The sequence below is a fragment of the Zeus faber genome (genome assembly GCF_960531495.2).
Source record: "Zeus faber genome assembly, chromosome: 16".
Taxonomy (NCBI): domain Eukaryota; kingdom Metazoa; phylum Chordata; class Actinopteri; order Zeiformes; family Zeidae; genus Zeus; species Zeus faber.
Window position 1 is genome coordinate 22,936,952 of NC_137202.1, and position 72,089 is coordinate 23,009,040.

The 72,089-nt window shown below is 45.0% G+C and overlaps 4 protein-coding genes across 4 annotated transcripts; 1 reads left to right on the top strand and 3 right to left on the bottom strand.

Moving 5' to 3' along the window:
- Positions 1-7,192: 7,192 nt before the first annotated feature.
- On the bottom strand, positions 7,193-29,336 carry pgbd5 (piggyBac transposable element derived 5; the record flags this gene model as incomplete). The annotated part of the gene is made up of 7 exons (XM_080017102.1): positions 7,193-7,388; positions 8,338-8,443; positions 9,387-9,584; positions 12,187-12,367; positions 15,468-15,602; positions 19,946-20,376; positions 29,012-29,336. 7 exons carry the CDS (start codon positions 29,334-29,336, stop codon positions 7,193-7,195), a joined length of 1,572 nt encoding a protein of 523 aa, XP_079873228.1.
- A 3,212-nt stretch (positions 29,337-32,548) lies between these two features.
- On the top strand, positions 32,549-44,331 carry cog2 (component of oligomeric golgi complex 2). The gene is made up of 18 exons (XM_080017223.1): positions 32,549-32,687; positions 33,943-34,104; positions 34,247-34,312; positions 34,402-34,482; positions 34,656-34,759; positions 35,497-35,605; positions 36,765-36,944; positions 37,650-37,774; positions 38,652-38,778; positions 39,000-39,139; positions 40,155-40,216; positions 40,377-40,528; positions 40,707-40,895; positions 40,994-41,066; positions 41,190-41,332; positions 41,558-41,697; positions 42,978-43,161; positions 43,449-44,331. Exons 1-18 carry the CDS (start codon positions 32,631-32,633, stop codon positions 43,545-43,547), a joined length of 2,193 nt encoding a protein of 730 aa, XP_079873349.1. The 5' UTR covers positions 32,549-32,630; the 3' UTR covers positions 43,548-44,331.
- Positions 44,332-45,719: 1,388 nt separating this feature from the next.
- On the bottom strand, positions 45,720-48,623 carry agt (angiotensinogen; the record flags this gene model as incomplete). Its single annotated transcript, XM_080016222.1, has 6 exons — positions 45,720-45,896; positions 45,973-46,129; positions 47,174-47,322; positions 47,440-47,564; positions 47,672-48,038; positions 48,204-48,623. 6 exons carry the CDS (start codon positions 48,621-48,623, stop codon positions 45,720-45,722), a joined length of 1,395 nt encoding a protein of 464 aa, XP_079872348.1.
- A 10,016-nt stretch (positions 48,624-58,639) lies between these two features.
- On the bottom strand, positions 58,640-63,523 carry ikzf5 (IKAROS family zinc finger 5). Its single transcript, XM_080017092.1, has 4 exons — positions 63,334-63,523; positions 62,648-62,808; positions 61,098-61,271; positions 58,640-60,939 (listed from the first exon to the last, which is right to left on the bottom strand). The coding sequence occupies exons 2-4, from the start codon at positions 62,778-62,780 to the stop codon at positions 59,966-59,968; spliced, it is 1,281 nt and encodes a 426-aa protein (XP_079873218.1). The 5' UTR covers positions 62,781-62,808; positions 63,334-63,523; the 3' UTR covers positions 58,640-59,965.
- Positions 63,524-72,089: the final 8,566 nt, after the last annotated feature.

Genomic DNA, 72,089 nt, shown 5'->3' on the forward strand with positions numbered 1-72,089 from the left:
ATATTTCATGTAGATATATGACTAGTTATATTTCATTAAATATGTTTAAAGTTTCTAAATCTAATAGGATAAAAGTTTATGTTAAAATCATAAAATGTGTTCATATTAGTATTTATTTTTATAGTATTTTTATCATCATTATTATTATTATTATTATTATTATTATTATTATTATTATTATTATTATATTTTCATTAGTTGTGTACATTTCTGCCCACGTTAGCCTGTGCGAAGACAATAAAAGCCACAAATGAATGTGACGACCAAGTCCTTCAAATCTGGGAAAATCTAGCGGTTTGAACACTACTGCTGTAGTGCATTATTACAGTTTAGTTGAATCTACTGTATATAAAGAAGAAAACCGATGGTATAGTTATTCCACATTTGCCCTGGGCTTTGGAGCTCAATCAATTAAAAAGCAAATCTTTATTATTAATAATAATAATAATAATAATAATAATAATAATAATAATAATAATAATAAAAAAGGTATTACATCAATGAAAACATCATTCATAATCAATCATAATTCACCACTCAGCGCAATAATAATTGATTTACCTTTGGAGCTGGATCAATACCTCCTCAGAAGCACAGACCCAGGCCACTGAGACTAGGGGTTTGCTTCTCCCTTGTGGCCATTCATGATATTACCTCACCGCTGCCGCTGATAAAAATAGATGGCCTCCTTTTAAAATATAAAATCGAAATGAATAAACCGGCTGGAGTTGGTCTCGTTTGCTTGCACAACCGTTTCAGAAAGACACACGACGAGAAAAGAAGTGGCATCTCGAAGAAGAGCGGGTGTACCAAACCTGCAACATTTATTTGATTATGTGCAAAAATGGTGTGAGCTTAGAGGTACACACAGTACGCACTTCACAACATACGTCCTTGGCGGCGGAGGACTGGGTGGGGGTGGGGGCACAGGGAACCAAACACAGAGGGGGGTTGGGGGGGGGGGGGGGGGGGTCGGGGCAGGGGTGGGGGCAACATTTGAACTCAGCATGGAAACCAGCTCCATCGCCGCCTCCAAAGCAGCTTTTCTTTTTTCTTTGCGAGGCCCTGGAGCCGTGAGAGAGCACACACACACACACACGCGCGCACGCACACACACACACACACACACACACACACACACACACACACACACACACACGCATATGATAGCCAACAGCGTCACACACACACACACCTCGGGCGACTGACACATCACACACAGCCCACGCCCGCGCCCTAACATCGCACAATACTATTTATGAAACATGTCAGTTGGCTCTCAGTGGCGGGTCAGTTGAACCCGGATTTGCAGTTTCACCGCCCCCACCCCATCCCATCCATATACTTGGAAAGACGGAAAGTAAGTATAGTTCACCGGACGTCAGCTCTCCTCCATCGGTGGCTTTCCGAGCGTACTTTTAGTGCATTTTTCTGGAAGATTATGAGCACGGGTTGATTTTCTTTTCTACATATGCGAAGCGTTAACCCGGGCGGCGAAGGAAAAACGAAGACGCTCAATCATCGTCCAAAGTCGCTCGGGCTGTAACTTCTGTACGGCGACGACACACAACCACCATGGGAAAAAAAAAAACAACAACAACAACAACAAAAAAAAAAGAAAAACTTTTCTTTTTCATTTAAACCGTCTGATTCCCAGTTATTTTCCTCTAGCGATAACGCTTTTATGTAGCTGAGGCAGCCATATATTATTTTTTTGTTCATTTTTATCGAAGCCGCGATTGGACGTGGCAGGCGTGTAGAAAAGGTCACCGTCCAAACGGGTCGATAAGGTTGGTCCACTTCATACAAGCTAGTCGGACGACATCCGCAGCCCGCGCATGGGCTGCCGCACACACTCCCGAATCCCGAACTGAAATATAGATATAAAAGGACGTTCCGCCGCCGAACCGGCGCGTCCTCCCGATGTCAAGCTCATAACAGTAAGATATTGGAGATCTAATTCTACTGTGTACTGGGATAAGTGGTTTGGTAGCACCTCACAAGATTACGCTGTTAGTGATAGTGATATCTTCGTCCGTTATAATGTTGTGTTGTTTTTTTTTTGTTTTTGTTTTTTTCTTTAATCGATTCAATATATTACACAATAATTATGAACACCCTGAGGTTTTGGCCGTTCGGGATTCTTCATCACAGTCACACGACACCTATAGCGGTTTGGATTCCGAGGGCGAACCACCGTCCACACTCACCGACGAGGCACGAACACAGCACGCGGATTCACAGACGGACGTTAAGTAAAGCGCTGCGCGGACGGACAGAACGGACGGACATAAACACACCGACACGCACGCGGTAACAAGCGGTAACGCGCGCTGACCCCCTCCCCGGGGGCCCCGGACACTCTCGCCGTCGGCTCCTCGGCCGCGTCGCCGCGTTGTGCCGGGTTCGATCTTTCCGATCGCGCTGCGGAGCTAGCTCTGTCAGACAACTTGACGGCGCCACATGCTTCCACGTCCATAAAAGGTCCCCTTTTTGAAGCTGCCGGCGCCTCCTGCCCGGCCCTCCACCTCCGCCTCAACCTCCCCCGCATTCCACCTGTCGGGCTCTACTTTTCCATCCAGTGGAGGGGATTGGAGCTCATCACTCCTATAGTTCTCGCTCGCTAAGTATGACCATGTTTGCCGGTTTTAGGCCATGGTTCATTTATTGTCATTCAACGGCGAATCGTTCGGCCAAATTGGGATATTGACAACAGAGCGTGAAACAGCGACTGTGCTCGCTGATCCGGTGTTAATGGAGAAACGTTAAGAGAACAAAACAAACGACGGATTCAACGAATTCGGGATTTGAGCGTTGTTTTGTTGCGTTTTTTGAAAGTAAGAAGGAAAAAAAAAAAACCTTCCCTGCTTGAAAATGAAATACCAATTTTTCAGTTGTTGTTTTTTTTTGTAGTTGGCACGTAGGCAAATGAGCCTCTAAGTGTAGGGACTAACATCCTAAAGCCGTCTTAAAAATGTTGAAATTGTTGGATATGTCGTCCGATGCGTTCTAGCCTCGCATTAACTGCATCTCATGATGTCATCAACACCAACACTGCACGGGGAAGGGCTTCCCCCGGGGGAAAGGCACGGTGAACCGTCAGGTACGTACCCGACGCCCCAAAATACAAAAGGGCGAGCGCAGTCGCCGCGAGGAGACCTCCGGCACACTTCGCCTTTCGCCAAGACGTCAACCTGAGAAACGGAAAAAGGTGTGACGAGTGGAAAAGCCAAACCAACGCCGCCTTTCCTTTTTTTTTTTTTTTTTAACTGTTTCGAGTTGCACTGTCACGGCTGCTCGGTCGGATGAAAGAGCGTCGGGTCGGCGCTCGTCTCTCAGAGGATGGGGAGAGAGAGGGAGAGGGAGGGAGAGGGAGAGAGGGAGAAAGAGAGAGGCTGTTTGGAGACTGGTGATGATAATGATAATAACGAGATTACTGCACTGTCCTCCACTATTTTACTCGTACAAACACACATGACACACACGCAAAATCACACCATTTTTGTTGCTAGGTAACAAACCTCTGTGGGAAGCCCTTTTAACATTGAATCCACACGACGAACGAGTCCCTTTTTAAAAGTGAGTAGTTGTCATATTTTAGCAACCAGTTGCTATTCCAACAGTTACGAGTAACCCTCTTAGTTGAGCCACTCAAAATGTATTAGTTACTTGTACTTATTTATTAATAAGTGACTATTCCAATTGCGACCGATGACTTTTCCTGTTGTAATTTGCAACATTTTTATTTTTACTCACAACATTTAAAATTAAACTATCAACAAGCTGTTCCGACTAGTAACCCGAAACCTAGTCCCATAGGATTCAATGACAACGTTGTCCAAATTGTAATAAAGTGACATTGCGATTGAGTTATTGAGTTACTTTTAACTGGATTGGAATAGTTATATATCTAATATATAACTTCTGGTACTTAATACATTTTGAATAACTAAAACTGATTGCAACTAGTAAGTACAATATAAGTAGGCCCACTAGTGCCTTTTTAAGGTGTGACCGCTCCGTGCTATGGATTAAATGTGAAAAGGTCTTGCCATCGCAGTGAGGGGGGCTCCACCAGACTTTCATCAACGTTACATCGACATTAAACGGGGGGGCGGGGGGGTGCACAATGACACGAAAATGGATAGGTGCACAGCGTCAGGGCGGCGCCTGTTCCATCGGGGGCGGGGGCTTAGATGCACGCGTACAGGGAGCACAAAAATGACGACACTGACGCCGACGACGGACGGAACCGCGAAACCAAAGGGATGAAAATAGAAAATCACAATCCAAAGAGTCGCACCACGACGGGGGGTCCGTAAAACTGTGTTACGTGAAGCGAGCCGCTGGATCCGCTTCACTGGCGAAACGCAGCTCTTTTATTCCCATAACATACGCAATCCATACCTGTTCATGTTTTCCAAATAAATAATTCTTGTTCATTCACGTTCTTTCCCAAATGAAATCCACGGGGTGTCGGTTTACCAGGTTGCTATTAATATGCATTTCTTATTCTTCCGAGTGCAAGACTGTGATGGGGAGAGTGCGTCAGCCTGAGCTGAATCTTTGCTCTGCCACTCTCTAAAATAATTATTTTCCATTATACTCTATTCACCCGCCGGAGACAGATTTGACTGAATCTGCACATCATAAGGATTTAAGAAATTTGACCTAGCGCAGTGGTATGAAACATAAAAAAAAGTATTGAAAAAAAAAGTAGGCCATCTAACTGACTGATTAAAATTATTTTATTATTTGGTTTAATAAATATGTTTGGTCATTTTATGTGTATTTATTTATTTCCATTAGTTCAGTGAAAATAATGCAATTTGTTCATATTTGTCTTTTTTTATTGTTATTATTTGTTGTCATTATTATTATGGTGGGGGGCGTCAAATCATTGAAATCCTCTGGAAGGCAGCTCAGCAAAAAATACTGTATACCGCTGATTTAGGGTTTGCCTTTCCAGGTAAAAGTCCCCCGATAAGGAAACCAAAATCCAAACGGGAGGGAGAGGATGAGGAGGACATCTACATGAGGCCTTGTTGCCACACCGGGTCGCGTGGCTGATTTCTTTTTTAATGTTGCCGGCGGATCCGTTTCGGCATCCGGAGATGAAATCCAGCCGGATTATATAATATGGTTATATAATATTTATCCAGAGTCTCCGATATTAGATCCAAATGACGAGCACAATGTTTTTGCCTCTGATTATTCATTTTGAAATGTTCCTTCCTTCCGGCCCCTAGAATCAACCTTCCTCCCTGCAGCCATGTTGCATTCAACCAGCAGCTGAATGGAAAAATGGCTTTATTTGGTATTGAGTATAATTAAAAGCTTTGCCTTCAGTTGCCTTTTTTCTTTTTTATTATTATTATTATTATTATTATTATTATTATTATTATTATTATTATTATTAACACTTCCAACCTGGTATTTTGAGCAGGGTATTCGGGGCAGGGAGGCCTTTTTCCGTGCGTTGTTTTGGCCCGGGCCCAATCTGAACCCGCTTTGCTCTCTTATTAAATAACTACGCTCTGATTCTTCTTTTGGTTTTTTTTCACACGCTAGACGGTGACGGTGACGCTGACTCCGCCCCGTTGGCGTCAGGTCACCGCGGCGCCCGGCTTTCCGGGGGGGGGTTCGAACAAACACGACGACGTACCTGGGTCACAAAAAGCCGCACCAGATCGTCTCTCTCATTGCGAGAGAAATGGTAAGTTCTGCTGACATCACACGCACAGACAAACCCCCCCCCCCCGCCGAAATAATAATCATTTTGCCGCGCGGGAGGGAACGATGGTCGTCACGTCAAACAGGAGACAGGTGAGGACATCACCATCCAGTTGCTTTATGCATGCAGTGTGTGTGTCGTCCCCGCTGAGCCTCTGCGGCATGAGCACAGCGATTCTTTTATTTTTTATTTATTTATATATATCATATGTATATATATATATTTTTTTTCTTATCTCCTAAGTGCATCTTCTCCAAGTTCTGTCTTTGGGGCGTGGATGATACGAGTAAAATTAGGAAAACTGACATCATTTGGGTGTGACCTCTTCCCGTCCCAGTCGCTTTGCGGGGGACACGTGGTGAAATGTCACTCCTGTTATTTGTTTTGTTTTTGTCGCGTGTTTTTATTTATTTTTTATTTTTTGCCCGTTTGATTTTTGGCGCGTGGTGTCGAGCTGCGTGTTCGCGAATATTTACAGCGGGATGGAGGAACGGGAGGGGGGAGAGAGAAAGAAAGAGTCCCAGCGTGCCGTCGTGTTCATGGTGTTGTGGATTTGCTGTGACGTGCCGCAAAGGGGGTGATGCCGTTGTATATACCAAGCCTGCCCAAAGTGTGGCCCCTTCAGAACCTTTCATTTTTGGCTTTTAGGCTGACGATAAGAACCATAAAGACAGATACGTTTTGCCAAATGTCCTTTTCTTTTGGATTCCTAAATTTGAACGGATCGCATGCCGGACGCGGGCTGTGTGGGATCAGTTGTTTCGTTTTTGGACACTATATTGCTTCATATGGGTTTGGCACGTTCATTTATTTGCTGCCCTGAATGGAAAGTTTGACATTTGCAAAGTAAAGCGCACCTCAGATAGAGGAAATGGCTCGCCTTTTGTTTCGTTCGCAAAAAAAAAAAAAAAAAGAGAGAGGAGCAAAGCCCACTTTACACCGAATCCGGCAAACGACAGCAACAAACCGGAAGTCGATTCATCCCTACGGAGACGCGCTGCGGGGCGAGATTTCCGCGCGGGGCCGTATTATGGGACGAAAAAAAACCCAGATGAAGTTCCTCCCGCCGTCGGGCGCGCTTTCCTCGGATTCGGCACAAAGCCGGCCTCGAACCCGGGGGCCGGCGCGCTATTGCACGTCCTGCGAACGTCGCGGTGTTTTCTGTTGGCCTGTTAAGTTTCCGGTTTCGTCCTCAGAAGGGACACAGTTTGGGAACTCCTGGTATATACGGTGTCTGCCTGCGTCTTCTTGTCTGTGTGAGTGAAAGTGAGTTTTTTCCCCCTAAGAACCGCCCGGGAAATTGGTCTCTAACCCAAGCATCTGAAAGAGTTTCTCACTGCATCCCGTGTGTGTGTGTGTGTGTGTGTGTGTGTATTTGGATATATATATATATATACGGCGCTCTCTCTTCTCCTGTTGGTCTCCTCCTCCTCTTCGTCCTCCTCCTCCTCCTCCTCCTCACTGCGTGGGGGAGCAGTCGTCCAGGTCCAGCAGCTCTTTGACCAGTCTCTCTCCGAACTGAGCTCGGCTGTAGCGCTTGACGGCGTAGGCGTCGGACATCTTGTAGAGGATGTAGGCGTTGTTGATGGCGATGCTGATGGTCAGCCAGAACACCTGCTGCCACGTCTTGTTGGGCTTGTGGAAGATGAAGTACCTGCGGGAGCAACATCGTCCGCTTGAACGGGAACATGTTTGCCGTTTGCCGCCGCTATGAACGTAAAAAGGTGCACCGGGAGGCTCCCGGGTGTCAGACAAGCGGTTGCCTGCTACGTGAAATACATTTAAAGAAATGTTTTATCAATCCACTCAACTTGACGCGATGTGTTCAGAAGAGAATGATAGGGAACAAAACAGAATAAGATCGAATATAACAAAGATATTCTCAATAGACGTATTATTAGGAAATTCAAGAAGAAAGGTAAAAAAACGGGGAAAGGCAAAGGCTAGACAGTTTGTTTTCCCCATGATGTCATACTGATATTAATACTGAATACTGACTTTAATTTACTGCTGATACTGCAGTCTCTTGTATTAATAATGCTGCAAAACTATGACTTAACCTAGATTTAACTGCTACACTCCCATCTCGGCCTCACTAGGAAACTGTGTACATAGATAGATAGTGTGCACACTGGATTTGCAGTTTCCTACTGTATGTCATTGAATCTTCCTCCAGTATTAAATTATCTTGCCTCATCTTATCTTATATAATCTTATCTTATCTCTTGTTTCTTATTTTATGTCATCTTATCTTATCTTATCTCTTATATCTTATGTTATCTTATTTTATCTTATCTATAATTTATTATCTTATCTTATCTTATCTTATCTCTTATATCTTATCTTATTTTATCTTATTTATTATCTTATCTTATTTTTATCTTATCTCTTATATCTTATCTTATCTTATTTTATCTCATCTTATCTCTGATCTCATCTTATCTTATGTTCCAACCATTAAAGCCGAAATGTAATAATCTCAAGAGTATACATTGTACACATAAACACCAACACACTGATTGAAAGGCATATATATATATATATATATATATATATATATATATATATATACACAGTATATGTGTTTGAATGGTGATACATACTTGCTGTACTTATCATCATATTTGCAAATATAGCTGAGGTGGGCAGCGAAGGCCTCGACAGCCAGGGGGCACGGGATCTCTCCACTTTTCCTCTTGATGATCATACCTGCCACGCACACACAAACACACACACACACACACATACACACACACACACACACACACACACACACACACACACACACACACACACACACACACACACACACACTCATAAAACACATAGGAATATATATTAATTTATCAAGCAGAAATTGAAAGTGTGAGAGATATACTTGTGACATTTCATTGTATAATCCTCAGTGTATTAGGTAAACATGGAGAACCTGTTCCAGCTCCGAAATGGATCAGGATGGATTAAGCTCTTATGGATTTTTTTTCTCCAGTCGAGGCGGAAATGTGCGCCTCATTTAATCTACATCAAGGAATAGCGGAGCTGTGATAATCTGATTCCCTCCGTTAAATCTCCGACAATCCCCCGCCCCCCCACCCCCCACACACACACAGATTATGGAAATTCGATGAAATACCTCCCAAATAGAGAAAAAATATTTTCAAATATAGTTCCCAGAATATCTTGTGGCCTAAGTGAGATAACTTTATTAATGACTAAAAATAAAAATAAATAAGTAAATAAATACATACATACATACATTTTTTTTATGAATATACATATTATATTTATTGTATTTCTAAAAACATATATATAAATGAATATTATTCACGATTCAGCATTTTATTAAGTATGAAAAACAATTGGTATATATATATATATATATATATATATATATATATATATATATATATATATATATATATATATATATATATGCGCAACATTGCACAATTTCAATATTGTCAGAATATGAATTGTTGGTTTGAGGTTTAATGTTCATTGCAAATCTTTTGGTTCATTGTATATTTCCAATTCTTTCCCAATTGATTGTATATTTTTTGGTTTATTTTTCTTGTTTCTTGAGAAATTTGAGTTTTATTGTATGTTGCCAAGTTTTTCTCCTTTTTTTCCGTCAGTTTGTCCGCAGCCGTACCCTGTTTGATGGGCGAGTAGGCGTTGGTGAGGAACCTGAAGTGTCCCTTGTTGTACCAGCTGATCAGCGACAAGCTTCCCTTCATCATCACCCGCGACTGGCCGCGCTGCGCCGGCGCCGACCCGCCAACCAGCATGCACTGGGGCAGGCCGGTGCAGTCGCTCTTCCTGGTGCTCAGCAGGCCGCAGCAGTGGATGTCTGCAGCGGGAAAAAGTGCGAGGAGGAGCAGACGATGACAATAAATCCAGCGGCGAAGCAAAACTCCTGGCAACGGGGCGCGAGAAAATTTGATGGAAATGATCTTATCCCGGCCTGACCTCTTGAAACGTCTTCAAGGGCATCACCTTTCTTTAAAAAGTGACTTATTCCACTTCCTAATCCCTGGAATGCTCCGAATGAGCTATTCTAAGAGGCTGCGGCTGAGGACATATTTTCCTCAAAACCGTCTGAATCACCTCAACACGTAATTCTAGGCCATTCTAACCCTAACGTACACACACGCACGCGCGCACACACACACACACACACACACACACACACACACACATTGCAAGTACAATGCAACCTTTACAATGACAGAGATGGAGATAAATCCAATTAGAAGATAGAACTTTCCCAATTTGTCTCCCACAGAGAAACCCCTTCACCGTTTTTGCCTTTGCCTCCCTCTCTGTTATTTACCCTTCCGCCTGCTCAGCCTCCGTCTTTATGTTCAACAATATGAAGCGGAACACAATGGATGCTGAGTCCTGCTGATTTCTCGCATCCATTTCGGGAATGATGTCTATATATGAACTGAATGTGGGTTTTCATGCATTTGTAAGTGTGTGTGTGCGTGTGTGTGTGTGTGTGTGTGTGTGTGTGTGTGTGTGTGTGTGCGTGTGTGTGCAAACTAATTAAACGGGTGCGCTTATCAGCCCGGCATGATCAATTACGAATGAAAAAAAAAAAAAAAAAAAAAAAAAAGAAAAGCTGACTCGGCGCGACGTCGGCGAAAGTGGGGCGAGAATGAGTGAATCACTGTGCTGCGCCTTCCACTCACCCTCAAATTTCACCGGTAAAACCGGGACGGAATATTTTGCCCCTTACATGATGACGACTATCCAGTCGACCACAAAAAATGTCGGAAACATGTATAACTGGGCTTATTATTATGGTCTACGTTTTACTTATAGTGATGGACGACTCCTGGATGATTTGCTCGTAGCGAACAAATCTTCTGAATGAATCAGGCGTCGGGAATCACTCGCCCACAAAACGGTGAGCAAGCAAGTCGACTCACAAACTGAACATAATTACAGAGGATGGGATCAAGGACTGGTGTAAGAATTCATCCCACAAACGGACGTAGAGTCTGAAAAAACCGAACGACTCTTTCGACCGGGCGACTCGTCGAGAACCCAGTCTCCAAAAGAGGTCGAACCGGTTAAGTGCAGCGTTGCCGTTCGGATTTTGCATTGAAAAATGTTCACGACCATGGTCGACCAAGGGGGTGGGGTGGGGTGGGGTCAAGCACCGGCTGCAGACGGCAGCGGCGCTTCCTTTTCCGCTGATTGGTCCGACTCGGGGCGGGGAGCTTTCTTAACGTTTGTCCGTCTTGCAGAAGGGCACCGGCGCACCGGGGTTGTCAGCCGACCTGGAGGCGGACCGAAGAGTCATTCCTCCCGTCCGTGATATTGGGAATTATTATCATCACTATTATTATTATTATTATTGTTATTATTATTATTATTTTTATTTATACTTGTGGCCGGCCAGCCTTTTGTTCACGATAAAAACAAAAAATCTCGCCATGTTGGAAAATCACGGAAGAAACGTCTCCCTAAAGCCCCTTCCAACACGGACAAGCACGTGTGAACTGCTGGTTTCTGGGGCCTGTGGACGATGTGGTAACGCGTGTGTTTGGGCCTGGTCTTCTGCGCCCTAAAAAAAAAAAAAAAAAGTATTTGAAAGGGAAACAGTCGCGATCCGGTCGCCTGGAAGGATGGAGGGGCACGCCGCACGCCGCAACGCTGCACGTGTACACGGCCGCGGTCTGCTGGTTTCATTGCAAGGTGAAGCTGCTTCTCCTGTCTTTGTTGCTCAGCCCGGGGATGTTATCATCATACGGTAATTGGGAAAATCAAAGGGGAGGGAGGGAGGGAGGGAGGGCGAGAGGGAGAGAGGGGAGGGAGGGAGATGAGAGATAACAAGCTGTGCAAAGAACAGGCAAGAAGCAAAACGGAGCGGAGCGAACAGAGAGGTCGACGAGGGAGGGTTTTGAGGGTTCGGGCGGAACGGGAGGCGCCCTGAAAGATTAGGAATGGAAATGTATTCGATGGAGGGAGTGAAAGGGATTTAGGGAATATACCCTATTAGGGTGTAGTTATTGTCATGTGGTATTATAACTGTGGATATGCTATATTCATCTCTCTGTCCATCCATCCGTCCAGCCATCATCCCTCCATCCAACCGTCCACCCACATCCCTCCATTCATGCACAAAACATCCATCCATCCGTCCATACATCCCTTCATCCACCCATCTATCATCAATCCTGCCATCAACATCCATCCATCCACGATCCATCCCTTCAGCTATATTTCCATCCATCCATCCATTCATCCATCCACCCAACATCCCTCCCTCTTTCATCCATCCTCTACTATCCATCCATCCATCCCTTCAATCGTTAATCCATCTATCCAGGCATCCATCCATCCATCCATCCATCCATCCATCACTTCATCCATCTATCCATCCCTTCAACCATCCAACAATCCATCCATCCCTCCAACCATCGACCCCGCTGACCACACACCCTGCTTGCTGAATTCACTGAAGAGGCTCAGGCTGGTGATGGACGGTCCGGTGAACACGATGGTGTTTTTCCCAGAAATGTTCTGGCAGAGTTGCTTGGCCACCAGGCTGTGGAGCTGAGGCTTGTTCTTCAGGGTGGAGAGGCCGTCCGTCCCCTGGCCCTCCTTTAGATGGACGGAGATCTGGATGGGAGGGGAGGAGGAGGAGGAGGAGGAGAGGGGATGAACAGATGATGTCATTACAAAGACCTTTTCAATAAACTTCGTAGATTCCCAGTCTTTTCCCCTTCCGCTCGCCCCGAACTCCAGGTCTTTGTATTTTATTTTGTAATTTTCTCCGTTTCGAAATCAGCGTTCGCTCGTCCTGAAGATTACTTTGCTCTTTACGCGGCGCAGTGTTGAAATCCTCCGGCGAGATTAAAGGGTGAAGCGTCGTGGGACGGTCTTCACTTTAGGTTTAGAGAACATAATTACCGCAGCTGAATTGACCGCTTGCAGGACGTGGAAAGATTAACTTCAGCCTCGGAATGGAATGGGTAAGACAGAGTAAAGGGAGAGAGTGACATTGAACCCTCCTTCTAAAAGACCCTGTACTGGATAATTTCACTGCTCCCACTTTGTCTATACATCAAAATGGAACCGTGTGCATTTAAATAGACGCGGCGCTGCCACCAAAGAAGAAGATGGATCAATTTGGAGGAAAGTGAGGGTTTCAAAATCCAAGCGTTGGCTTGAATTTGTATCTCGTTTAATGAACATGTGCCATTATCGAGAGACGGCAGGATCACAAACGCGCCCGCGCACGCATGCACTCACACACACACACACACACACACACACACACACACACATACACCACATTAAAATCTAGTGCTGTGCTGCCAACATCTATTGTTCACAGGCTGAATGCACATTAGTCTGATTAGCTCCCATCCGCCAGAGCCACTCAGCGCTGGATGGACTAAGTGGCCGGTCTGCGTGCATGTGCGTTTGTGTGTGTGTATGTGTGTGTCTGCGTGTGTGCACGTGCACGTGGGAGTGTGTGCCGTACCGGCTAATGGAATCTTATTGATTCACCGCCGTTAGTTCTTTCATTTTTCTCTCCCTGGGTACGATTTGTTTCGAGGAAGTGAATCCCGCTGGTAAAGAGGGGAGCGACTGGTGAATTTCTGCCATCGTTTTGTGTTCCAACGGCTCTTTGTGAAAATGGGGAAAAAAACTCGGCGAAGTGAATTATCGACATTCACTTACGTCGCGCATTAAAAAAGAAAAAAAAACTGTTTTTCGAAGCGGAGTTCGGGAAAGATGCACACGCCGGCTGCTAGCGTCCTTTCACTTTGTCGACTGAAACTTCTGCAGAATCAGAGCGGATTGGGGAGTTGGCATTCTGCACACACCGCCGCCCGCTCCCCAATGGCAGCATTGAAATTCTGTTCTAAACCACAATCCGGGAAAAAAAAAGGGAAAAAAATGGTTAAACATCTCCTTTGCATAGCATCGCTGTGTTCTATTTATGGGTTCTTGGCAGTGGAAAGCTCCCTCGTGTTTCATTCTCGTGCGAACCATTGCAAACTCTTGTAGCATTGGATCACATTATGTGAAATGGAAAAAGCAACGAAAGAAAGAAAAGAAAATAGCAGGTGTCCGTTATGCAAGTCATACATTTGTATGACTTAAATACAATACAATGCAAAGCTTATACAATGCATGTATAATACAATATATGCAAAGCTTGTCATTAAATGTTGTGTTGAAGGGTATCAACGTTTATAGTTTTGTTTGTTTCGATACAGCCGGTCGAGTCTCCGTTTTCGATCATTCTGCCCTCGAAAAGAGTATGATTTTGTCGTTAACAGGTGTTTAATGTGCCATAACTCCATGTTGAAGCCCCGCCCGTGTTCCCCACTGCGCTACAGTCCTACCCTGGTCCAAAACCAATCTGCGTAGAAGGACCAGGCCGATCACTCTGGGTATCAGAGAGAAAGAGGAGCGCCCTTTGTGCCAGGACTTGCCTTTGTACATTCAGTGTCTAACAATAGGTCTGTTTGTTGCTGCAGAGGGATTTTTTGGGGGGCCTTGGTGAATAAGCGAGTGTGGGCAGCGAAGTAAAACCTCCAGGCAAATCCGTACCGGGACCGGACATTTTGCAGTCAAAAAACCCCCCAAGGAAATAGATATTGTAGAGAGAATGAAACATCTTCTTTTAACGCTTTTCTTACTCTACACATAGAATGTTTGGGCATCGGGTCCCAACAGGAGCAGGAGACTCGCTAACCTGTAGACTTAGCATGATTTGAAAATAGCTTTGCGTAGTTATTCACTAATTATGAATAATCATTGAATGAATTACCAATAATTCAAGAGAAATAATGATTGAAATTCATTAGCTGAGGTATGATCACAAGGTCTAAATTGATGACCCAAAACTGCAAATGAGTATAATATTAAGATTTTTTTATTGTTGTTGTATGTTGCTTATGATAGGTACCATGCATATAAAGATTATTATTATTGCTATTATTATTGTTTTTATAATAATAATAATAATAATAATAATAATAATAATAATAATAATAATAATAATAATAATAATAAATGTGTTGTGGTGCAGCAGAATTACCATCTATTTCTAATCATAGACAGCTTTCTGAGACAGCTTTATTATGATGGAAAATATCAAATGAAAAAAAATGTGTGAACGTCAAAGCCCCGCATATTGTGAATTTGGGAATTTACTTATGATATTCTTCCACCCATGCGAAGCTGCCAGACGTGTTACACAAGCGGAAGGCGTGAGGTGTGGCGGATAGAGGCTGTTCTCGTGAAAACAAATCACCGGTTTCCCTGGAACACATGACGAGTTAACACAGCACACAATGGCGGTATGAATTATTAATATGTCTTGAATTATTAAACACTTTTGCCCAAAAATATTAACAATGTGCTTTTTCCACATGTATTTTGTCCCCTGGGTTAACTCCTGGGTATCTCTGACAAAGAAATGGGAAGTTGGCAGATTTCCCGGCGCTAGTAATATACCAGACATATGCAAAGTTATGTGATTTCTCTCAACTCTCCTGGAAGCTGATTTGGGGAAATTCAAACAACGCAAAGAAAATTCCACAAGAAAAATGGCTTTTTTTTGTCTTGATGCATACCCTTGGATTTAAGTACCACTTAGTATATAGATATATAAAAAATGTATAAAAGACATAAGTCCCCAAATGGACACACACACACACACACACACACACACACACACACAGAGTTTATGTAGTTATACCTGGCAGATAAATCCGGTGGAGGTGCACTGTCGGACCCAAAGGCTGAACTTTCTCTTCTTCCTCTTCCTCAGCTCCCGCTCTGTACAGGTGGTGATGAAGACGGGGTCCTCGTCGATCAGCGGCTCGTGGAGAACCTACAACACACACGTACAGGCTTACTGTGTGTGCGCGTGTGTTTGCGTGTGTGTGTGTGTTTGTGCATGTGTGTGTGCGTGCATGCGTGCTTGCGTGCGTGCGTGTGTGTGTGAGTGTGTGTGTGAGTGTGTGTGTGTGTGTGAATGATTAAAATATGAGAGAGAGCGAGAGAGAGAGAAAGAGAGAGAGACAGAAAGGGAATTCCAGGCTATGGAGGCTTTGGGTTATGTGATATATGTGATGGTTTGAGAAATATCTCACCTAGTAAACAAACACTCGAATGTGTGTGTTTGTGTGTCTGTCTGTGTGTGTGCGTGCGTGCGTGCGTGCGTGCGTGCGTGTGTGTGTGTGTGTGTGAAAAGATAAGCAAGGATGTGTGACAGAGCTGCAGGAATCCACGGTGCTCAGCAGAAATGTCAAACTGTGGCACAACACTCCAGTGAAACACTGGCTGCCAGGTGTCATCCTGAAAACAACCCCTTTCTGAAAATCATCCTCTCTCCTCTGCTTTTTTGGCCGCTTTGACCTCTGTTTCATCTCTTTTCTGTGTTATATTTCTATATTTCATAATTTGTTTAAAGGCACATGGTATTTCGCAATATCTCTGCTCGGAGATTTTATTTTATTTTATTTATTTATTTTCAATTCATATATTTTTAAATATTTTAATATTATTTGTATTTTTATTTTATCATATTAATTTATTATTAACTTTATTTTTATTATTCTCTATCTATATAAATCAACATTTTATTGGAGAAATAAGTTGGTAATGGCAAAAAGTCAGACTGATTGAACCTGCACTTTGACCGCTTTGATTTCCTTTACCATTTCCTCCACAAATCCACAACTGGAATATTTATTTTCGAGTCAGGTTTTATTAAAAACCTGACTCGAAACAATAAGAGCATAAATCCAATCACCCAGAGACAATTTTCAGGGATTTTAGAGTTGATTTATTCCCTGTTTTATGTGCATCCTGGGCAGTACTCTAGCATTTTACATTCTACATTTGAATAAAGAATGATTTTGTTATTGCTGAGTGCAGGAGCTATAAATCCATAAATGGCTAATCACAGCATTCCATGATGATATCAAGTGCCATGAAGTGAATGAACAAGCTTTGCGGAGAATTACAACCGCATTTGGTGTACAGTACATACCTGCATATTCCTTTTGGTGTTTTTAGATTTGTAGTTGACTCTCAATTTGTGTTAAATGTTTTTCCTCGTTTACTTATTTGTTTGGCACTTCACCCTGAACCACCTCTTCGTCTGCCAAGCGACGATGCATAAAATACAGATACTGATAGCAAACGATACATAAAAAAAGAATAATGCACAGATAATTAAGTGTATGATGCAGTATTACAGGGGCATGCTAGTCATCTATGTTACTATCCCATGTACTCTGAGCCTTGACCGAGACAAATTTGACAGAAAGTGTTTCCTCTCGTGTCCTCCTCTCTCTTCCTCTCTTCTTTCTGGCCGGCAGGCCGTAGAAAACTCCGCTCTCTGCCATTTTGATTCGGCTAAATGACACGCCGCAAACATCTGTGGAGTGGTGCTTTCCGCCTGCGCCGTGGTAACTGGCTTTGTGCGCCTTCTCTCAGCCCCTGGCACAGAAACCTAGCAGATGAAACAAACTGGCCTAGATACAGACATCCTGCCGAAGCGAGAGACACACGCACACTGTCTGATTTGACTCGAATGGCCTCATTCCTTTACTTGGGCCAGGCTGGTGATGTTTGGCGGGTAGTGGGCTGGGTTGGGTGCACAGTTACGCGGGTTAGCTGAATTAGTTAACCCTCGAGTTAACCCTTTAAGTCTCTATTGGATTCCTCCTGCACCTCAGGGGGCAGCACAAATTGATCCATCGAGGATTAGGCCGCTGAAGCCTTTTTTCGGCGATGGGATCGTTTAAGCCCGGCCCCCAACGCTCCCAGTGTTTCTCCAGCACCGGTGTGGGAGCGCAGAACTCTTAGATTCAGCCCGGTCTCTCTGCGCTTCTGACCGGACCCTGCTGAGGCGACGGAGGGCACGACGGAAGGGGGAGCCCCTAAAAAAACATCAACGTGACCATGCTGAACTCACGCAATGTCTGTGGCGGTGACATCGGCACACTCCTGGTAGCTTGGCTCTCTCTTTCCGGCACCCCCCCCCCCCCCATAAGCTTGTACAATGCCATCGCGCATTATATATATAATATAGTAAATATTCTTATTTTGAATATTATTGTTATTTCTGGATATCAATAATTATTTTGAAAATGTAAAATTGTGACTACATAAATAATGATAATTTCTTTTGGTAGGCTATTTGGTCCTATAGTCACCTGACCGCCGCACCGCCTCCACACTGGCTGAGTAATTATTAAATTGCAGGGTAATGAGGGCCCGGTGTGTCTGAGTGAGGGAAGCGAAACTGTTTTCAACTGTGAACGTGAAAGTGAACGTGAACCCAAAGGTTAAGGAAAGTAAAGTAACATAAGGACAAAATAGTGAAAGGAATCATGATAGAATGATAACGTTTAAGTTGTTTATTATTTATAATTAGTGCGGTTTTTATTGCCCGCTTTTGTGTTTTTGGAAAATGGACAACGGGCGCCGAAAAAACGGAACATTGGATTTGTGTTTTTCTTTTCTTTTTCTGGAGGACGCATTGAAATGATCCCTCCTCGGCGCCCCAGTGGCATCACAAGACTTCGTGCTGAAACGGAGGTAAACAGCACATAGGCAAGGGTGTCTACACCCCAGAGGAGGCTTGTCCTGGGGTCTGACAGAGAACCAGAGTCAGTCTTGTGCTATGGCTACCAACCTCTCTTTCCAAAACTCCAATGCTGCCTATGAAATGCCACACTTGCACACTATTTAATATTCCCCATTAGTATTTGAGCATTTTAGTATAAACGAAACCCTACTATGCATCGATTGGTCACATGCCACTTTAATGCACATATCTGTATATACATAGGCATATTCCCTCTATCTATTCCACTTTATTTCTTTTTATTTTTATTGTATTTTATTCTATATATTTTTATTTTATTCTATAAGTATTCAACTTACTGTATTACGTTTTAGGAGTCAGTTAGTCGGCCTATAGAAAGAAATGTTTTACTTTTATTTTTTCCTAGGACATATTGTGTGCTATCACCGGGTGCGTTGCATTACATTTCACTGCATATATGTATGAAAGTATGTATATGTATGTGACAAATAAAAAATCTTGAATCTTGAATCTTGCGAATGGGTACCAGGATGACATACTACAATCCTGTATTATAAACACAATTCAATTGAAGGGGGAAGGTGAACCATACCCCATGCTCCATTCCCCTGAGGTTAATGAAATTGGGTCTCTACCATTCGCTTTTATAAGGCAGGGTCAGGGTTGCTGGCCCTAAAATCGCTCTTGGTGCATTAAATGCATTATCTCTAACGCATAGATTTGCTGACCACACACTTCGATGACCTTTATTGCTTCAAGACCGAGTCGGAGGGGCAATGTTGACTCTCCCCGCCCCCAGACGTTGTCGTTACGTCTGTGTTTGAACCGGAGATAAGCCACTGTTTGCGCCGCTACAGTGGAGCTAGAAATGCCAGTCACTCTCCGATGCATGGTTATGCGCGCCGGCCCGGTGGAGATCATGTTTACCCTGCTCAATCCATATCACCGCTGGGGAAGCCGCGTTAGGGAGGGAATTGTGCTGTTAAACGACGGCAGTCGGGATAAAACCACTTGTCAGTCTCAAAGAGAGAGAGACGGCCGATCCTGTCTGGTCGAGCCGTGACTCATCAGCATGCGAAGCGGCACCGGTGTGACAGCGCTAGAATGAGAGACAAGCTGTGGTTTGACTCTGGCAGATGGCTTAGAAGGAGTTACTCCATAGTAAATCATTCCCGGAGTGATAGACTTGCCTCACGTGATGGTGAAGGGTGGCCCCTATGGACCCCGGGTCAAGGTTCGGGTTACAGTTGGCCTTTAGGTTTGAGGAAAGAAAGAACGTCCGGACCTGAGAACCGGTTTGAGTCAGATCGATTTCCCCAGTTTTATGATTAGGGTTAGAGGGGGTGCGGTGTGGCCCGAATCCCAACTGGGATTAGTTATATCGCTGCTTTGTGCTCCTGCTTTGCTGCTTTGCTATGAAATCCTCCACCTCGTCTCTACGGTCAAACATAAAATAAGCGAACCAGCAGTACACCAAAACTAGATATAAACGAAACGCCGCAAGTCACCGCCACCAGCTAAACTGAACTCGTACCATCGGCGGTAACGGCAAAAAGCACAGCTGTACAAATGACCACTGAGGTGCACCGCAGTGAGGCACGCGCCGAACACACCTGCGTCTGCGAGGGCCTGAAGGTGCAGCTGAACGACTGCTGCAGAGAGTCCAGGAACGGCTGGATTTTGTACAGGCCCTGGTTGCTGCCCTGGGACGGCCGGAAAGCCACGATGTGGAAGTACTTAAGGATCTTCTCGAAGCGCGCCTGGCTCATCTTCAGCGCGATGCTGCGGTTGCTGAAGAAGCCCGAGCTCCAGATGCTGAGCACCGACTCGCAGCGGTGCACGCTGGTGGAGGTGACGAAGCCCAAGAAGGCCTTCATCTCCTGCGCGGTGACCGGGCACCAGCCCTCGTCGGCGCCGAAGCGCTCCTGGAACTTCTTGGCATACATGTTCGTCTGCGTCACCATGTTCTGGATGCAGTTGTCCGGGACGAACAGCTGGAAAAAGTCGAGGGCTGCGGAGGTCGCCGACATCTTCTGGGCCGGTCCTGGGAGGAGAACAGGGGAGGGTTCAAAACAGTGACTAAGAAATGGATTTTTATTTTTTTTTATGCAGTTTTAATGCACCACACATCTGGAACAAACTCCCAGAATAACCGCAGATCTGCTGCAAAATCTCACCACTTTTAAATTAAGGCGGAACTTTTCTGTTTGCCGCCGCCTTTTACTAAACCAAAACATTCTTTTTGTGCACGGCGCTGTCGCTCTTACTTGATTTTCTGCGTTGTATTTATTTCTCTCGATGGTGTGTTTTTATAATGTGTTTATTTGCACTTTGAATGCTTTTGTTTTATGTAATGCACTCTGAATTGCCTTGTTGTTGAAATGCGCTATACAAATTAACTTGCCTTGCCTTGCCATGCCTTGAATGAGAAAGAAGGTTGAGAGGTAAACAGCGACAGATGAACATAAGCAAACTCCCTTTTTTTCTATATCCCGGCAGTAAAGCCTTCATTTTGCAATATGCTTGAGCGAAATGACAAGCTGCCTCCTTCTGACAATAAGTAGAATGAAACACGCTCAACTGGCTGCCGTGAGTCACTCTCTAGGACGTGTGGGCTGAATAGAATCTGTCTTGGACTCGCGTTAACTTATCTATTTAATAATCGTCATCTCAAGTTGAGGAGGCGAAAAGAAAACATTTCATACTGACAGGAACGCACGCACACACAAATGGAGAAACCACCAATGTAACCGGTTGTTTGTTGTTCTTACAAATCACCTGTATCTACTGTATCCCGTGTGTCACTAGCCCTGGGCAGCAGTCACAAACTTTATACTGCGTGACACTCACCAGGTTGCCGAGCATTTGTATGCTCTCTTTGCTTTTGTATTTTTGGCAGGAAAGGCTCCCGGCTCTGAGTAAATCAAAATCAATGCGGGGCCGTTTACTGATGAGTTCTGGTCTGAACTGAGCTCTGACTAAGACGTGTCTGGAGGCAAACTATAGCACGTAAGTCAATGTGGAACTGCTCCGTGTCGTTTAAGCACAGTATGTATCTGCCATTTGTTCTCGAGACAAGACACAATAAAACGCCACCACGCGCTTTGGTCCACTCTGAGCACTGGGTAATACTTCCAAACCTGCTTTTCATTCATTGAGTAATGTATTATTCTGCAATATGCTATTCCTAGAGGAATTTAATCGGTCTGGTTTATTTTGGCCTTTACTGATGAAGTGATATTCTATAGCTCTCCAAAAATCTAAACATGGTACGGTACAACAACATTGCTTTTGGTCTTAGTTGTCTGCATTAAATATATACTGAACTGACTGAACTGTTGTACAGTAATCCCAGCCTCTTTCCTATCAGATTTTCTGTTAAAAGATAAAATGGCGGACTCCCTTTTACGAGGTACCAAATTACTCCAAATGAAATTATACGAAAACAGAACATAATCAAATAAATCAATGATTAAATGTGCCATTTTATTTTTAAATTTTCCATGAAATCGTTCAAATTAATATTAGAAATATTTTGCAATAGTCACTATCACAATAATACAACTCTATATAATAATCTTCATTTCCCAATGGCACTTTTTCAAACAGGTATTTCAGAATGCAAATTACCCAGATTTTTTAATTTAAAAAAAACCATACTTTTAATTATTGAAGCTTTTTGAGTAATTTGCTCTTCCATAAAAACACAATTCTGACTTACGGCAAAAATTGAAAGCTCTGAAGAGTCTTAGAAGCTGATGACTAAAGTTGGATTCTAACTTGATATTCTTGATTTTTTTAAATCAGGTTTAGGGTGATAGACTAGCGCTCCCTCTAGTGGTAGAAAATCATGCATTGTAACATGAAAAAGATATGCCTGTGCTTTGGACTTGCCAAAGATATACAACCACTTGATCTCAGTTACTTTTGGAATTGATTTGAACGTCTGCCCCCGGTGGCTATTTTTGATCTACCATCCACAGAGCTAACCCTTATCTGATAATAACCATGATAATAATCATGATAATTCCTAAAAGATGTATCGTCCTATTCATCCAGCACATTATGCTAGATGGCTCCAAGCCCTGACACACCTTGGAGATAGAGAACATATGATACAGTTGAAATGATGAAATGAAATGAAAGGTCAGGAAAAATGACCAAATTTTATTCAGGTCTTAAGCATTTAAATCAAAATTATGAATGCAGATAAAATGTTTTGTGATATTAGGTTCATGTCCGATCGGTTGTACATGTCAGCAAAAAAAGGTGTCAGACAGTAAGCACTTTCATATCTGAGTTTTCAACCACAGAGACCAAATGAGGCCACACTTGTGTTGTAATGTACTTTTTGACTTGCTTTAATAATAATTCTCCCAATGCCTTGTCCTTTGAATAAGATTTTTACACCATGACCCCCCCTTAAAGGCCGAATTTGCTCTATCTTGACCTGCCTAAAGAAGTACTTTAATCTGCCTGAGCTATATATAGTATGTCTCAGATTATAAATGTTACATATTAATATATATTCACAGGTATATATATATATACACACACACACACACGCACACACACACACACACACACACACACACACACACACACACACACACACACACACACACACACACACACACACACACACACACACACACACACACACACACACAGACACAGGCAGGTCACAAATTAAACAAAATCCTGAATAAATGAGTGGAGAAACATAACGAAGGTAGGTGCTTCCATACATGGGGTGTAGTGCCTGACACAATCAAACAGCACCCATGGTGCTCTGTGGCTGAGCAGACGGCCCAGTCAACCTCGGTTTTGGAATGAGACAGCAAGAAGAAGAAAAGATCGAAGTAACTTTGAAAGGCAGTTCATTAATGGTTCCTTCATGGCAGGCGTTTCAGTCCCAAAGGTTGCTCGACTGGAGACGTTTCAATAGGAACAATGACCAACCTGCATTTACGTCTATGGGAAAGACAAGGGTAGGAAAGTCACCAGATCTCAACCAAATCTAACACCTATGGGAAGTTTGGACCGATGTGTTAACAAAGAACCAAATGAGGGGGTATCTTTTGGAAGAATGGAGTTCCATCCCTCGAGTAGAGTTCCAGAGACTTGTAGAATCTACGTCTATTTATACATATATATACATATATTTAATTATATATATTGTATATATAATAAAATTATATACATAAAATCTTATATATATATAATATATTTACTGTATATAAAATATTATATAATATTATTATTTTTTAAAATGTTAAATATGATATCTAATATTATATGTACATAAATAAATAATATTATATATTATATATATAGATATACTGTATATATATACTGTATATATATATATATATATATATATATATATATATATATATATATATACTGTCACTATATATCATGAAAACAAAGCAAAACAAAAGAGAAAGACAACATTTAAGTAATGCCTGTAGGAGGGGAAGTTTGCAGTAGGCTGTGATGTACATGGACTGCATTTATATAGCGCTTTTCTAGTCTTGCTCAAAGCACTCTACAGTTCCTGCCTCAACATTCACCCATTCACACAACGACGGCGGCAGCCGTGCAAGGAGCATACCTGCTCAACGACAACAGTTAGGGGTTCAGTGTCTCGCTCAAGGAGACAGATGGAACCGGGGATGGAACCGGGAACCCTCAGCATCTAGGTCGCGCCACCGTCGCCCCCGTTGTTTATGGTATGATTTAATGAGGCCCAAGCAGCTCGTCTGTCTTATTTCGGTGCTGCAGATTTCCCGTTGCAAGTTTCCCTTGAAGGAGCAGCGGTGGCAGTGGCGACAACTTCAGGACGTCCTATGCAAGGGACTGATCGGACAAATCAGTGCCCTGCAACAACAATCTTATGTGGAATCCAGCAGCTGGGGGTTCAAGTTTTTCAATTAGGATGGGGACATTTAGTGAGATTCAGGACTGATAGCACACACATCATTTAAGGCTCAATTAACTATGACAATTCTATTAACCCTGAATGAAATAATGCGTGGAACAAGTGCACTACAAGCCCCCCCCCCCCCCCTTCTGTCTCCGTCTCCCGATGTGTCTGCCCTTGTTTCACTTCACTGTGTCTACCTCTCTCCCTGTTTGTGTCTGCCTCTTTCTCTCTCTGTCTCTGGCTGCGACACATAAAATAGAGATATCCTATTTAAAAGATAATATCAGGGACAAAAAAACAATTTTGATGAGGAAGGTATTTTAAAATGTGCGAGAGAAAGAGAAAATGCGACAGACAGAGGGGGGACCCCAGGCTTTTCTCCAAACAATGCAGAAAAAACAGTGTGTTGTTATTGTAGATGCATATAATTTACTCTGCTTCCTAAGTGACTGAAACAAAAAGAGCCCCGGGCCAACGTGGAGACTTTCTCATGACAACTCAAAACCCGCACGCATGGGCCCACTCGCCATTTTTGCCTGCCCCCTGCGTCACTTCATCCTGGCGCCTGTGCCAAAGCCATATCGTCCACTCTGATAGAAGCGGATTAAGCATTTCCCTGATTTCGCTGTCAAGCCTGGGACGTTAGTAGATATACAGTGAGTGTTCCCAGAGGCAGCTTCAAAGTCGTACATTTGCAGCATTTTCCTTTCCAAGCCCTGCCTCCGCTGCAGATTTTAAACGGAAATATAAATGGACTGCAGTCATGCACTTTCCTAGTCTTGCGACTCCTCAAAGTGCTTCACAGTACATGCCTCACGTTCACCCATCCACACATCGATGGCGGCGGCCGTGCAAGGGGCACACCTGCTCAACGACATCCAGCTGTTCCTGGGGTGCAGTGTCTTGGTCAAGGACACTTCGACGTGCTAGCAGGAGGAGCCGGGTATCGAACCCGGAATCCTCTGATTATTGGACGACCCGCTGCACCTCCTAAGCCCCCGTCGCCCCATAAGCTCCCAGATTGTCAGGTGCTGTAGTTGTTTGACTATCGGCTGTCAGTCGAGGCTTTAGTCTGGCTTTCATAGCCATGGATTTTCTAATAGCAGATTACTGTGTATTAAGAGTGCCACCTGGCTTATCGTGTATTAGATATCACAGACCAATGCCTCAGAATATGGACCCTGTGGTCTGAAGGCGGAGAGAGAAAGATAAACAATAGTGGTAACACATGTTTGGAGGAAGACCAGGAAAGCAGGATAGATAGACAGCCAGAGACTGGCTGACTGATAGACTGAGAGAGAGAGAGAGAGAGAGAGAGAGAGAGAGAGAGAGAGAGAGAGAGAGAGAGAGAGAACACACACATGGTCACTTGGCAAAAATAATGAATTCCTCTCCAGTCCATGTGTCGCAATGGTAAAATGGTTGTGTAATCGGAGAAAATGGATGTCTGTTTTATAATCCTTGGGCTGATCCGGTGCCACCCTTTGGCCAAGAACGGGGGGAGGGGGGATCATCTCACCATAACCCAAACTATGTGTAAGCCACATTTACAGCATGGTTTTGAGATTTATTTTGAAATGAAATGCCAAAACATTTCTCAAAAAAAAAAATATTAAAGCTTAGGCAGAGTTGCTTTGAGTCAGTTGCGTGGTTGGCCCACAGCCCAGACCCCAGTTTTAAATCTTTATGGTGATATCTTCTGGCAGTATAAGGTGCCTACTGTATACTGTCGCTCTGGGGTTGACTCGATGCATTCTGGTGGCGGCGGATTATTTATGAGCAGGGAACACAGTCTCCCGGGAGTGGGTCTGTCACGACTCCGTCAGTCCTGCCTGAGAGAGACACGCAGACAGACAGACAGACAGACAGACGGACCGAAAGACAGACCGACAGACAGACAGATGCACAAGTGGGATCCAGAAAATTCAACGTGACCAATGCAGCCAACGTGCCACCTTAGTGTAACCTTGTAAAGCTCAAGCAACTTTACATCCCAGTCCTTTGAAGCAGTTATGCAAATGCCCTAAGTGGGGATATGTGGCGAGGTGGGATGCCAATCAGGTCCACTCTCGAGCCTCATAAAAGAAGACCTCGCTTGAAATATTGTCCTTGGCCGCTTGAAGTATTTCGTATGATGCAGTCCCTGGCAGCCGGGAGTCCGGGACACAGCACATTCAGATATCCAGCTTTAGATCATCTGCACCCTGACGCCGTAAGTACAGAACCCCACCCACCCAGGCTTGCACAGATATAAAGTCGTTACACACACACACCCTTTAAACAACCTGTTTACATAGTAATAAGCCTAAACACACATTGTGACGTCTTGGTGTGGGTCGTCCAATCGAACAGGAAAGACCAGGACATTGAGTCAAAATGTGTGTATGTGTCTGTGTGTGTGTGTGTGTGTGTGTGTCTGTGTATTTGGGTGTTTTGCGTGTGGGTGTGTATGTTTGCGTTTTTGTGCGTGTATGCTTGTATGAATTACATGGTGGGGACTCAAATTTGTGTGTGTGTGTCTTTGTGTCATGTGTGCATGCCTTTGTGTGTGTGTGTGTGTATTTGGATGCGGCCAGGTCCGTGTTGCTAACGCTTCAGCCAGATGGCCGGCTCACCTCCCAGGGTGCAACAGGGCGACACGTCAATCTGGAGACAGGGAAGCATCCCCGCCAATCCGCCAACGACTGCCCCATCTGAGGGAGGTAATCCGCGATGGACGGATGCGAGGGATGCAAATCCAAAACATGCCTTTTTAGTATAGCGGCTGAATATGAAGCTGGAAGAACCACAAACAAACCGTCCTTGCAGAAGGGGAGAGGCAGGCCGAGTTCAATTGCCGCGACTTTCAGAGTCCCTAATCTCCAAACACAGACTGTACACAAGGTGCACAGGCAGGGACCGACAGATGGATGGCCGGAAAAAGCAGATCCAAAGCAAATAGACGGAACAAAGACACAGAACAAAAGAAGATATGAGGAGCATGATAGGTAGATTTTTTTGGTGACCCTTTATTTTGCCGTGCCTATAGTTACTGGGTCATTGCCAGGTGGTGAAACACCACAAACAGCAGGTTACTAGGTAATTACAATCTCCTCTTGTTTTAGTCGTAAACTATGTCATCTTCTTATCTCTTCCTTGATGCTTCAATTAACACTAATGTCCGCAGCTTGGTGCATTCCTTACTCTCTCCCACTGGATATCAATGTCATGGCCCACTGTACCCATCAATTCAAGTACCGTACTTCACAAAGGATTAAGCTGGCACAAGCTCAGCTTCATTCCAAGACAGACCCACTCTGCATCATTAAACACTTTGCAATCATTATGATTAGACATACTGAGTCCTGCTTGCCTTATACCGTCACGTTCTACAATTACCGAGAATCTCTCATATAGCTTTAAGCTGTTCATCTCTCTCTACCCGTGTAGTACTCACTACAAATACCAAGCATGTGCCAGTGTTTTATTGCTGTGTTAGGGGGAAACTTAAGTAAAATTGGACCGTAAAGAAGCGTGCAACAGTTCCATGGAATTAACAGGCTCCAACCCCGTCCTTCAACAATTGAGTAAAACTATAGATAGATAGATAGATAGATAGATAGATAGATAGATAGATAGATAGATAGATAGATAGATAGATAGATAGATAGATAGATAGATAGATAGATAGATAGATAGATAGATAGATAGATAGATAGATAGATAGATAGATTTGATCTCTGGGATTCCAATCTGTGAAGTTTATATATATATATATATACAGTATATATATTTGCGCATTTTTTATTCGATTTTATAATAAACTAACATTAATATACAAACATTAGGTGTGTCTGTGTGCCGGGGGAGGGGGACAGACACCCCCAAGTCTCTAAATTAAACAGCCGTGGCTCCCTGCGACGTGCTGGCGTCGGCACACACGGATACACGTTACAGCGTGTTCACGTTCACCGCCTCTCTCTCTCTCTCTCTCTCTCTCTCGTTCTCTCTCTCTCTCCCGCTCTCCATCTATCTCTCTCTCTCTCTCTCTCTCTCTCTCTCTCTCTCTTTCTCTCTCTCTCTCGCTCTGCACCTCCCAGTGCTGCAGATATCAAAGGGGAGACACTGCCTCCAAATTACTGCAATTAAAAATGCAGCACATACACGGACACGAGCACAGTGAGGGAGGAAGCCACCCAGAGGCAGAGGCAGACAGGGAGTTAGGAAAGAGAGAGGGAGTCAGTGAGTCGGCCTATAGAAAGAAATTTTATTTTTATTTGTATTTTTTCCGAGGACATATTGTGTGCTATCACCGGGCGCGTTGCATTACATTTCACTGCATATATGTATGAAAGTATGTATATGTATGTGACAAATAAAAATCTTGAATCTTGAATCTTGAATCTTGAGAGAGAGAGAGAGAGATGGGGGGAGTGGGTAGAGAGAGAGGGGGGGGGGTGGGTAGGGGGGGTAGAGGGGGTGGGGGGGGTTAAGAGGATGGAGAGGGGGACAGAGAGAGGGGGGGAAGAGAGAGAGACAGAGAGAGAGAGAGGGAGGGACAGGGAGGGCGAGGGGGGGAGCATGGGCTCGGTTGTAGTTGCAGTGGGTGCAGTTGCGGTGGGTTTCTGTGTTGTGGCCCCGGGAAGGGGCCCCTGAGGCTGGAAGACCCGCACGCGCAGCCTTCCCCACCTTACACAACGGTGCAATCAATGCCCCCTCTTATTTACACGCATGACCTTATCCACCGCCCCCATGGTGTCGTGTCTCTCACCGTATGTGTCTTTGTACGGCGGCACCGCGACGTCCTGCAGGTTCTCGGTCCAGCCGTCCTCCTCCGCCTGGCTTCGGGACACCGATCCCGGCGGACCCGCTCCGCCGCCGCCGCCGCCTCCTCCACCCCCGCCCCCGCGATCGCCGCTCCCCTCGCTCCCCGGCTCCTCGTTGTCGGAGTTGGAGTCCCCGGAGGTGGTGTAGAAGGGGTTCTCGCTGCTGTCGTCCCCCGACTCGCCGAACACGTCGTCGGAGATCTGCAGGCTCTCGTACCGGGACCGGGCCGCCTCCAGCAGGGACAGCGCCCTCCGCCCGCACTCCGCCATCTCTCTACCGCGACACCGCTCCTCTCCCCCGTTATCCTCCGCCCCGGTTACCCCACACCCCTCCCCCCCCCCCCTCTCCTCTGTTCACCTGTCTTCCCGGATCGCCCTCTCTCTCTCTCTCTCTCTCTCTCTCTCTCTCTCTCTCTCTCTCTCTGTCACGATCTTGCGGTTCGGGGAGACGACAGCCTGCTACACCCTCTCTCTCGCTCTCTCTGAGACTATCTCAGTCTTTTCTCCACCCACCGCGCATTCCCCGCTGCCTTCGATAGCGCTGCCGGGGAGCTGTCCACCTCCTTCGGTGCTGAAATACGCCACCGGTCAAACGATCGGACGCTCGCAGCCCAAACCACGCACGACATCCGGGTTGGAGGGACCAGCCGGCGGTTTCTCGGTTTCTCCTCTCCAGCCGGGGCGGGTGGGGGTGGGTCTGTGGGTGGAGGGGGGGGGGGGGGGGGGGGGGGGGGATCACAATGAATAGTGGCTGCTGATGGATCACCTGACATGACTGTCCTACGCCCCCCCCCCTCCCCCCTCCCCCCTACCGCCCAATGAGGTTGTTGGGCACATCCAACAAAACTGAGATCGTGGAAGATATTACAGAAATGTGGATTTCGACCCAGTGACGTCGGAATGGGAATCTTTATAAATCATAAAGTGCAAGTTATAAAGTGCAAGATGCAGAAAGGATTGATTTCTCTTGGTGCCGGTGCCAATGTACATACATTCTTTTTACATAAAATAAATTATGTGGTAAAGTATACAGATATATTAAACATATACAAACAAGATATGGAAAATATGCAAGATATTCAAGCTTGTTAATTCCTATAGCTGTCATTAACCTAATTATATTCCAATATTAAATGAGAAAGAAAGAAACAACAAAATATGAGCGAAAAATGTATAAGCAAATTACATATGTATGTATATGTGTGTGTGTGTGTGTGTGTGTGTGTGTGTGTGTGTGTGTGTGTGTGTGTGTGTATGTGTGTGTTTGTGTGTACCCTCTATGTAAGGATATGTGCACCAGAGTTATCTCCGAATTAACAATTTTTTGGTTTATAAGTGCGTTGAAACATGGGTGCTCACTACACTTACTAGAGTATGTGTATTTAAGGCGTCCTCGCTTTGATACCAATACAAGAATGTGTGTGTGTGTGTGTGTGTGTGTGTGTGTGTGTGTGTGTGTGTGTGTGTGTGTGTGTGTGTGTGTGTGTGTGTGTGTGTGTGTGTGTGTGTGTCTAAACCAATATCCAGTCAAACCTGGTTGGAGGTGTATGTCAGTGTGTGTGCAACCTCCCTCCTCCACCTGAAAGGTGTCCCTTTTTAATTTCTCACCTTTTACTGCAGTGCACCGGGCCATAGTACAAAATAACCACTGGAATGAATGGTTGATTCTTTTGGGTGACATCCTAACATACAAGAATTATGGTCCACTCTGTTGGTCTGAAATAGGACTTTTACGGTTGACAATAGCACTCTATTTAATAACTTTCCATTAGTGAGCAAGATTCTGCTTCGAACTTGATTCGTATCTCTGGAAGAACTCAGTCTGTTGTTGCCAACGGTGATACATCAAGGTCCCTAAACATCAGCAAAGGTCCCCCATATTTCCTTTCCATCTCAGGAGTGTAAGATCCATTTTTACACTGAAACACCATCACATATGCTATTGGCTCCACCAATAGCATATGTGAATTTCAGTGAATGTGAAATCCAACTGAATTTGATCAGACCAGACATCTTTAAGTACCCCCACTCCCGTCCATGCTCTTACTGGTGGGAAAATTCAATATACACTGTCATAAATATAGCAATTTAGACAGATATTTCGATAGTTTGATAGATAGTTAGATAGATAGATAGACAGACAGACAGACAGACAGACAGACAGACAGACAGATAGATAGATAGATAGATAGATAGATAGATAGATAGATAGATAGATAGATAGATAGATAGATAGATAGATAGATAGATAGATAGATAGATAGATAGATAGATAGATAGATAGATAGATAGATAGATAGATAGACAGATAGACAGATAGATAGATAGATAGATAGATAGATAGATAGATAGATAGATAGATAGATAGATATACTGGGAACACCCCACAATACCTGGCGTTTTGGAGATGCTCTGACCCAGTTGTCTAGACATCACAGTTTGGTCCTTGTCAAAGTGGCTCAGATCCTTACGCTTGCCCATTTTTCCTGCTTCCAACACATCAACTTCAACAACTGACTGTTCACTTGCTGCCTCATACGTCCCACCCCTTGACAGGAGCCATTGGAATGAGATGAGCAATGTTATTCACTTCACCTGTCAGTGATATTAATGTTGTGGCTAATCGGTGTATATGTTCTCTATTCTATATTGAAAAGAACAAATATTGAACAATCCACTATGATGTCTGCACTTTATTATGGAGCGCCTGAGTCCTGATTGCCGATTGGTATTTTTGGATTCTGCCCCTACCTCATATTTCTCCCGTATCTTTGCTTCCCTTTTTCCTTACAGCCGAACCCAAGTGAATTGTTTGTCTGCTATTTGTTTTGTGGGCTGCCCCTTATTTAATATCAAATTTTTCGGCTTGACGTCACATTGAGATACAGTGATGGAAGAAGGACATCGGCTTTTATCCCCGGGCGCGTCGACGAATGCTGCCCACTGCTCCTGGCTGTCCCCCGGAGGAAGGACAAGCCAGGATGGGTCAAATGCAGAGGCCTCATTTCACTGGCCACCGTCCAAAGCGTGTGCATGTGTGTGTGTGTGTATGCATGTGTTGTAGTGTGGTTTGTTGCGTGACAATTAAAGATTCTTCTTCTTCTTCTTCTTCTTCTTCTTCTTCTTCTTCTTCTTCTTCTTCTTCTTCTTCTTCTTCTTCTTCTTCTTCTTCTTCTTCTTCTTCTTCTTCTTCTTCTATATACTTTTGATAAACTGTGTATCCTTACTTGACTTACTGTAGCTTTATTAGAAATGCCATAAAGTGAAAAGGATACATATTTGTTTTCAAATGTTAACAAAGCTCCGTCCAGGGTCATTACAATACTTTACCACTTTTCATTTCTGCTGAGATTTGATGCGGTTGCATCAGTGCAGTGGAACTTACATAAAGAAGCTCTGCCCTTGGCGACGGATAGGGGGCGCGGAAGAGTTAGGGAGACCACGTCACTTCCTCCTCGGTGAGCCTGGCCATGTTTGCGGAAGTGGGATCGGACATCCTGGCTCTCGTTTTACTTCGTGTCTTTTGACACTTAAGCAAAAAGAGATAACTGTTCGGAATCCAAGATGAATTTACCGAAAGGACCAGATTCTTTGTGCTTCGACAAAGACGTTTTTATGAAAGTGAGTTTATTTAGTTTCTCTGTTATTATTATTATTATTATTCATCACGTTCATGTCTCCGAGCTCGGTGATAGTAAACCGGGTTCATATCAAGCTCCCTCAATTTGAGAGGATTTAGGATTCTACTCTTACTACTGCTAATACTACTACTACTACTTATATAACTACTACGGCTACTACTACTACTACTACTACTACTACTTATATAACTACTACTACTACTACTACTACTTATATAACTACTACTACTACTACTACGACTACTACTACTACTGCTACTACTATTACTCCTACTACTACTATTACTGCTGCTGCTACTACTACTACTACAACTAATAATAATAATACTGCTACTACTAATACTACTACTAATACTATGACTATTACTTCTGATGCTACTATTACTATTACTACTACTACTGCTATACTACTACTACTACTACTACTACTACTACTGCTATACTACTACTACTACTACTACTGATACTAATGCTGCTACTATTACTACGACTACTATTACAACTACTACCACTACTACTAATAATAATAATAATAATAATACTGCAACTACTAATACTACTACTACTACTAATGCTATTACTATTACTTCTGATACTACTGCTATTACTACTACTACTACTACTGCTACTGCTATACTACTACTATTACTAGTACTACTACTACTACTACTGATACTAATACTGCTACTACTACTGCTACTACAACTTATACTACTATTAATATTAATAATAATTCATTTTATTTGCCTTACATACATTTCAGGTCAACGTGCTTTGTATTATAAAATTGATAAAAGAAAAACAAACACATGAGACAGTTAATAAAAGGCTAAAAGGTTCTCGCTTAAAAGTGCTTCAGACTCAACAGATCATAATGCACAGAATGTAAAATACATGAAAGCACAAAAGGAGGCAAGATAATTCAAATAAACTAGAAAAATAGAATATAATATTATTTATAATAGTGTTCTGTCCCTCCTCAACAAAGTGATGCTAATCATATGCACGGTTAAGTATGTGTTCTGCTGCTGTCGTTCACTGTACATTCATCAGTGATCTTAGTGTTGAATAATGAATAAATATAATTGTCTTAAAGTTGATGTATTTTGCATTTTGGCACCCGGGCACCCCTGAGCGACCCCACGTTGAGAACTTTGTTCTGGTACCTGTGAACGTCCCGCAGACTCTGTGTTGATTGCTTGTCTCCCACCCCACCGCACCCTCTACCCCCTCAGGATGACTTTGACGTGGATCAGTTTGTGGCGGAGTGTCGCAAGCAGGTCCAGCTGGAGGAGATGAGGGAGGATCTGGAGCTCTACTACAAGCTGCTGAAGACGGCGATGGTGGAGCTCATCAATAAGGACTACGCCGACTTTGTCAACCTCTCCACCAACCTGGCGAGTGGCGACCGCGGAGGCCTTTTAAGCTTGTGGTTCTCTTCTTGTTTTTGTTTTTTTGTTTTTGTTTTTTTTTTTAATCTGGAAAGCAGACCGTGGGTATCTCAACACCCTCGATTTGCGCTCTCTTTTCTTTTCTTAGGTTGGGATGGACAAGGCCCTCAATCAGCTCGCCGTGCCCTTGGGACAATTAAGGGAGGAGGTGATGGTATGTATTTGGGCTGTTTTCTTTCGTGTGTATGTCTATGCCTGTCATCTGGGACATATTTGTTTTTGTTGATTCCATGACTATTCTAGAGCCTTCGTTCCTGTGTGAGTGAGGTGATTCAGGCTATAGACAACCAGCTGTCCAAACAGGATGACCTGCAGAAGAAAAAGGTTTGGCTGTCTTGCTCTTGTTTTCAATGTATTATTAATGTCTGTCTTTTTACTGCCTTTGATGAGGGGAGCATTGGCATTTAGATCAAACAAAACAGACTATATCTGGACTTTATGGAGGTTTTTTGAAGTTAAATTCCCTTTGGCCTCACGTCATGTAATGTCTCCCCCAGGTGTGTCTGCTAAGGCTCATCCAGGTGGTGCGCTCGGTGGAGAAGATTGAGAAGATCCTCCACTCACAGAACCCCAAAGACTCCAGCTCCCTGGAGGTCAGCAGGTGGGGACTGAGTGTGCACGGAAAACCCAGATGGCTCTTTTCGCCGGAGTGAAAAAGGATGGTGTTCAAAAGAAGATGTATTTTACAACTTGGCAGACATTAATTTGAACGACGTCCATTAGTCGATTGATTTAAAAATCAAATTCTGATGCCTTCAACTAATTTATTTATACGTCGCATTATACGAAACCAGCGCCTTGTGGTGCTTGAAGTGCTTGAATTCTGTCCTCAGAATTTTAACCGCTGGATTACCTTGAAAATAGCCCCTTTTGTGCTGAAGTGAAAAGTCATCGAAAAAAACGCGATCATTGAATTGTGATATTCCGTCTGGTTTTGTTATTCGAATCGTAATGTAATAAAATGTTCCCAGAATCGCTTTTACGACATAGATGATACCAGGGAAGTGTAAATTTAATCCAGCATGGTTGGAAACAGATAGATATAATATATACTTATAATAGTAGATGACAATGAGATAAATAATATAAATATGGATAAGAAATATACTAATATATATAATAGACAATGAGTCTAAAATTGTATTGTATGTCGTTGTTTTGCATGAAGTCCTTGAAAAAGAAAGAATTGTGCTTGAAAGTCTTGAATTTTGTCTTGTGACGCCAGAATTAAACCCCGCAGACTGACCCCGGTGGCACTGACCGCAGAGTACCGTAAATACCACGTTATATCAAGTTAACCACAGTATAACTGTAATGACTTTGTGTCTGTGTCTCCAGTCCACTGTTAGCAGGTCAGATTCTTGAAAGAATCGCAACCGAGTTCAATCAGCTGCAGTTCCATGCCGTCCAGAGCAAAGGCATGCCCCTGCTGGACAAAGTCAGACCTGTAAGTGTGGTCACCCAGCCAGCTATTCCAGCAGTGTATCAATCAATCATCCATCCCTCTTAGTGCATCCGACCAAAATGATGTTTTTACACTCTTACCTTCCCTTAAAACCTACCTAAAAAGGCACATTATTATTTAACAAATGAAATCGACAGGAGCTATTCAAAGTTTTATCATTGGCATGTATACAACATGATACACCGTGTGTGGGGTGATAGTAATTCTTGATTTTGTTGCGTCTCAGTATTAAGGAAGTCCCACCCTATAATACACATACACCGAATAATAAGCTTATCAATGAACGATATATAGAGGCTAATGTCATGGCAGAAGTCTATTTTTGTTTTTCATTTCCAACTTTTCTAACTGATAGAAGTATAAAATTGTCTTAGTGTGAATTGAAAGTGACATCTTCCAGTGAAAGGCCTCTTCGAAAACTTAAGGGCCTCCATTTATTTATTTATCTACCTATCTATCTATCTATCTATCTATCTATCTATCTATCTATCTATCTATCTATCTATCGCTCTATTTATTTATTTATTTATTTATTTTATCTTCTATTTTGTTGCTTGAAAGGCGAAATTGAGCATCAAGTAGAAGATGTTCCACTTTTTCAGTGACTGTCATTGTCTATAAGCAAGGTGACTTCTCTTTTGCCGATTGATTTTAGCTCTGATTTGGTCGCTTTTCAGTGCTTGAATCAAGTGGGTGCAGAACACCGAATGTACACAAATCAGAATCAGAATGATTATTCCGCCAGGTGCACTTACATGTACTAGGAAGTTGTCATTGCGATTTTTGGATTTTCTACGATTAGCATAGAAAATAAAAAATAAAAAAAAGTCTGAGGGAAAAAAAACATTTTTGAAGCTAGCTGAAATAGGCCAAACAAGAAAAGTCAAACATATAAAAATTAAGACAAAATAAATAAAAAATCATGATGGAATTTACACCAAATCCTTGGAAAAATCCCATGTTTTCCTTTTAACTCACCCACTTGTATCTCTCCTTCAGGACACACGAGTCAAATAGTCTACATGTACCGGGGGTCGTAGCGTTCCACCGTGCACCTTTCACTCGTCTATTTCCAGGACGGAGCAGGTGTCCGAGGATCTGAGCCATTCAAATTCGAAATCCTCATTCTGCCCTCTCCCAGCGTATCGCCGGCATCACCTCCATGCTGCAGCAGTCTCTGGAAGGCCTGCTGATCCAGGGACTGCAGACCTCAAATCTAGACATGGTGCGCCACTGCCTGAGGACGTACGCCACCATAGACAAGACCCGGGATGCCGAGGCCTTGGTGGGACAGGTGCTGGTGAAACCCTACATGGACCAGGTAACCGGCTGGGTTCCAGCACCTCCTCTAAAGCGTCTGGTCCCCCCCACAGGGCTCTTATCGTGTCCTTGGGGCGGTTGAAGTGCTTGGATTTCGGCCTCAGATATTTGAGTGCTGGGAGCACCTCGGAAATAGCCCCTTTTGTGCTGAAGTGCTTGAAAAGTCCTTGGAAACATTGAAAACCTGTGATATTCCCCCTGGTTTTATTATTCAAATTGTCAATGTTTTCCAGTATTGCGAAATGTAAATTTAAATCCAGCATGGTTGGAAATACACACTTTAGATTATTAATAGATGTACAGTATACAGTACATATACTGTATATATCTCCTGTATAGCTTCCATATATCTTCTAATGGAACAAGGATTCCCCTTTTTACATCGATTCATTTTAGTGTCTGGAAATGATTTGGTAAGTGTGCCATGATTTTATGCAAAATGTTATACGGGTCTTACGGGTTTTAATGAACTCTCCAAAGTCCCCGCTCATGAGTGTTATGACAGATGTGCAGGAATGAAGCCGGCCTAATGACCCGGTCTTCACTGAGAATGCATTTTAACCTGAGAATAGAGTGTGTCATCAAGTTCTCTTCAACACACTGCCTGCAAGTCAATCAACTGTGGTCCCCTCCTCCCCTCCTCTCCTTCTCTCCTCCTCTTCTCCCCTCCTCTCCACATCTGCTTTCCTCTTATTGTTCTGTGCAGGTGATCGTGGAAGAGCAGGTGAAGGCGAACCCCAACGGCCTCCAGCTCACGTACGCTCAGCTGCTGGAGTTCGTTCCTCATCACTGCAGACTGCTGAGAGAGGTGACCGGGGGGGCTGTATCCAGGTATTACTGTCAGGATGAGAACTGAGGTCCCATTTTTAAAGGCTATTGTTATTGAAGGCTATTGAAGTGTGTGTGCGTGCGTGTGTGTGTGTGTGTGTGTGTGTGTGTGTGTGTGTGTGTGTGTGTGTGTGTGTGTGTGTGTGTGTGTGTGTGTGTGTGTGTGTATACGTGTATGTGTATGTGTATATATATGTGTATGTATATATATATATATATATATATACAGATATGTATATATGTGTGTATATGTGTGTATGTATGTGTGTGTATGTATGTGTATATATATATATATATATATATATATATATATATATATATATATATATATATATATACACACACGTGTGTGTGTGTGTATGTATATGTGTGTGTATATATATATATATATATATATATATATATATATATATGAGCTAAGTTCTTCAATGTGTGTGTGTGTGTGTAAGTATGTATTTATATATGTAAATGTATGTGTATATATACAGTATGTACATATGTACGTATGTATGTACATATGTACGTATGTATGTATATGTGTATGTATGTGTATATATATATATTTTATTTTTTTTTCTTTTTTTTTTGTACACAATTTTTGTACTTCCTTTTTTTTTAATTTTATTGATATTTTATCCTCCCATTTTTTTAGACTGTTATGCTAATCCTCTGCCGTGAAACGCACCAAACCTCACCAGAACAATTCCTTGTGTATGTAAACGTACCTGGCAGATGAAGATGATGAAAAAATAATAATAATAAACAATAATAAAAAATAAAAAAACTGCTTCCAACTCTGACTCGTAGCCCTGGTTCAGTCAGCAGGTCGATGCCTCCCGTCCGTCACCTCATTTGAAATCCTCTTTGTGCGTTGACACAGCGACAGAGCCGACGTGGTGCCTGGCTACGATTTCCTGGTGAACTCCGTGTGGCCTGAGATGATCCGCGGGGTGGAGGAACGGATGGCCTTCGTCTTCAACCCTGGAAACCCAGATTTATTCTACGAGGTAGTCGGTGTGTGTGTGTGTGTGTGTGTGTGTGTGTGTGTGTGTGTGTGTGTGTGTGTGTGTGTGTGTGTGTGTGTGTGTGTGTGTGTGTGTGTGTGTGTGTGTGTGTGTGTGTTACATTACATTACATGCATTAGCATTACAAGGACCAACACTGTTTGGCGTGGCACTGCTACAAAGTGCTTGTGTCTTTGTCGTCTTTGTGTCTCCCCGCGTTCCAGCGCTACAGCGTGAGCGTGGATTTCGTGCGGCGGTTCGAACGCCAGTGCAGCTCTCAGGCCAGCGTCAAGAGGCTGCGAGTTCACCCCTCGTACACCAGCTTCCACAACAAGTGGAACCTGCCCGTCTACTTTCAATTACGGTACAACAATAATAATCATAATAATAATGATAGTACACCCAAAATAACCAATTTAGATGCGGGATACGCCTTATTCATCCCTAACCCAGTGGACAACGTACACATCATGAAACTGCGGTTGGAAATTATATACAGTATTTATTATATATTACTTATAATAGTAGATTACAATGTAAAATAAATCAACTAATATAAGTAATAAATGATGAGACTAAGATTATACTATATTTTAATGAATAAAGATCACATTGAAAATGTATTTTATTTGTTTTGCGTAAAGTCCTTGAAAATTAAATAAAATAGTGCTTAAATGTACTTGAAAGTCCTTGAATTTGGTTGTGTAATGCTTGAATGAACCCTGCATACTGTTTTGTGGCATTGTTGAAAAGAAAAATGACGAGTGCTATCCAAATACAAATACAACAGTGGAAAAACCCAGCGCTTAGTCTTTGACGGGACACCAGGGCAGGTGGACACGGTGAGCTTGGACTCTATTTGTCAACACCGTGTACCCGGTCCATGTCGTCGTACTCCTGTACATTTCACAACGCAGTCGCCCACCTCCCTGTGGAAAGTACAAAACCTTCCAGTGCAGTTTTTTTGTGTTGATGTAGTTTACTGTTACTGTTTTGATAGCGTAACAAGATTGCACAAATTGCACAACTTCCAGAAAGTGAATCTGTTGATACGGTGGTGTACGTTTACTGTTCATTTTGGAGCTGTACTGCGGACATTCTGTTTACTTTTTACATTTTAAAGTTTGTTTTCTTTTCTTTTAATGTATTTCTTTTCTTTTCTTTTTTTTCCCCCAGATTTTCAAGCTTATATTTAATGTTCATCATTAACTTTATTGTACATTACCATTTTTTTCTAGGTGAATTTTTCTGGTTCACTGTCAGATATTTTAATTAGTTATTGTATATTATCTATCTATCTATCTATCTATCTATCTATCTATCTATCTATCTATCTATCTATCTATCTATCTATCTATCTATCTATCTATCTATCTTAGGTACAAGGAGATTGCAGGGAGTTTAGAGAACTCCATGTGTGATGGACTAGTGGCTGCTCCTGGTAGGAAGTTCACTCTGTTTATTTTCATTTTTCCGGTAAAACACACAGCATTAGGACCGAGTCTGCCTCCCTGTAGTAACTGTGCGTCTCCCCCCTCCTCTCCCCTTCCCCTCCCCTCTTCTCCCCTCCCCTCCCATCCCATCCCATCCCCTCCCTGCAGCGGACAGCTTGTACAACCTCCAGGTTTCGGAGGTGCTGTGGTCCTCCCTGATGAGGTGCTGGGCGGATGGCGTCTACCTATCCCCTCTGGCCCATCGCTTCTGGAAGCTCACGCTGCAGCTCTACTCGCGCTACTCCAGGTTCCTCCACGAGGTAGACCGCGCTGCTTTTTAAACCCGACCGTCTGTTCCGGGGCAGCACCATCCAAATGAATTGTCATTATGCGCTCCACTGAGAGACGTCCTACGGAACCCCCCCCCCCCCCCCCGACCCTGCAAAGTTGCACCAATCACGTAAAGGAATTGAACGCATTGGTGGGTGTCCTCCACAGGTGCTGACCAAGACTCTGGCCCCCGAGGCGGCGGCGAAGGAGCCGGTCAGGCCGCTGCCGAGCTCCGCCTCCTCCACCTCCAGCCGGACCTCATTGGACGAGGCGGGCAGCGAGAGCGGGAGTCCCTCCTCCCTCTCCACCAAACAGCTGGTTTACATCGCGGCCGACGTCCAAAAGCTGCAAGAGCAGGTATAGGCACACACACACACACACACACATATATACTGTATAAAACTATCTCTATCTCGTCTTTCTTTGACCTTTATCTCCCTGTCGCTGTCTTATAGATTCCAGACTTGACAGAAATAGTCCGACAGAGACTCGAGGCCATCAGCTTCAAAAATTTCACAGTCGTGGAAGGTAACAACCACGGTTTAAAACAATTGAACTTTTTGTTTGACCCCCCCTAACTCTCCTAACTAGAATCCAGGAATTTCGACATTTCCAAGTGCAGATTGAACCTCCAATTTTTCTTACCCCTAGATGGGCTGGCGGACTCCAGGGCCTGTCTGTCCGCCAGCATCCCCGCCCTCAACGGCAGAATGACGCAGCATCTGACGGAACGCTGCTGCCGCTTCCTGAAGAGCGCTTCCGAGGTGCCGCGCCTCTACCGCAGGACTAACAAGGTGGGTGCCGCTCGCTCTTTCGCCACCCCTCGTATTATAAAGAGCAAAACGGAACCTCGATGACGCATGCATAACGGCAAAGCATTAAAGAGATGTTTGCTAAAATGTGCTAGCTTTTATTTTTCCCACAATCATTTTGCGAGAAGATGCAGATTAAATACAGTCGACACACATGTCAGAATGAAATTTTCTCCGTCTCGATGTCTGATGCTTCCTCCCGGACAGGAAGTGCCAGTGCGCGCGTCGGCGTACATGGACAACGCCTTGCGTCCGCTGCATCAGCTGCTGAGCGACTCCACGGGGCTGGTCACGCCCTCCACGGCACAGGACTGGCTGCGGGCTACGCTGTCCGACTGCACGCAGAGGTGGGGCCACACACACACACACACACACACACACACACACACACGCACAGAAACAACGACGGAAAACTTGTTAAGCGGCTCAGCCCCCGGTCACAGTGATTTCCATCCATTACTTCTCGTTACCTTCTCGAACTTATCTTGTATATTCGGGTGAAAAATAAAAAATAAAATCCCCCTCCAGATTCAGTGTCATACAGTTGATCTTGAATGCAAGTAACACACGTTTGCACGAATCCAGAACAGTTTTCACGCTTCCGACGACCTTCATTCAGAAGTAAGAAAGGCTTTTACCGATACCGCTAAACCGTGAGGAAAATGAATCAGCGTTAATAAGATTATAATAAGCAGCTTATTCAGTGGCCTCACAAAAAAAAGGAAAGCCAGAGCAGGGGAAGAGACAAAAATGTACAAAAATACATTCACACTATAACACAAAATGATACTGCAATTTCTATGAAGATTGTATTTTCAATCGTGATGTGATTTGTGAAAAATCAATGGAAATATGATTTATAAAAAATATATATTGTTGTAACAAATTACAACACTATTTTTTGTTATTAGAAATTATATATATATATATATATATATATATATATATAATTATTATTATTTTTTTTTTATATATAATACAAAATCAAACTAGGGGTCCAGCCAGTAGGTTGAGCTCTCGTTGGACTCAGGCCCTTTCAGACACTTGTGCTGCATTTTATCCACATCGTTCTACATTTATAGCAGGAATGAATGAAAATCCATTGCAAATGACCCGGAAGTTGAAGAACGTGGGCATGCCTTTATTAGTTTGTAGAGCAGGGAGCTTTGTCACATCATAAACCAATGTTATTCTGTATAAGCCCAGGCTGTGTAGACCTGGTTGCTTCGCGTAGTATTTACACTTGTTCATACAGACAGACTGGAGGAGCCGATGCAGCGTTCACTGTAAACTCTGAACATTGTTACTCGTGCTGCGTTTCACAGAACCCGGAAAACTGTAATGCCTACATAACACGACTAAACCCCTCTTATTGCTGCCTGAAGCTATATTTATTTATTATTATTATTATTATTATTATTATTCTTAAAAATAATTATATATCAACATTTAACATTAGAATTTGAACATTGTATATTCCTTTCAGGTGCATTTTTAGAATGAGTCAATTTATTTGAATATAATAAAAGAAGAAATGCATCTACAAAAACAATGAATGCGCAGAAGATTTTTACTTCTGTTGTCTCTCTCTCTCTTTCCCTCTCTCCCTCCCTCCCTCCCCGTGCAGGTACTATGAGACCCTCTCCGAGGTGCTGAGCTCCGTCAGGAAGATGGAGGAGAGCCTGAAGAGGCTGAAGCAGGCCCGGAAAGGAGCCTCCGCCACCACGACCACGGGGACCAACGGCGGGCCAACGGACGACGGCAAGATCCGGCTGCAGCTGACCCTGGACGTGGAGTACCTGGGAGAACAGGTATCCAAAGATTCAGCCATCACGTGGGTAGTAGGGCTATCACTGTTATCACTGGGTAATATACACGATAATGTCTAGGTATGTATACAATTAACATGCAGGTAAATCAAAAGATTCTGTGTTGAAGAATACAACCGCAATTCATCACTGCACTAAATATCTTTATTACATTTCCGATCATATGAAACCACTGGAAGTGGTGAAGCTGCCATATCCATTTGGATGCAGTATGTCCTTTTTCACCATGAGGACTTGCGTCCACTCCCACCTCTCACCCGTCCCCTCAGATCCAGAAGATGGGTCTGCGGCCGGCTGAGATCTCCATGTTCTCCACCCTGACGGAGCTGGTTCAGGAGGCGCGGGAGCTGGCTGAACAGAACCAGTAGAGCCAGCGGGCTTTTGGGTAGCTACAAAAACCCCTTCGACACGCGGCATCCGTGACCAGAAAATCTACACCCACCTCTGGCTTCCATGCTTTGGACAAAGAAAAACAAAAGAAAACTCCTATTATGAATAATGAATATAATATATTAACTCCTAATTAAACGGGGGAAAATGTAATTTTCTTGATGCACATGTTCGGTGCTTAGAAAGATCATTAATTTATTTTAAGTGATGAGTTTTTCAAGCTGATTTGGGGTTATTCTGGTACCGTCAAGATCATATAGAGAGCAGATCATTCACACAACGGACGCCGTGCTGTTCAGTAAAGAGCCTTCTTTTCCATTACCTCAAAATGTTTTTCCTAATACAGGCCTATTTGTTGAAAAGAGAATGTCAAAGTCTACTATTAGTTAAACAGACCATATTTGTTTAACGTTATGTTGTATAGGATGCATTGTAAATATCATAGCCAAGGGCTGTGAAGGACGTACATTTTTATATTAAAATAAATGGGGGGGGAAGTTGTAAAATGATGTCAACACAACTGACCTGGTAATAAATGAGAGTGCAACGTTTGGGTATTTTTGTGCTGTAATGGGCTCGTGAGAGTTGGTTCCATGGGGGGGAGGGGTTACTAGACTGTGCCATATTTATGCTATATGCAATATGCTAATATTAACAGAACATTATTAACATTGACAAACATCACGAAATATGAGTTTACCACATGGGATGGTGTTATGTAACGGCCATGGAAAGCCTCAGTTATTATTTACATATTTTAACATGTGACCAGTGTGTTTAAGTGTCTTATTTAACCAACCAGTTGAAGAACATAAATACAAACTTTTTACAGTAATGCTCAAAGCTAGACCCTCAGGACTGAAACAGGGTATTTTTTTTATTATTAATAATAAACATGTTATAGTGAATGTGATGGGTGAGATCAGCTGAAAGAGAGAAAAGAAATGCTCATAAGAGACACCCCATAATCTTATCAGGTGTTCCACAGTGCGAGGGTCTCCAAAAAGCCATGCAAACAAAGGTTTGTCCTCACAAAGGTGGACTCCAGAGCTCCCTTGTGAATAATATATCAATCACGCTTCCCCTGTTGTTTCTGTGTGGTTGGAGAATCTCAACCACTTGGCTGTCTTTTATACTGATAACAAGTTCAAACAGGTGCCATTAATACAGGTAAGGAGTGGAGGACAGAGGAGCCTCTTACAGAAAAAGTTCCAGGTCTGTGAAAGCCAGAACTCTTGCTTGTTTGTAGGTGACCAAATACTTATTTAACCGAGGAATTTACCAATTAATTCATTAAAAATCCTACAATGTGATTTCCTGGATTCGTTCCCCCCATTCTGTCTCTCATAGTCGAAGTGTACATATGATGAAAATTACAGGCCTCTCTCATCTTTTTAAGTGGGAGAACTTGCACAATTGGTGGCTGACTAAATACTTTTTTGCCCCACTGTATTTAAGATACCAAATAATCTGAAAATGTATTTATTCATTTATTTTAAAATCTTTCTCAAGTCATATTCCACCAACGCTGAGAAGTGTAAATTTAGCATTTGCGCCCACGTCTACTCCGGGTCAGATCCATGGGTTTCCGAGTAACAATGAGTAATACAGCGCAGGACTCGTGACTATATTGAGAAACCAATGCTTTATTTCAGCAATTAAAAATCGTAACCAAACAAACATAAACTCTTTGTTCACACAATATACAAAGTATCAGTCATTCAACATAGAAAATCGCGTCTATTGCATCTACTCTACGTCACATACTGGACAGAACACTGCCGCGGTTGGCCTTACAGAGCAGGCCTACCTCAACAAACCTAATTCACTCCGCATCGTGAACCCTTATTTCCCACCCGTTTAGATAAATACTGACCGGCGGTTCAGAATCGCTTCCGCTCCATCTGAACGCCGCCGGTTTGTTTGAAGAGAGTTCACGCAGAGGGTGAAAGACTAACAGAACACTGATGCAGGTAACGATATCTCATTCCATGAGCGAGGTCGGGCTTCACTTCTTCATTTTCTATCGATAGCTCGGGCGGGGTTTGACATGAAGATATTCAAGATTTTCACGTTTGAAATGGCTTTTTGTTGTGGTGGGTGACTCTTCGCGTCGAAGTGGCCGTAATCTGCTGTTAGTCTCCGGAACATTAGAGCGAGGGATTGGTGACCTTTCCCAGCATTAGGATGGCGTTGGAATCCCCCTCTGTCACGGAAAAGAAGAACGGCCGGTTGATGGAGAGCTTGAGAGGTATTCCCGCTTCCTGGTTTGTGTCCTGGGGGTCTGTCCCTCCCTCCGACATCTCAAACGACACCTTGTTGAATACCTTTGGGGGGGGGGGCAAAAATGTGTTTAGACTCACACACAGATGTAAGTTTCTATGATGTCCTCGTCGACCTCACCTTATCTATCCTGAAGGGTTGGGTGTTGCTAAGGCGGTCAAACTCGGCCTGGGAGCCCAGCAGTTGGGTCTCCACCTCGTCCGCCATGTTCTTCAGCAGCTCTCGCAGGTCAGCGACGGACGACATGGAGAACTTGGGGAGGGATAGCTCCAACAGACTGTTTGGGTTAGACAGTAAAACAGAGCGACGGGGAGGAGAGAGAGGGTTTAAGAGTCTCGAAACGAAACAGGAAACGTTGCCGACGTTCTATGTTCTCTGGCCCTCCACGACCTAAAATGAAGTCTATAGCTGCTGATACTGTACAGGGTCATTGAAGTTGTTATTTGTCGACTAAAACAATGCAATTTATTGCACAGCTCTGTTGAATTATCGATTCTGATTGGCCAATAGCAGTAATAAGCGGTTAGTTATTACTGAATGACTGCTTACACGGAAAACCATGTCTGCGTCTGGATTCACGTCCCAAGTTTCACGCAGTGCTAGCTATGTCACTTTTATTTGGTGAGTAGCCATGTAATAAGTGGAATATTGATCAGCCAGCCGGTCATTATCGAAAAATATCCCGTGTCAGAGGGGTGCAAGACCTGATCACCCGTATGAGTCATTTTGCTACATTAACCGTTGTATGTAATGCATGAAAAAAACAATAAAAAGCAATATCTTGTAAGATGCATTTTGGAAGCCTGGAATTCTTAAGAAGGGCCGTTCAGAAAGAAATTTCAAATGAATGTTAGTCAAGGTCATGATATGATTTTACCGTTTGGTGATTGTATTGCTTTTTTACAGTCATAGCATCATAACAACTACAGCACAATTACGGAATTTATTGATACATGTACGTGATGACAGTATGACTTTGCTTCTGTCTACAAAATATATGCTTTTCTGCACTGCCTACAGTAGGTAATAGGTATGTACCGAACACAAACATAGTAGTAGAACAATCTGCCCACATGCACATTAAAGCAGATCGATGCAGGTGGAGGTGGGTAAGAGCCTAGCATGGAGGCCCATTTAAATGCACTGTTTGAGAGTTGAGAGCGATAATTGGAGCACACGCTTATTGTCCACCCACAAGTCACTGCTAATGGTGATTGGGTGGATGTAGGAATGTGCATGGTAAAGAACTTGCTGCTGTGGTTCAGATCCAATGCAATTGGCCCAAATGTTGATGCTTAGGGTTTTAAGTGAGAGAACTCACCCTTCTGTGAGGTTCTGGTGCCAACTGGAGATGACGCTGGAGAGAAGTTTTACTTCAATGTCTTTCAGATTGATTCCTTGGTTGGGCAGGACAAGCAGCATATAGGAGTACTTGCTCAGAGACAGCTTCACAACAGTGCATCGCCTCACCTTCAATGTGACATAATAAGCATAAATCCTAAGGAACTTAGTAGGTTACAAAAATTAACTTGTGTAATCCAATTCCAATTCCAGGACAAAATCTAGATGTACCAAGCAAAACCTTACCTTGTCATTGAAATAGTGGTACTGACCCGTGTGGGTCATCAATGGAACCATCACTGTAGTGTTGTCATTTACATGGAACTCCTGCAGGGAAGTCTTCTCTGGTTGGAAGGCTGTCTTCCAGTTACCTGGGAAGGTACAGCCAAGTTAGCAGCACATTAAGGCCTCTTGTATGTGTTACTAGGGTTAGAGTTTGCATTTAGTCGAAAGTTGAGAAAGGGGCATTTTGTTAGACCTTGAAAGATGAAGGAGCTCATGAACTGTAGGTCGGCACTGTGGCTCAGGTCTTTGAAGACGTCTTTCACCTTCCCCTCAGATGTCTTCTCTACAAAGCTGTTCACCAGCTTCTCGGCCTCCTGGGATGCGGCAAAGTTCACGGCGCGGGTAAATGACGTATCTGAGAAGTCCTGCGTTCCTTGAATGAAGTCCTCCGACAGGTGGCCGTCCTGGCGAGTGAAGGCCCACACCTGAGTGACGATATTGTCTTTCGGTCCATGGTCCACCAGAGAGTTGATGCTCTGGAGCGTCTTTAGGACCTTGTGACCGTCTATTAGTGACACACAGTCCTCTCTGTCACTCTCCCTTTTCAGGCCCAAGAGAAGCTGGAAGAGGAGAAGATTGTTGAGGATTAGAATGGTTCACTTAATGGTAATGTTTGTTCTAAAGCCTACTTGGAATGTACCCTCATTTCTGAATAAGGCACTCAATGCATTTGACTGAAAATGGCGACTCACCAACACTTGTTTCAAAATGAAAAAGCCAAATACCTGGTAAGAGTTTGCGGTCTTCTTGGAGGCGCCTAGGTAGAACATGACGAGGGAGCCGTAGGTGTTGACCGGGGAGAGGAGGGTGTTGGTGGTGCCCTGCTTGGCACTGAGAGCCTGGTACATCCTCATGCCCAGAGTGTTCGACAGCTCGGCCAGAACGGCCGTTCTCTGGGTTATATTTTGCCGGCCGGGGTCCCCGCCTGAAAGTCCCCTGGTGTCAGGCGTCAGGACGCTGTTATCCAGGGCCGCCACGGGGACCGTCCCCAGGGGCTTGGCCACCTTGGTCTGCAGGGTCTCGCAGCTGACATTGTCAGCCGCAAAGAGGTTGAAGGGATGAACGTAGACGCGGTTAGCCTCGGTTCCTGAGCAGTAGCAGCAGAGTAGTAGCAGTAGAGGAGGCAGGGGTGACAGTCTCTGCATTTTACCCTTCTCAATGGTCCAATCTCCTTGAAATAAATTGATCTGTGGGAGAAAGATGATTATTTTAGCTTGAGGTGAACAAATAACCAACCCAGAAAATCTGTTGACCTGTAGCTGTTCATCAGCGCTCTTGTTTAAGCCTTATGTGCTTTGGGCTTTGTTATTGATACATCATTGGTGTGGCTTCAGTCCAAAATCTGGCTGAATCTGGTTCTCCATCTCGGACAGGATTGGCTGCACACCAGGAACAGGAGTGGCATGTCAATGATTGATTCATTGCTCTTTGTGTGTCTTCCCTCCTGGTGGTCGGTAAATAAAAACAGGCTTTGCCCTCCGTTGTAGAGGTCACATAATAAATAGAGAAGGTTGAATTGTGTGTGGGTGTGTTGTGTATGTGGGTTGGGTGTGTGCATCTGCGCAAAACAAAACTTCATTAAAACGAGGGCCCATGTTTAATTTGGTTACGGAAAAATAAAATGAAAATTTAAAAGCTGAAATGCAAAAACGTAAAATTCGTGTTTGAAGACCTAAGCTGACAGTTCCAAACACGAGTTCTTTAGGCATATTTACATTTCAACCATGTAAATAACCATCTATACCTGTCTCAAAGTTGCCCCTATGTACAGTATAGTACAGTTCTCACTGTACAGAAATCCAAAAAATTTGGGACAAATGAGCATTAAAGTGGCCATTTCTTCTTAAAGGAAGCTCCTGGGCGAAGACACCCGGGATATGGCGATTACAAAGAAGTAGAACGTTATTGTGCAAGTTGGAAGTGAGCCAGTAGGGCAGTGAACCGATGGACCCCAGGAGGAGGTGAGCAAATAGTACAGCAGGACATGGCCATAGTCCCTGATCAATAAACGCTGTACACCCGAACGCTCCGGCCTGCCAGCATCTACAGTGGGGAATCTCAGTGGGTCAAAAAACATGCTGAGTTCATGAACAGCCCCGTTGGCCCGGGAGAGATAACAGTCCCCAACCCTAAATCATTAGAATCGCGGTTATCTCAAGAAACTGGATTTCAAAACACTTTAAGAATGGAGTTAAGAACCGTGTGGTGAAGAAATACTTTCTCACACGGCCTCTTTGGAGAAGTAGAAACGGGTCAGAAAAAGCCACCATCAGAGACTTAACCACGGATCGTCGCGGTCGCCAAGAACGAAAACCCTTTTGCAGGGGATGCCATCGCTCATGTCCGTGCAAAGTCTCTCAAAACTCGACCTCGTGTTTCCCCCGGGAGTCTCTCTTACCGTGCGCGGTGCTTCTGCTGCCGATGCGACGCTGAGAGTGACGTCTGTGGCGTTCCTCTCCCCGGATTTAACGTCGGCTCCCCAGTGCTGGTTACTGATTAACCGCTCACAGAATTGAGTAAGGGAGCGCTGTCGTCATGACTCACAGCACGCTTTGTGCTGCGGGTCCGCAGCGAGATGAATGGTCGGCCCAGGGGGAGACGGACCACCCAATGCTGTTCCAGCTCTTGTGTTGATTCAAGGACGCCGTGGCAAGGCCCTGTCCCGGAGTGGGTGGGTGGGTGGGCGATGGAAAAATAGAGCTTCTCTTTGACGAGAGGCCTTGTTAGGCGTGTGTGCGTGTGTGTGTGTGTGTGTGTGTGTGTGTGTGTGTGTGTGTGTGTTTTCTGTTCTCTTCCTCTCTTTGAGTCACCGATATGTATCAGGATGATTTGTTCTCTCTTTCTATCTGTTTATTTGTCTCTGTTTCAATGGGAAGCTTGCTTTGCTTTGAAGTGACTCATATCCCGTGCAAATGCATGATTTGTGGCTTTCCTGTTAAATAGAAAAGGATCAATTAAAGGGAACCTTTTACACAAACAACCAAAACGAGGTAGCCAAACACACACACACACACACACACACACACACACACACACACAAGTATACACTGATCAGCCACAACATTAAAACCAGTGACAGGTGAAGTGAATAACATTGCTCATCTGGTTCCAATGGCTCCTGTCAAGGGGTGGGATGTATGAGGCAGCAAGTGAACAGTCAGTTGTTGAAGTTGATGTGTCAAAGCAGGAAAAATGGTCAAGCGTAAGGATCTGAGCCACTTTGACAAGGACCAAACTGTGATGTCTAGACGACTGGGTCAGAGCATCTCCAAAATGACAGGTCTTGTAGGGTGTTCCCGGTATGTAGTGGTTAGTACCTCACAAAAGTAGACCAAGGAAGGACAACTTTTGGTCAGTATGGTTCTGTGTAGAAGCAGACCGGTCAGGGTGTCCATGTTGACCCCTGTCCACCACTGAAAGGTCCTACAATGGACACATGAGCGTCAGAACTGCACCGTGGAGCAATGGAAGTAGGTGGCCTGGTCTGATGAATCACGTTTTATTCTACATCATGTGGATGGTCGGCTAAGGTCCAATCTGATGGAGCATTTTGGGATGTGCTGGAAGAACAAGCCCGATCCATGGGGGCCCCACCTCGCAACTTCCACGACTTGAGGGATCTGCTGCTCAGGTCTTGGTGCCAGATACAACAGGACACCCTCAGACGTCTTGTGGAGTCCAAGCCTCCACGGGTCAGAGCTGTTTTGGCGTCACGAGGGGAGCTGCGCAATATTAGTGGTTATTATTGGTGGTTTTAATGTTGTGGTTGTTCAGTATAGGTGGTTTGTAGAGTTATGTGGAAAAACCTTGAAAAACAAAATTAGTTGGAATAAAAGCAGCACTATAACATTTTTCAATCATGAGAGTAAATCAGAAGATTTACTGTATCTCATTTTGATCTTTAAAACCTGCATGCACGCACACACACACACACACACACACACACACACACCTATGGAATTTTCAATTAATTCCATGTAGAAGTTCATCTGGTCAAAAAACTCAGTAGTTTTAAATATTAAACAAAAATAAGCAAAAGGGTTCCATGAATATAAAGGAGAGGATATCCCACAATGCAAAGCGTGCTTTCCAACATCCTTAAACATTAATGAGGAAAATCCTTCTCTCGCACCTGAATCAACAGGGCTGGGTGAACCGACCTTTCCCACCAGAAGATGATATTATGATGTGTACTTGACAGTATGTGTTTTCTCTTTTCCCAACGTCATTAAAGTGGTAAATCGCTAAATCATACTGTACGCAAGGATGAGCGGTATCAGCTAATCAATTTACAAGGGACTCAAATAAAAGAATAATCTACTTCAGAAATGGATTTTAGTGCGTGTGTGTGTGGGGGGGGGGCTCTTTTGAGAAGAATTTCAAGTGGGCTTATTATCACAAACAGAACAACTGGTCAATCTCAAATGAATGAAGAATAAAATAGAATATACATAAATAAACAGTCCAGAAAACAAAAATTGAGAGCAGAAAAGCATCAGAAACGACGCTTCATTGACCCGGGGAGTTGATTGGGATGGAAAATAAGAAAATCGGACCCTGCAAACAAAGAATGGGTTCGTCGGGCGTTTTTATCGGTGCATTCTGTGTTGTGTAATGAATTATTATGTTTATTGGCCCTTATTACTGTATTCTTCTAATCAGCAATTATTAATTAGGTGTTGCTGTGAAAAGGTAACAGAGTCGTCTACTGCACCTAAAGATGGGTTCACAACAGACACAAGCCGACACGGTGCTTCTACAAAACACAGCGGTTCAGTTCAGGAAGCCAATTGACGGAGCACGGTGGTAAATGGAGTTGTGACCCGTGGACCCAGGCTTCACTTATATGAATTACACTTACACCTATATAAAAGGTAGAGGAAATGTACATTTAAATGACGGTGTGAATCGACAGAAAAATCAAACGACACATTTGGAAGCACAATATTCCTATTTGATCTTTTTTTAAAGTCGCTGTGTTTCTTTGATCTCGGCAAACGACGCTGTCCTGTGTGACAATTTTCCCAGGTGGGCCGTGCCGCGCCGTGCATTAATTGTTTTATCACACGCGGCCCTGAAAAGAAACATAACTTTTATGGGGGGGGGGGGTCATAAGCGGTCGGCCCGAACGGAGCGCCGGGTATAAAAGACGTCCCCTTCTCCACGGTGAGGCACGTTCCTCCGGGAGAAGAAACATGGAGACCTGGACGTTCTTGGTTCTTTGCAGCGTGGCTCTGTCGCATGGCGTGCAAGGTATCAACTTGAGGATTTCTTCTCGTTCCGCCGACTGCGGTTACTCTTGTGATCCTAACGATAACGGATTATTATTATTATTATTATTATTATTATTATTATTATTTTATCTTTTTATTAAGGAGCTGCCTTACCAAACGTTGTTCCTCTGTAACAATACTCTATTTTACTCTATATTTCTTGTGTCAAACATCGCTGGACATGTTTTTCTGATGATGTCGTTAGTATTATTGATCATAATAATAATAATCATAGTAAGGATTATTATTATTGCTAAAAAATATGCTTCATCTTTCTGTTGTGTGCAAAGCCGGGGGGGGTTCTTGCAGAGACAGTTGCGGCAACGAGGTCGGAAATTGCTCCTGCTCGGCTCTGTGCCAGTACAGAGGGAACTGCTGTGAAGACTACAGAGGTAAGGCCGGGGAATCCGAAATCACGTCCAACACGGACGGCGACGCTTTGGGCTGGGGGACGCCCCGAGAACTCTGTCCTCGCTCGTGTTGACGTGCCGAACGGAGATGCCGGCGTTCGTGGCGTGTCTGTCCCTACGAATCGGTCGGTTTGGTCCGTTTGACGTTCTCAGACGTGCCTCCGCTCCCTGTCCTTCCAGATCGCTGCTCGAAAAAGGCCCCTGCCGCCGCCGCCGCCGCCGCCGTCCCGGCTGCCGGAACCCGTGTCGGCCGCTACTTCACGACCGCAGGTGTCTTGGCAATCACAGGTCCCTCCTTGGTTCTCTCATCCATATTTGTAACGACAATTTTATAATTTTTTTCCTAATATTTTTTTTTCCTTCGTTTCCCAGCTCGACCCTCGTGCCGTTACAACTGCGGATATTACCTGAACGGCTGCTCCTGCACCTCCTCTTGTCAGTACTATGGCAACTGTTGCTACGACTACACCGGTGAGGGTTCTTTTCTGTGTCTGTTCTGACGGCGGCTACAGCCTCCTTCTTGTTAAGTCTGAGCTACGTCAGTGCTAAGGGTTTGGTGGAATCGCTTCAACCGTTGTGGTGTGTCTCTGTCTGTCGTGCAGCTCACTGCTCCGCCACCACTTGGAGCCCGGCAACCACAGGTACCTCCTTGGTTCTCTCATCTATTTTTGTAACGACAATTTTATCATTTTTTTGCTAATATTTGTTTTTCCTTCGTTTCACAGCTCGACCCTCGTGCCGTTACAACTGCGGATATTACCTGAACGGCTGCTCCTGCACCTCCTCTTGTCAGTACTATGGCAACTGTTGCTACGACTACACCGGTGAGGGTGTTTTTTTGTGTCTGTTCTGACGGCGGCTGCAGCCTCCTTCTTGTTAAGTCTGAGCTACATCAGTGCTAAGGGTTTGGTGGGATCGCTCCAACCGTCGTTGTGGTGTGTCTCTGTCTGTCGTGCAGCTCACTGCTCCGCCACCACCACCACTCTGAGCCCGACAACCACAGGGAGCCCGGCAACCACAGGTACCTCCTTGTTCTCTCATCCATTTATTTTAATGACAATTTTATCATTTTTTTCCTAATATTTGTTTTTCCTTCGTTTCCCAGCTCGACCCTCGTGCCGTTACAACTGCGGATATTACCTGAACGGCTGCTCCTGCACCTCCTCTTGTCAGTACTATGGCAACTGTTGCTACGACTACACCGGTGAGGGTGTTTTTTTGTGTCTGTTCTGACGGCGGCTGCAGCCTCCTTCTTGTTAAGTCTGAGCTACATCAGTGCTAAGGGTTTGGTGGGATCGCTCCAACCGTCGTTGTGGTGTGTCTCTGTCTGTCGTGCAGCTCACTGCTCCGCCACCACCACCACTCTGAGCCCGACAACCACAGGGAGCCCGGCAACCACAGGTACCTCCTTGGTTCTCTCATCCATTTATTTTAATGACAATTTTATCATTTTTTTCCTAATATTTGTTTTTCCTTCATTTCCCAGCTGGACCCTCGTGCCGTTACAACTGCGGATATTACCTGAACGGCTGCTCCTGCACCTCCTCTTGTCAGTACTATGGCAACTGTTGCTACGACTACGCCTGTGAGTGTCTGGCGGCCCCACCGGCTTGCGATTTCCGATTTTTCCACCTGCCACCTTACGATTCTTCTAACTCTGTTTATTCTCGTGATTGTGTCCCACAGCGTACTGCTCCGTCAGCTCCACGACTCCTCCCATCACGGGTATTGTCACGGCGTCCTGAGAACTTGGCAATATTTATCAATTCAAAGAGTTTTTTTCTTATGAGGTTTGAGTACGTTTGAGTAAGCCGCCGTCTCCCCCGCTGTCCCAGGTCATTCGACGTGTTACAGGAACTGCGGCAGGGAGCTGGCCGCCTGCTCCTGTGCATCCTCCTGCCAACGCTATGGCAACTGTTGCTATGACTTCCGCTGTGAGTGGTGATGGCCCTTAAATCGAATGCGTTGGCAACAATGGGCCCCCCTTGCCTATTTCAGTCATGACGCCAAGCTGTCAAAATGGCTTGTTTGTTTGTTAAAATGTATTCAGTAGATATCAAAAAAGTGTCAAGAATTAATAGAATAGTTATGTTTTGTTTAAATAATCCTATAATTATTTTCTGGTATGCAGATTACTGTCCAAGCGAAAGCAGCACACCGCTTCCAAGCACAGGTAAATCAACTATCTAATGCGCTATCGTGGCCATTAATTATGTTTAAAATAAAGTCCAATCCACAAACACATTCAATCAAATAAATGCATTTATTGTAAAAACATTTAAATAATACATTTCAGTTGCTTGGAAAGGAGTGTAAACGTCTCCGTATTTCGACTAACGCCGCCCGTGGCCCCTTTCAGTGCAGCCCTGCGGCGGGTATCTGCGCGGCTCCGGAGCCTTCACCAGCCCCTACTACCCCAGCTACTACCACGACAACACCTACTGTGTGTGGCAGCTCAGGGCGTCCAAGGACCAGCAGCTCTCCCTCTCCATCAACGACCTCCAGTGAGTCGAGATTGGGACACGGCCGTCGGGGAGTACCGTTGATAATCAAGATGGCCGTCGGTGTCAACAGTGATTAGTTAACTTTACACCTGATCTGTTGGTACGTTTTTGTTTTTTTTATCTTCTACTTCGAATTGCGACCGAAAGTTTCCCCTTTGCGGCTCCAGGATGGAGAACTGCTGCAGCTGCGACTACATCAACGTCTACGACGGAGCGTCCACCAGCTCGCGACTTTTGGGGAGAGTGTGCGCCAATAGCACCGCCACCACCTTTCAGTCCTCCTCCGCTTACCTGACTGTTCTCTTCCGATCGGACAGCTCCGTGGTCGGCAGAGGGTTCCACGCCGAGTTCACCAGCTCCCTCTCCCCGAGCCACGGTAAGATCCAAGCCAAGTAGGTGAAGATTTTGCCGCGTCAAGCTTGAATTTTTTAAGTATCGTAACCTCATATGGGTCCGTTGCATCACGGGATGTAACCCAGCTACGCTCACGACATAAACCGCTAATAACAGCGAAAAAAACACAGGGACTCTTTCAGTGGCCGCTAATTCTCAAAGTCAAGAAAAGCTGCTTTCTTCCAGGTCATGTGAAATGCTCGTCGGACATCATGAACATTGTGATCTCGCAGTCCTACCTCAACTCTATGGGCTACAACGGCAACAACCTGTACATAAACGACCAGTACTGCAGACCCCAAATCTCCTCGTACCAAGTGGTCTTCCGCTTCCCGATGACCACCTGCGGCACCGTGAAAAGGGTGAGTCGCCGCTCCGACCACGTTTTTTCCAACGTCCTCGGGCGGGACCCGGATTGAATCCGTTTCCCCCCCCCCACTCCCATCCCGGGGGCAGTTTGAGAACGGCAGGGTGGTGTACACCAACGCGGTGCGCGGCTACGCGTCCACCTACGGCGAGATCACGCGCCAGTCGCCCCTGAAGCTGAACGTGAGCTGCCGGATGGAGCAGGACACGACGGTGGAGACCATGTACGTCGCCCGCGAGCAGAGCAACAGCAGCGTCACGGGAACGGGCCAGTTCAACGGCAGCATGGCCTTCTACACCTCCAGCAGCTTCAGATATAAGGTTGGCTGTGAATCATCGCGGAAGTCAACGCTTTGCGCCGTGACAACGACCCGAAATTCTCTCCTTCTGATCCGTTCTTTCGGGGTGGTTTCCTTGTTCTCTTCCCCGCAGGAGACGCAGGTTCCATACGTGGTGTCGCTGAACCAGAACATGTACGTCCAGGTTAATCTGCTGAGGGACGACAGGAGCCTGGTGCTCTTCCTGGACACGTGCGTGGCCTCACCCTCGCCCAGCGACTTCCACACCAGAGCCTACGACCTCGTCCGCAACGGGTAGGAGGACCTGGAGAGGGGGGGGGCGGCGCCCAATATTTTGGTTAAAAGAAGAGAAAGAAATGGGATGACCTGTGCCACCGGACAGTAGAGGTCAAGAAGCTAAAGTTTCAGCTTATTCACCAAACATTTCCTTCATCGCAACAAAAAAAGTGACCAAGCACAGACTCGATAAAACCCAGTTCCTTTGCAGCGTTTCTTCATCTATTTCCGCTCCACGTATCCTCTAGTAACTCTCTCTCTCTCCGTCTCACTTTTAGATGTCCGAGGGACAACTCGTACTATTCCTACGTCTCCGGCACCCAGAGCTACGCCCGGTTCACTTTCAAAGCCTTCCAGTTCCTGCGCGCCCAGGAGTCGGTGTACCTGCAGTGTCACGTTCTGATCTGTCCGGCCTCCGACTACAACTCCCGCTGCCGGCGCGGCTGCTCCAAACGCAAGGCCAGGGACGTGGGCTCTTCCCACGCGAGCCAAACGCTGGTGCTGGGTCCCATCCGGCTCCAAGGTAGGCCTCCGTCACTCCCGCCCGGTTTGTGTCCGCGCCGCGGAGGTTTGGCGAGAAAGAAAAAAAGGGACGCGCGACTGACATGGACTCGTTTTTTTTTCTCTGTTCAGACAAGGGGAGCGAGGAGGGCGGGGCCCCCGAAGCCGAGGCCACGGCCCCCGAAGCCGAGGCCACGAAGTAGCCTTGATGCCGTAATGACCGGCTTCAACCGTCTTCCATAATCACTTGTTCCTTCGCTGTTCTAATCCTGTGTATTTGAGTCTCAAGCACTTTACTCTGATTAAAAGCATCATCAAAACATATATATATTTTTTGTCTGGGTCTTCCACTGAGCTTTAAACTCCTTTCCTGGGCACAAACTTTATGAAGTTTGAAAATTAAAATGTTAAAAAAAAAAAAATGAATAAATGAATAAATAAATAAATTTAAAAAAGCCCAAAGACGAGACAAAGGGATAGTTAGAAAACACTTTACTCATAAATTTGCTTTATTCCATCTCACATGTAAATGATTTGTCATCCCCGAGGGGAGAAAGGCTTGCCAAAAATGCTTCCACATTCATTACAATGTATAAACCTACAGCACACAGAGAACATAAGGCCATTATCACTGGGTGTCAGTTTTACTAATAAGTATGGTGACAGAAAGTTGCTCCTACAAACAGTAACTATGTTTTCTACACACATGTTGCTAAGCAACAGACAACAGCATCCAGTACAATAATCAACCTTGGTAAAGCAGCGTTCTTCACTGCAACGTCACCTTTTTTTTAAAATTTATTATTATTGACACTGAACATCTATCCAAACGATCAGAATACAATACCCAGTAAATATTCAGAACGGTCCATAACGATAAGAGGGGGGGGGGGGGTCTCAAGTACGTCATCACAAAGACTAAAACGTGGCATCTCTGCTGCTACTTGGCAATCCTGAACGAGGCGCCACTCACGGGAGAGACCGAACGTTCGCGTGGCGATCCTGCTCAGGAGGGTGGAGATACTGGGTAGCAAAAGGTCAATATCAAAAAGGTCAGAACGTGACACAATACTTTACGAAGGCTACGCTCCCCCCTCCTCACCCTCCCGCCGCCACCGCCGCCGCCGTTTAGCGCTCAATCAGCCCGGCTGCCAGGGCACTGGTGGGGGGAAGGGCGATACGTGGAGGACCCGCGCTCACAGGAGCAGCTCCGGCCAAACCCCTCAGTTACACATCTTCGTTGATTAAGGCCGGTCCGGAATCATCGAGAGCACCGCCCCGTTGTCGCCAGGATCATAAAGTGAGCTGGCCTTGCAACCAATTATTTTAACTTTAGCAGCATTTTTGGAGCACAATGTGGTACAGTAAGAAGACGCGCGGGTCAGCTGACGTATCAGGAAGATATAGAATGAACTGTGGTATTTGATATGAAAGGTGAACGCCCTTTGACACGTGCTGGTGGTAAAGGGCTTCATACTGCAAATTCGACTCTCTGCTACCAGTGAAACTAGGATAGCAAACCTCCATCCGCCACAGCTCTTGGCCAGTCCATTATATGATGTAGTGGAAATGGAAACTATCACAACGTGGAGTTTTTTTTTTTTTTCCAAATACATGAGTCTTAAACTAGTGCAGGATCATTAAAAAAATAATAATCAAGAAAAAGTGAATATATCAGGCACTGTAAAGAAAGATTAGTAAAGCACTGAAATGATTTCGACAACGCTCCACTTCTACCACTCTCAAGTCAACAGCTGCACTGCAGAGCCTAAACATTACTCAAGGGATGCCGATCATTTGATGTGTTTCAAGCGGATATGAACAAACACTGCATCCTCAGTAATACACTTGCAAGCACGGGCGAGATTTGACGGCCTGTAGAATAAGATTTTCATCCCAACCTATTCATTCAATTATATTCATTAAAAAACACAGCACTCATTTAATCAAACTGTCAATGACTTCTGAACGCTTAATCCCAGCTAACGTTCATGCTATCTTAAAGGCAAACAGTTGTCAGTCAGACGTAGCTAACACTGGTCATAGTATAACAGTGTCTGTTACACCAGCACGCCAAGCGCTGCAACTCTCATGCCGATAGAAAGCCGTATTTTTTGGAAAAACAAAAGTCATCGATCGGGCCCCAAAGGTTTAATTTCTGAAAAACATGCTATTCTGTACGTTAAGGTAAATTTGGCTTTACCTCAAAGGCTTTGGAAGGTGAAACACTCTGGTCTCTGTAGCCTTTCAAGAGGACTATAATGAAGGTGAGATTATTATTTGCATGACATTATTGAGCCAGGAATCTCGCCCATGCCTGCACCGTTGCCTTGCACACGTTGAGTGTTCCAGCCTCACGAAATCCAAGCCGGTACGCAAAAACCTCAAAGGTGGGGCTACATTGGAGGGAGACATTGCCGTGGAATCCGTCCCTTTAAATCCCTTCAAAACCGCTGTATGTTCACTCAGTTTTTGTGCTGCCCCCGGGCAAAGTGGCAAGCAAAGTCGTACTTGTTGATGCACTTATGGCCGCAGATGTTGCACTGGAAGGCGTTCTCGTAGCCGTGGCAGCCCATGTGGATGGTGTAGAGGATGTTGTCGGGGAAGCAGATGTCACAGTGCTGGCAGAGGTGCTGCGCCCTGGGCTCCTGGTGCTGGGCGGGCGGGCCCGGGGCCGGCGTGCTCGGCTGGCTGTTGGTGGCGCTGGGCGTGCTGGTGCAGCCGCTGTGCTCGCTACAGGGCCCCGCCACCGGGCTGCCGTCGCTCTGCGGCGGAGGCCTGCCGTCCGGAGGGGTGATCGGGGAGGAGGAGAGGCAGTGCACCATGCCGCAGGTGACCGACACGGGGGTGGACGCGAGGCTGGGCCGCTGGATGAGGACGGGTTTCTCATCGACCGCGGACTCGGACCCGGGAGACGGCGGCGGCTGCGCCTGGGGCTGCGTGTGGGAGGGGAGGCTGGCCAGCTGGCCGGCCAGGGTGGACAGCTGGTTCAGAGGGTTCTCCATCACCAGATCCCTGTGGTGATGGAGGTCGTCGTCCCTAGTGCCTCCGTCCTCCCCCACCCTGCCCTGATCCCCGTAGGCCTCCTGGCCCAGGAGGGGCAGCCCCTTGGAGTACTCGCTCATGCTGTCCACTTTGTGCACTACCATGGAAGGGGGACTGAAGTTGATGAGAAGCCGGCGTCCGTAGCCCAGCGAGCTGGCCTTCTTCTGCAGGACGCTGAGCATCTTCTTGTGGGACAGGGAGCGAGCGCCTTTCATGGGCAGCAGCTTGTGGCGTCGCCGGCGGTGGTGGGACAGATTACTACGGTCGCTGCAGCGGAAGGAGCACAGCTCGCATTTGTAAGGCTTCTCCCCCGTGTGTGAGCGCATGTGAGCCTCCAGGTGGCGCTCGTAGGCGGAGGCAAACGGGCACAGGTGGCAGCGGTGCGGCTTTTCCCCTGTTCCAAAGGGGAGCACAAAGCAAAGGAGGACAAAAAGAGACAAGTTCAGTCAACGCCCTCATAACAAATGAATGCGGTGTAACAGCAAAATCCAACATTTTAGGCAACACTTCATTATTGTTTTAATATTTTCTGACGACTGCGTTCCCACACACCTGTATGAATGCGGATGTGCTCAATGAGTCGTGCCGTGCCTCTGGTGGCGTAGTTGCAGTAGCGACACTTCAGCTTGCCGTCGTACGTCCTCTCAAAGCCGTCCACCAGTATCCCTGAGCCATCCTCCAGCGACATGTCCACTGCAGAGTGATCCAGGCCATTTTGACTGCAGTCTGCACACACCAAGAGAATTAAAACACCACTGTGAATGTGATGGAAACTGGGAGTTACAAGGATGACATACTTCGTTTTTATAAGATAAATGACACCGATTAGCCACATTAAAACCAGTGACAGGTGGAGTGAATAACATTGATCATCTCATTCCAATGGCTCCTGTCAAGGGGTGGGATATATGAGGCAGCAAGTGAACAGTCAGTTGTTGAAGTTTATGTGTTGGAAGCAGGAAAAATGGTCAAGCGTAAGGATCTGAGCCACTTTGACAAGGACCAAACTGTGATGGCTAGACGACTGGGTCAGAGCATCTCCAAAACGACAGGTCCTGTGGGGTGTTCCCAGTATGCAGTTGTTAGTACCTACCAAAAGTGGTCCAAGGAAGGACAACCGGAAAACCAGTGACAGGGTCATGGGCGCCCATGGGCTCATTGATGTACGTGGGGAGTGAAGTCTAACACATCTGGTTCGATCCCACAGAAGAGCTACTAGAGCACAAATTGTTGAAAAAGGTAATGCTGCTATGATAGAAAGGTGTCAGGACACACAGTGCATCACAGCTTGATGCGTATGGGGCTGTGTAGCCACAGACCGGTCAGAGTGTCCGTGCTGACCCCTGTCCACCACCGAAAGCACCTACAATGGACACGTGAGCGTCAGAACTGGACCATGGAGCAATGGAAGAAGGTGGCCTGGTCTGATGAATCACCTTTTCTTCTCCATCATGTGGATGGGTGGGGTTAGGGTCTGATCCGATGGAGCATCTGTGGGATGTGCTGGAACAACAAGTATGAGCCATGGGGGGCCCCACCTCACAACTTCTTACTTAAAGGATCTGCTGCTAACATCTTGGTGCCAGATACCACAGGACACTTTCAGGGGTCTTGTGGAGTCCATGCCTCCACGGGTCACAGCTGTTTTGGCAACACAAGGGGAGCTGCACAATATTAGTAGTTATTAGTGGTGGATTTAATGTTGTGACTGTTCAGTGTATTAAACCAAGAGGGAAGCTGATAATCCATTTTACTATGAGGGCTGGCTTTTTTTTAACATATGTATCATGAATTATGAAAAAGATCAAGATAGAAAAAAATCTACCTCAGATTTGATCTTATTTTGCTTTTCAGATTCGGTTTCATACGTAACCACTGGTTAAGTAAACTTCTGAAGTCATCTTTGATGTTGACGACTGAGAAGCGTGACGGAACACACTGGATAAGTTAAGTTTGGAGTTGCATGTTGCCTGCTGATGTTTAAATGTCAATCACCTGTGTTATTCATGCCCACAGAAACCTCAACAGAACTGATATTTATTTTCTAGCCTGAGTCACACACAGACACACACACAAACACACACACACACACACACCCCTACCTGCTGGAAGCTCGTCTGCCTCCTTGACGCCGCTCACGGAGCCTGAGATCATGTTCACATGCTGGGTCTGCTGGCTGAGGTACTCCTGGAAATCCTTCACGAAGTCCAACGTTTCCGGCTTCTCCTCGCCCATTGGAAGAGATGGGCACAAGTACACAGCACTAGACAGGCGGAAGGACAGATAGACAGACACTTGAATTCATATTACATTTCACTGCATATATGTATGGAAGTATGTATATGTATGTGACAAATAAAAATCTTGAATCTTGAATCCCCAAGGAGGGAAGTTGCAGTGTTTACAGAAGCACACAGCAGAACAAAGGGGCGGCCGCTGTCAACTAATGTAATCAAAATAGAAAAAGAACTGGCCCAATTTAACAATTTTAAAAGTTTAAAATAGAAATAATCACATTATACAATTTACAATAAAAGTGGAAAACCTGTACCCCTGCATCAACACTTCGAAATGAAAAGCGCATACAAATATATATACAGTATATTACAGTGACATTTAAACAACAAAGAAAGCTGAACATAACACCGAGTGAAATTGGCGAATTAAACTAACGTGCAAGTTTACTTAACAATCACACATCACGACCAGAATCGCGGTTATTGGTCCGATCGGCAACGTTACAATCACCGCGAGCTCAGTTCGCTGGCGTCCCACGGTCGTCACACACCTTTTTAAATGGGATGAATATACGGAGATATGTTCATGTGTTGGACTCGAAGCTCTTCTGTAGCAATCGGGATATCCGAGCACAGCAACCCCGACTGTGGACGGCGTCGTCCTGGTGTCCGTTACAAACGGTTCCCCATGTTGTTGTTACCAACGCTACGTTAGCATGCCAGCTAACGTTAGCTTAGCTCTCAGACGGCATTCTCCGCTGTCGGCGAAAGGCGCATAGACCGCCACCCCCCTCCCTCCCTCCCTCCCTCCCTCCCCCCCCAAAAAAAGACCCACAACGCATACTTTCTCGGCTTCTACATTGTTGTGGGAGTAATCACTCTTTTTCCCTTCGCTTGGGTAGAAAAATAATTTTTCCCCCACACACAATTATATGTTACAAGCGGACATGCTAAGTAAAAACAGCCTGTGGAGTGGAGGCTCAATCCGCGTCCGTCCGCGAAGCCCTCCGAAGAGGCGCTGCGGCTGCGAAGAAAGGTTCCGCTTACGGCGGCTGGTGAGTTTGGCCCAAAACACATATGATTACTGTTGTTAATTAGGACGATTGTTATCACTGCAATGGCATGTTTGTTACAATTTTTTATTTTTAACGCTTGAGTTATAAATGTAGAGTGATTTATTTGAGGCTAGTGGCATTGGCACCCTTCATTTTGTGATTTGTGGTTGTGTGCACAAGGTTCAAGGAGCGTGAAATGAGGCTGCGGTGAAAAATGTTTTTATTTTATTTTATTTTATTTTTTCTTCTTTTCTTTTGACATGTGCAGTCAGCATGCTGGCCATACACATCAGAGTATTGGTATGCCATTGCATCTAGGACAGAGTTAGTCTGCAAGTGGAGTTCAACCTCTCAACCTGCAATGCAACTCTTCATTCATTCTTAAATCACCAAGAACTGCTGCAACAACTCTGTCCTGTGGACGACCTGTAGGGTGACAAGGGCAGTTTGTTGTTGCACAGAACCACCACCAATCCCCCTCTTTGGAGAACTATTAACCATGTTTGGGTCCATAAACGACTGATCACTACTACAAGAGGGGGCGATCACCACGGGTGAGACAAGCATTTACACGGAAACATGGACATTGGACAACAACATGTATTGAAAAACAGGGTTAATCAGGTCCAGGAAAACTGGAACTATTATGGGCACATGGCCTCTTACTTTCATAGTTACGTATGGTAGTAAGTGAAGGAGGAAAGAAGAGGAACGGAACCAGGAGGTTGGTGGTGTGTGTGTGTGTGTGTGTGTGTGTGTGTGTGTGTGTGTGTGTGTGTGTGTGTGTGTGTGTGTGTGTGTGTGTGTGTGTGTGTGGGTGGGTGGGTGTAAGGTGTCCACCGGTGAGTGTACAGGACTTATCCCAATTGGTTCTGGTGTATGTATAAAGACGATACGGATCCAGTACATCTGGCCACCCTCCCATTCAAACAGATTTCCACCAATCACAACCCTTCATCGAATATGGGGCAGGTTGGATACGATGAGGATGCAGAGGAGACCTTACCAAGATGGCTGCCGCTGACGTGGAACAGTCTGTTGAATCCGCTGTCGCTGTTGACATACCTCACCAAGACGGCTGCCGTAGCTGTTGAACAGTCTTGAATCCGCTATCGCCGTGGACGCACCTTACCAAGATGGCTGCCACTGACTTGGAACGGTCTGTCGAATCCGCTGTTGCCGTTGACGCACCTTACCAAGATGGCTGAGTGGCGCGGAACGGTCTGTTGAATCCGCTGTGTAAACCGTATTAAACCAACTGGACAGTTTATTTTCTCTAAAAGGCTTTTGTTAATAAGAAAGATATGTTCGTCGTACTTCAACAGGATTTGGTAATAGCTGAGACTTTCACGAGGGCGACCCGCATGTGCAGCAGTTCAAGTCCGAGTGTGAAGTTGTTGGGATGAGCGGTTCTCAAGAAACCTGCAGGCAGCAGTACCAGAGGCCAAGCAGTCGGCCGGTTCCGAACGGGCATGTTTTGAACGGTCACTGCACTATTTAGATTAAATGTCATACTTGTAGAGGTATTCAGTGTTATTGAATTTCAGGGTTTTCCTTTCCTCCATCACAGCCGTTCTGAACACTTAAAGATATACAGCGTGTGAGCACGTCCTTGTGGGAAATGAGGCACAGCGGTTGCATTACTGCTATTGGCTCCTTGTTCCGTGATCACGATCAATAATTTACCAGTAGGCGGCTGGATGAAGATCACATTGCCCCATTTGTGTCAAACTTTTCGGAGAACTATTGGAGAGAGTTTGACAAATGACTTAGTTCGGCGAAGCCTTTATGTCACTGTCTGCAATGCATCTTCTGATAATGGAACAACAGCAGCAGTAATGCACACCTGCTATCGCTAGGGAAGATTTCACATAATACAAGCAATTCTACTATTGATATACAGGGCTGTATGAGTATTCGTGTGTGTGTGTGTGTGTGTGTGTGTGTGTGTGTGTGTGTGTGTGTGTGTGTGTGTGTGTGTGTGTGTGTGTGTGTGTGTGTGTGTGTGTGTGTGTGTGTGTGTGTGTGTGTCTGTGTGTGTGTGTCTGTGTGTCTGTGTGTGTAGCTGCAGTTCCTGAATAAAGCATTTCAAATAATCATTTCAGAGAGAGAGAGAGAGAGAGAGAGAGAGAAATAATCACATTCTCACATAGTAAAAGTATGTTATTAAATTAATAATATATTTCCAATAAACACTTCAATTGATATAAAAAGCAAATAATCGAATACATATCGGGAATTTTTACATATCAAGAATAATTGCTTTCATATTTTATGTTTAATTATTATTTTTTTTAATTTTATAGTAGGAATTGGGGTATTTTTAGTATCCTCCCTCTTAATAGGCAAATCGGTTCCTCTTGTTGTCACTCTGACACCACGGACATCCTATACTAAATGAAAAATGTTGTCTTTATTTTACCTTATTAATAATTATTAATTGTATTAAATGTATTCAATATTATATATAATTATTTAGTTAACTGACATATTTAATTGATATATTTTTTACTTTTCCTTTTAAAGATTATTCTTTTGATTTTAGTTATCATTTCACTGTATGATTGCATGCAGCAAATAACGAATCCCGAATGAAGTACAGAGAACATATCTCCAAGTCATTTAAACTGTATATTTATGTTTCAAGTGTTTTTTTTTTTGTAATTCTATGATGTTCTGTTTTAATGTTCATTGTATTTCTAATGTATTTCTATTAAAAAAAAAACTTCTCTATCTCTATTTACAATTTGACACAATGGCAAACAGGCCTTCCCCATGTCATCCTATTAGTGTGATACCATGTTTAGACACAAGGCGGCGCACGCCTTTCACCTGTGAAACCAGGTCTCATTTCACGCGCCTTGTAAACCCAAATAAACAGCAAAACAACGCACTATTGTAGCCTGCACCACAAAATGTTTAAACTGGTTGAAATAGATGAGGGGCATTTACATTGAAATATATAAATGGATTAAATATTTTTTTTCTTATCTTATCTTATCTAAAAAAAAAAAACCCAAAGATTTCCCCACGGGGATTAATAAAGTGTAATCTTATCTTATCTAACCTGCGTAATGATAAGTATTTTAGGAGCGCACTGGTTGGTGTTGCGTGTTTTGTGTCAGCCAACAAAGGGGAGACGCGACAGTCGACCTCAGAGGTTGAACCATGACCGCCAGAGCCGTCGATTATCATCTGATAATAGCCTGTCGCCACTTATGTTGTTTTATTGCAATTTAATTATGCTCGGGTTTCCAGCAGAGCCAGACCGCATTGAATAATTTACTCAAGGCCAAAAAGATTTTTCATCTGGAAAAACAAAACAAATACACTTTACCAAATTGTGTGTGTGTGTGTGTGTGTGTGTGTGTGTGTGTGTGTGTATAATTTACTTAAGACCAGTTGAAAAAAAGGAGAAAAAATATATGTAATATATATATATATATATAATATTGTCCCTTTCCCACCAAGCAGCAGTTACTAAGTTTAGAACCCTGATGGGGTTTTTGTGGTAGAACACCTTTATTAAGCCGGCTGATACTAAAATTAATTGGCCAATCTTAATTTTACATTAATGACGTGTCCAGTACAAAGTACATTGAGCCGTATAGTAAAAGGGCATGGAGTATGTATTAATGAGACTGGGAGAAGGTGATAAACTGATACCTGGGCTGGCATTTACAGAGATTAATGCTTTGGCCGGGCACTTGGTAACACACAGAAAATTATATAGTAATGACCGACAACTTAGACGCTTCATGAATTCTTCAATATTGTTATGCAATATTAAGCAGGGAGACGTTTCCTAATAACTCGCTTCGTGTACAGTGAGGGGGAAACACACAGTAAATAGCATATGCAAACCCTTTTACTCTATTAAAACAAAAAAAAAAAAAAAATCTAATAATGTTAATAAGTGACTTCCCACTTGGAGGTTTCTATCCGAATGAAAAGGCCGAGTAGAAAAATCCAAGTTGGAGTTGACGCCTGATGCAGGACGGGGCCGTGGGGGGCGGTGGGGGACACCTGCCTCAGAGGAGGCTGCAGTGTTATCCACTTGGCCTAATTCACATTTAAAAGCCCCGAATCAAAAGCTTCTCCTTCTGCTCTCAGCGGCGTGATTTACAGGCTGTTTGGGCGTTTACTCGACACGCGACGATTCACGTTCCCCTCCTTCGCACCCCCCCCCCCCCCCCCCCCACCCGGCACCAAATTGAGATTTAATTTAAGAGAAAAAGGCCTTCAGCGGTTTTGCGAGACTTTGTGCCATTTGTGAGGCCGGTACAAAAGCCCCGTTGGAGATCACCCCCCCCCCCCCCCGCGCACCCCCCCGGGGAGAAAAAAGCTTTTTAATCCCGGACAAGTGCAGCCATAGTAACAGCGGACGGAGCAGGAAGGTGGAGGAGGGGGGGGGGGGGGGGCGTGGACGCGGTTTATTCTTCTTCCCCTGCTGCTGAGACACTTTCCTTCTCGGGGGCCCGGCTCCACGTGGCCCGTTTCGACAACAATTAAAAAAAAAAAAAAAAAAAAAAAGAAATTATAATAATAAAATAGTAGTAATAAAAAGAAGAAGAAGTGAGAGGCGGGGAAGGGGATGAAGGAGGTGTGTATTAAGCTTTTTTCTCTCCCCTCGCCACTTAATTTCCTCGCGGGCCGCGCCTTGCTCCGCGGTAATGAATGTAATTGCCGCCTTTGATGAGAACGCTATTATCTGGATCACACTTTACACGGGCAAACACGACGGCCCCTCCCTCCGCCCCCGCCCCCGCCTCCCATTTAGCTTAGCAATGAGACCACCCCCCCCACCCCCAATTATGCAGAGAACAAGTGGCTTTTCATGCGGCCTGCGTGTCGCTCTCAATCGGAGGCCCGGAGCCGTCTACACGCGCACAAAGGAGAGATTAGATGTGATACAGGCACAGAACCCCCCCCCCCCCCCAAAAAAAAAACAACAACAACAACAGCAACCCCCCCACCCCCCCAAAAAAAAAAAAAAAACATTTCCGTGATTAATTTCCTGCATGCCCAGCAGAATGGGCCACTCTCTCCCGGATCGATTCTATCTCTTCTTTAAAGGCAAACTTATTATTATTATTTTTTTGTTGTGACACATGCAGACTGTTCAACGGGCGGACAGACGCCTTATTCAACCGAGCTTGACCGCAACCGCCGGGGCGGGCGGGGGTTCGGTGCCAGCAGATGCAAAAAATAAAATTGGGCAAAATGCAAAAATGTCGTCGCTGGGCGCGGTTGTCACCGCAGCCGCGGCGACACCGCTTTTAAAGGCCAGTCTGTGTGTGTGTGTGGGGGGGGGAGTTGCATTACACACACACACACACACACACACACACACACACACACACACACGCTAAACAGCTATTTGGTAACAGCGAGGCGCAGATACGATGGGACTTTATGAGGCAACGCACGATAAAGCTGCTGTCACCGCAGGAAGTCTCCGCGCGTTGCTCTCTCTGTCTTATCACCGTATTAAAGCACCGTTGAGGGGGAAAAAACCCCGCACGCACACACGCACACACACACACACGCACACACACACACACACACACACACACACACACACACACCTCGCCGGGCCGGCACCGTACGAGGTTCTGTCCAATATTCCGCACGGGCTGATATATCGGAAACAATCAAATAGACTGTCAGAGCTGACGGATGACACCATTACTCCTCAAAGACTGTCATCCTTGAAACGTATTCAAAGCCCTTCCCTCTTTATCGGTGACCGATCGCTCCTCAAAGCGAGCGCCCCCCCCCCCCCCCCCCCCCCGCGACGAAGCCCTAATCGATTCATTCGACTATCGTCCTCCGAGCGCCGCCTCGAGGCGTCGCTTGCGTACACACACACACACACACACACACACACACACACACACACACACACACACACACACACAGCACGGGTCCGACGGGTCCGACCACCTGTCTCCCGAGGCCTCACGCCCCCGGGAACAGGTCGCCGTCCGGGCCCCGTCAGGACGCGGGGGAAAGAATCGGCCGATATTCTCGTGACTGAAGCGGCGTTTTCACCGACTACAAAAACCACGGGCAGCAAATAAAGAAGACGGCGTCACGGCGCCCGAGCGGCCGCTGGCTCGAAATGAAGTGTCCGGTGCTGAGTTATCGCGGCCGAACGTCATTTGTACAGCCCGAAAAGTGGGGACATTTCTCTCGCCTGTCGGGTCTCCGGCTATAGCTCACGGTGCCGGACGACGCCCGCGAACGCACAGTTGCCCCAATACGAGCGCTTCCCCTCCTCCCCTTCTCGGCGCCGGGGCTCGGTAATAGATCGGGCCTTGTCCGCCGCGGGATAATAAAGCGGATCCACCGGCGCCGTCTTTAACGTCTTCAAGCGCCAACGCTCCGCGACACGTTCGAAAAAAAAAAGTTGGAACGGCCGCGGCGCGAACCGCCACACCCCGGGCCGACCCCACCGAGAGCTCATCGTTTTCCCCGCCTTCTTTTTTACGTTTTAAAAGGAGACGTCGCTCCGGAGACGAATGACCTCAAGTAACCTGCGTCACTGCGACTGCGTTGAATGACGTCATAATTCCATAACAACCGCGACCTGCAGTCATTTCTCTTTTAAATTCTTCTCGCCTTTCTTCCAGAATAAACACCCCGCAATGTTAACCGTGTTATTGAGGCTCTCGGCAGCGCCTGCCTCCGTGGGGGGTTTAACGGGGCTCCAGGGAAACCCCCGAACCGCGTCCGCCGAGCCGCTCGCGGACGGACGCCGCCCGACGCGCGCAAAGGTCCGGATTAACGAGGGCCCGTGCCCTTTGGAGGCCATCGATCCGACCCAATCTGCCCCCACTCACCCCGGCTGCTCTCATTGTTCCGTCCCAGCCGGCGGCTCTTGACATTAGCCCGAGGCCGAACCCTGTGCACCTTGTTGGGTTATTCTTTTATTTCTTCCCACGTTTAAAAAAACCCAAAAACAAACAAAAAAAAAATCATTCAGTAATAACCAACTGCGACAGCGGGTCTAGCGGTTGCCGCTTCAACTGCACCACACCCCCACCCCCCTGGACAACCCCCCCCCCCCCCCCCCCCCCACACCCTTCATGGACACCCACCCACCCCCTCGTGTCCGTTTTTTCTTTCTCTGCACGATATTTCTTCCTCATCCTTTGAGGCTCCTCACTCTGCGTCCGTGGAATTTCTGTCCCTTTCCTTTGCTTTCCCTGGACACCCTTGTATCTCTCTCCCCCCTCCCCCCCCTCCCTTTGCACCGGCTTCATTTTGCGCTCCTGCAGGCGTCGTTAGCCAGCAGATGATGGGAGCCGCCCGGGCCATCATGGGAGGGTTGACTGACCCCTGACCCCGGCCTTATCGATCCTCTGGCTACGTCCAGCTGGGCCTTCCCGAAGCCAGTCAGCCGGAGAGGTGTTTAAGAGGCTCCGCGGCCCCGGCTCCTATGCGCCCTCCTACATGCTCATTAATTACTTCATTTACCTGTGACAGTGACAAACCTGCCCGGCCACGCCGCAGTTTATTAGGGTCACTGTATCAAGCCCAGGCCAAAGGCTGATCAAAAACGTGTGTGTTTGTGTTAGTGTGTGTGTTAGTGTGTGTGTGTGTGTGTGTGTGTGTGTGTGTGTGTGTGTGTGTGCGTGCGTGCGTGCGTGCGTGCGTGCGTGTGTGGAATGGTGGAGAGGAACCCCCTATCTCATACAGTAGCCTCTCATATTATGAGTATAGATGTGTGCTCCGAAAGGGGAGTGTGTAGACTGCTTTGTCTTGGCCCAGTCAGGCCTATCATTGAGGACATTCATTTTGATAGATCTGACGCGTTGAGAAACAAAGATTGCCAATTTGATCAAATACCAATAAGGATGTGAGGGTGGATGTTTTTCTTTTTTTTTTATTTCTTTAGAAAGGATGAAACTAAAGATCGCAAGTGTGTCCCGCAGCCAAGTTTCTCAATCTCACCTTTGTAAAACCAAAACATGAAACAAGTAAACAAAGACGGTTTACATCATTCCGCTCGAAGGTGTCATTTTGGAGATTACATAAATCAACATTTTCTGTGTTTTCTAGCCATGATTTCCTTCTTCATGTTTTTAAATTTCTCATTTTCTCACAATGGTCATTTGGCCACTTTCAACCTGTCATTTGTAAAAATAAATTATTTGTTTATTAATTTGCCAATTTTTTTTTTAATATGTATGTATGTATGTATGTATGTATGTATGTATGTATGTATGTATGTATGTATGTATCTA

Bases quoted from the DNA above. Each gene is read 5' to 3' on its own strand.
- cog2 (XM_080017223.1), top strand. From the start codon at position 32,631: ATGAATTTACCGAAAGGACCAGATTCTTTGTGCTTCGACAAAGACGTT. The intron at 32,688-33,942 runs GTGAGTTTATTT...CTACCCCCTCAG, and splicing joins ACAAAGACGTTTTTATGAAA to GATGACTTTGACGTGGATCA. The intron at 40,529-40,706 runs GTAGACCGCGCT...TGTCCTCCACAG, and splicing joins ACTCCAGGTTCCTCCACGAG to GTGCTGACCAAGACTCTGGC.
- ikzf5 (XM_080017092.1), bottom strand. From the start codon at position 62,780: ATGGGCGAGGAGAAGCCGGAAACGTTGGACTTCGTGAAGGATTTCCAG. The intron at 61,272-62,647 runs GTAGGGGTGTGT...TGGTGTGTGCAG, and splicing joins GGCAGACGAGCTTCCAGCAG to ACTGCAGTCAAAATGGCCTG. The intron at 60,940-61,097 runs GTGTGTGGGAAC...CCTTTGGAACAG, and splicing joins GCACATCCGCATTCATACAG to GGGAAAAGCCGCACCGCTGC.